Source organism: Brachycentrus maculatus, unplaced genomic scaffold, assembly GCF_059751285.1.
Source record: "Brachycentrus maculatus isolate JH-2025_06_01 unplaced genomic scaffold, ASM5975128v1 h1tg000198l, whole genome shotgun sequence".
NCBI classification, from domain to species: Eukaryota; Metazoa; Arthropoda; class Insecta; order Trichoptera; family Brachycentridae; genus Brachycentrus; species Brachycentrus maculatus.
Genome location: NW_028280949.1, coordinates 31,464 through 92,411, shown reverse-complemented (window position 1 = coordinate 92,411; position 60,948 = coordinate 31,464). Strand labels below are relative to the sequence as shown.

Sequence of the window (60,948 nt, the reverse complement as noted above, 5' to 3'; positions counted from 1 at the left end):
ATCAAGCTTGTCTCCTTTACAAGGCATCAGGTTTGCGCCGCCCAGGACGACCACTGCTGACAATTTGTCGGCAGTTCTCGTCTGAACTTCGGGAGGTGGATCTGACCGGGGAGGGGTTCAAGGGAGCTGGCAGCCGACAGAAAAGCCTGGAGACAGTTTGTGGACTCCATATCCTCGACATAGGAAGCGGATATGGTTTAATAATAAATTTAATAATATTTATTGTAACTGCAGACAGTTGGTAGAATTCCATATTGAATTGTTGGGTAATATATCCAAAATTAAACACGGGTTATTTGGTTGAATTCTACATTTATTCATGTATATTTTAATACGTGACGCGTTTTGTGTTCTTAGGACATTATCAAACACTCCTAAGAAGACGAAACGCGTCATGTATTAAAATATACATAAATAAATGTAGAATTCAACCAAATAAACCGTGTTTAATTTTGGATATATTACCCAACAATTTAATCCGGAGTGCAGCCGGTCAATCACCGCCCTTCAGTCTATGGCTCAGAAATAAAGACAACTTTTTCCAAAGCATTTATTTATTTCCAATACAAATGGACACTCATTGCAAACATGCTCATATTAAGCCAAAGACTTTTACAAAAACTTACAAATGTAATTTAATTACGAACTACCCACCAACTTTATTATAACGATAATCAAAAAATAAACATTCCAGTCCTGTAAGTCAACAGGCATTCTTCTTGTGCCCTTACCACTTGTTTGTTCAATAGAGCATTTCTTCTTCTTCAAACCCTTATCCACACCCCAATAGTGCAAAGGGCACTGCATATTTAAAGAGCATTTAGCCAAATGTATTTGTTTCAACCCGATACTAGCATGTCTCTAATCTCCTATGGCATAAAAGTAACTATTATAGTCACTATTTTGAACATAACTGACATTATTTTTACAGTAAGGGGGCTTGTGCACTACCTGGAATTTTACCGTCCGGCAGTCCGGTTTTGAAAAATGAAACCGACTACGATAGTTTAGTGTGATCGAATTTATCTGTGATCACGCACCAAGCCAATCATCATTTTAAAACGCTAACTGACGTGCCGGACAGTAAAATTCCGTGTAATCTAACAGATGTATAATAAATAATAAAAAAAATCGACAGTAAATTATCCACTCAAGCTTTGGATAAGACAACAATATCAAATAAAATATGTAAATAAATGTTTTCATTGAATTTTTTCTCATTCTCAAATATGAATGGTCAATTTACTATCACATCTTGCGACTTTTCATCATTTCAAGATTTTTTAAAATCTTCTTCAAACCCTTATCTGCACCCCAATGGTGTATAGGGCACTGCATCATTCAAACACAGTGTTATCTTGATCTATCGAGTTAACACAAGCGAAGGAAAGGTGATCAGCCCTCCCCCGTGAGAATTTAAACCCGGGACCTCCAGAACGGTAGCCGAGCATGCTGACCATTACACTACAAAGGCAGACAAAAAAAAAATTCAGGATAATTTAGACAGATGCCAATAGTATGAAGAATAATTTTAATTAATTAATTAAACCCTTATCCGCACCTCAATGGTGCATAGGGCACTGCGTCATATAAACGCAGTGTTATCTTGATCGTTTACACATGAAGGAAAGGTGATCAGCCCTCCGCTTCAGGTACCAGTCCAGGGTAATATTGAATAAATATGACAGTGAAAAAATCACTAATATTTATTTTACCCCCCTTGGGAATCGAACCCGGGACCTCCAGAACGGTAGCCGAGCATGCTGACCATTACACTACGGAGGCGGATGGACATGAAGAATAATAAAAAATAAAAATAAATATTTGACTACTGTCCTGAGAAATTTGGGTTTAGTTTTGGTTTCCAGCCGTGACCTGCATGCGCTGTTAAATGCATTTTAAATGCATGTTGCGCTTTTGGGTTAAATGCATTTTTTAAACCTGAAATAATTACTTACAAATCTGATTTTAAAAGTCAGTTAACAGTGATTATAGATCGTTTGTGAATATTGGTAAATGGTCTATATTGAACAATCAAGTATTAAGGTAACGAGGAAAATCTTCCTTACAATTCATATGATCAACTCAATTCATATGTCTACAAGTGTTTTGTGTGAAATCACGTATTTATGTTGTGCAATTCAAATTGTTTATATATTACGAGGACACATACGGCAATAAAAAATAATAAAAAAACATCCATTCTGTTTGAATAACACTACATCGAAGGTATACTGGCAAAAAACTTTTTTTTTACTATTATTTTTTATTTATTTAAAAGGAATAACCCGCAAAGCCTCTATTAGAGGCTTGGCTGCAGGTAGGATAGTAAATAATAATAGCAGGGAAGATAAAAGTGAAAAATACATCACAAACACCCAGACCAATTGAAAATAAATCTTTCCTGAATTTATTTTACACTTGGCGGGAATCGAACCCGCGACGCCAGTTTTGCAGTCGAGCGTCTAGCCAACTACGCCACGGTGCCTGTCTACTTGTAAATATGCAATTTTGACTTAATGATACAGTATTAAAAGGTTTTCAATGTTCTATAAACTGGCAAAATACACTAAGTTGTTTGAAATGTCATATTTATGTGGTTTTAAAAGTATTTACTTTATCAATTATTTAAAGTATCAACTTTAAGTTTAATAGCGGGTATTTTATTCAGGCTAAAAGCTTTAAATAACATGGATTATTCAAACAGGGATTTTAGAATTGACGTTTTTTGCCAGTATACCTACGATATAAACATCTGAGCTCAACTAAACCGTACTGTTACTTGGATAACGCATCTCGGATGAGTCTACAACAATGTTACCATTTACATTTTTATATTACCAGTATTCAAAAACCGATTTAATTACGAAAAAAGAAAAGGTGGTGGCTGTATGTACCATCAACAATTGGCTGAGATGGCACATGTTACAATACCATTGATAAAATCCTAAAATAAATGGTTATTAATCTGGCAATATAACGTTATAAATAGAACAGAGTCTTAAGTTCCAAGTAATATAACATTCTAAATAGACCAAAGTCTAAAGATTCAAGTAATATAACATTCCAAATAGAACGGAGTATGAATTTTTAAAGATTTGAAATTGATGCTTCAGCACGGCTTACTTACATTGGGATGTCACCATCGGCTCAAACCAAGTACTTTTGTTTTACCAATAACAAAATAAAACATAAAATGGTACATTTTATTTATAAATTTGAAATTACAAAAAAAAATTAATCTGACAAGTTGCTTCAAATATAGTTTATACACAACCAATTAAATTATCGAAATCATCGAGACTTCCTTTAATGATTTGCAATTTTTTGTATTTTCATAACCTTAAGGCTGGTTTTTAAGGGTTATTATGCCACGTGCCATTCCTGCTTGTTGCTCATGTTCTAGACTGCATTGCAGCATTTGACATTTATACCTAACCTTATTATTCGCGTAAGGCCTCTTCTTATTTCTTATTCATATTATTATTCAAACGATATTACAAGTAAAAATACTAAATATTAGATTCCGAAAATCATGATAAATTGTTAATAAAAAATATATTCCCAGTAAATTCACACAATTAAACTGAGTAGTGGATGAGTGTTGCCAAAACAAATACTAAAATGTAAATTGCAGTCGGTATTACAGAAATTACATGATAACTTCAATAAACTATGTGAAAAGTTCACAGATGTCACTACAAGTCCTATTTATTTAATAAATTGAAGAGCTGTAAAAAAAAAAATTAAGTTAGAACCCATGTCTTACAATCATTGAGACTAATTTTGTTTGGATGATAAGATTTTTCCCCACTCTCTAACATATTTAAATATTCTCAAACATTCGTTATAAATTTGATAAAAAAAAATATTTTTTAGCCTAAATGTCAGATGCTGTAATGTAATCTGAAACGTCAACAAGATGGAATGACTTTTAAGCGTCCGAGTGGCCCAAAATATCAACAACAAAAAATACTTCTGTATCTTTGAATTCATTTTTTAAATTAAAATAATCAACTTATAATATTTTAATTGATTTTTTTATTGCTCTTAGAAATAAATCGGAGACTCAATAAAATCTCAATGCAGGCTACTTTTATTATGCAAGAATCTATCATGAACTTAGTAACAATAGTTAATATAGTAAATATCGGCGTCGTTTGATAACTCTGAAAAAAGTTTTCTTAAAAAAAAAGGCATAATTGTTAAAGGTTTTTTTTTTTAAAACCAGATTTAAAAAACGACGCTAATATTATAAAAGTGTTACACCAATCTGAATGGGGACCAGTCTAATGGGGCCTGGAAGCAGTCGATAAAAGATTGTCAGTATGTTTCCATTTTTGACGGTTTTAACTGAAGCGTGATCGAGGAGCATTTATCAAAGCTGTCAATATTTTGTTTGATTTTACATTCTGTAGCTCAGGAAGATTGTGATATAATCAAATAAAAAGTAAAATAAAATCGACAATATTCAAAAGGTATGAAACATAATATCTGAAAAAATAGTTTGAATCTTTGACAGATCCGAGATAAAATTTGACAGCCGCCATAGACAAATTACGAGCAACATGGAACACCAGAGATAAAGAACACGCTTAAATCAAAGACAAATTATAAATGATTACTTCAAATGTCGCCGTTATGAAATAAATTTGTAGCATGAATGAGCAATGTTTATGGAAAGAGAGACAATCTTACAGACCATTTCCGGGGCACTTAATTAAAATGTTTCCCTTTTTGAATTTCTAAAAGATGTAAAACTCACACGAGTATGTGTAAATACAATAATAAAGCCCAAAATACTTAGGTCTAGACACATTTTTAAAAATACTTAACACATATTTTGTTTCATGTCCATCCACAACTTGTAGCACATTATTATAATTTCATAGTGCAAATGAGAAATTCATCTTAATTTACAATTTCATTATTCTACTACGACAATATTATAAAGTAATGTCATAAAACATATCAAATCACTAATATTTACAATGCGGGTTCCCATTGGAACCATATTGATGGTTATTAATATAACAAGTATAACTATTGTTCCGAGATATTTGTTCTATTGTAGGAAGAAAGGAGTCGTGGTCAATAAAGGGGAATGCCACATTCTATATAAGACATATTGCTAGGGATGTCCCATCTGCAGGTTTAGAGAGTCTGTAATTTTAGTCATGTGCAGAAAACAACCGAGCAAACATTTTACTGTGCAAATCTTAATATCCAACACAAGCGCTCAAGTTACTGTTGCTATATACAGCACGACCAAGATGCAGATCTATTTTATTCGATTACGGAGCCCGCTGAGATCAATTTAGCACGATTTTATGATGCAACTGTACTAAAAAACATATTTATTTAGGATGACTTCGGCAGATATAGATAATACAAAGAATTATCTACATTTCAAGCCAAAAAATATTAGGATGTCAGTCTGTTGGGAGAAATCGGGGTTTGAATAATGAATGCCGTTGTGACTGTGTGACAATTGGTGGATAGCAAAGACGTGGGAAAGAGTTTATTAAGATGAAATTAAAATTAACGAACCTTTACTGTGCACACTATTTATGCAAAATATTAAATAAGTCAATAACCCCATTAAATGCTCGGAAGGTGAAAAATCAATCGATAAATTAGAAAAATATTTTGTAAGGGAAAATTGTAAATTGTGCTAAAAAAGTTTTAAAGAACACAATGCCATAATCCCAGCATTAATATCATCATTTTGTATGTATTGCTTCGTTATTTTGGTTACATCACAACTGAGATTGTGTATAATAACGAATCTTTAATAATTTGTATAATATTTTTAAAAAATCAATAGATCGTCCCATAAATAATGAGTTTTAACATTGAAAGTATAAAAAAATTATAATGACAAAAGGTTTTTTATTGATGTAAACAGCTTCTTAATAAAAGTTCAAATTGGATTAAGCTGTTTTTGCAATAAACTTTTTGTAGCCATTTCATTTGAATTCTCCATTGGCGGTATGTTTAGATAGCAAATCATTTAAAATCAACGAAAATTACTGTATGCAATCATAATATAATCAACAGTCAACATTTTGATAGAGTCAACATTTTGAGTGTGCCCAAATACTTGTTCACAAATCTGGATTATCTCGTGTCTTGTTTAGAAAATATGACAAATAAATGAGCTATGTGACAAATCATAATTGATATAAAAGATTGAATCATGATATCTGTTGTATTGTTTTTAGGGATAAACATTATTCATTTATTATCAACTGTACACATATGCTATTATTTTTAAGACAAGTGTCGGGTTGTGGTCCCGTGGTTAGTGTCGCGGACTCTTGAGTCAGAGTTTCTCGGTTCGAACCCACTCTACCACAATTTGATACCTATTTCTAACAACGAGCCGCTTAGGCCCACAGAAATAGTATGAAATTAAAGTATTTTTGTAAATAATAAAAACACAAATACACTTAGGCCTCGTATAACACGATTTTATAAAACACGGATGTATAAATTGTAGCATATTTTTTGTATACACATGTATTGTACACACTTTTTACGACACGGTTTGAGAAAAATAAATGAATTAAATAATATGTCTGTTATTAAAAAAATAAAGTACATAATCAAATAAACTATTAGATTTTTTATTGGAACGCAAACCCTAATTTTGTATGAACTTCAAACCATGAAATTTGCATATTTTTGTAAAAAATAAAAATAAAAAATTAATAAAAATAAAAACTAAATATGTTATAAATAAATCCTTGTACATAATAGGCAAGGAAATTTTTCCAAGGCAACTGTTTAAAAAAAATGGCAAAAATGGATATACTTTAACACAAAGTGACCGCCGAATCGATTAATGAAATTACAGTACAACATTTTGAGTGTGTCCAAATACTTCTTCACAAAATCTGGATTATCTCCAATTACAGGAGTTATTTTCATATTATTTTTTTTGACATCTCATCAAAGATGAAGAAGAATATGGAAGTCTGGGCATTTACGGGTAGAATTGGTGAATGTTACACGTGTGTAAAGTGATCACTTAAACCGGCATATGGCGGTCGTCAGCCCCGTAAATATGCCCAGACTTCCATATTCTTCTTCATCTTTAATGAGATGTCAAAAAATAATACGAAAATACCTCCCGTAATTGGAGATAATCCAGATTTTGTGAACAAGTATTTGGACACACTAAAGAAAAATGAAATTACAGTAATTTTGCTAGATTATTAAGTGACTTGCCATAAAACCTGATCAAGATCAAAGGGAGCTGGAGGCTTTTGTAAATACACATCTGTCGGGACGACCTTGTACTTAATTTAGGGGAAATCTTCACAGTGAATAATTAGCCTAACGGGCGCGGAGAGTTAGTTCTTGTTCCAGGGCTGGCGGGAGGAGCCGTGCGAAGGGGGCGCCCCCTGGGGCAGCAGGTCCAGGAGGTACTGCCTCTGCAGCTCGGCAGCCCTCTGCAGCTCCGACATGGACACTCCGCCGTTCGCCGCCGATGCTGTAAACATTCACCAGCATAAAAAAGCGCCTCTAGTGTTGCCTGACTCGAAAACAAAATAATAAAAAAACTTGAGCCAAAATGACTCATTACAGTAATTTCTGCTAGTTAAAATGTACAAATTCAATTTGTGACATTAACACATTACAGAATTCCCAAAGATAAAGGGGTACCTATGTCAACGTTGTAGGGTTTACTGTATTAGAGTAAATAATCTCAATCATTTCCACTGGAAAAAAGCTGCAGATTTGAAAACAAATAAATAAATTAGTCAATGAATGAAAGAGATGAAACATACCAAGTCCCGCTGACTGAGCCATGGCGAGCTGATACTGGTACAGGAGCGGTGAGAACTGCATGAGGGCCGCGGGATTCACGCCACCGGCCGCAGACAAACCTATCCAAAATGTTCCGTTAGCAATGACATTCAACATTCACCAAAAATGTTAACATTTAACCTTCCCGGAAGTATGGACGTAAATGAAAGTCTATGTGAATTTCCTCAAAGGAATATCGACGTTAATGAACGTCCAAGTCTGTCTGTCAGTTGGTATGTAACTAGTATAGCAATGACATCTGTGGATATTTGTATGTAATTTTGTGACTAAATAAAACCTAGAGATGGTGAGTTTTATTTTTTTATTATTATTTTTACATAATTTCTATATTTATAATACATACATTTTGTGAAAAAAAATATTTCATGTAAAAAGAACCTACTCCCCAGAGAAAGTCGCATCAATTATTGTACTCCCGAAAAGGTTTTAGTCGCAATGGTTTCCTCTAAAATATCGCATAAAGGAAAAATAACTTTATAACATCCTTTTAAAACGTTGATTGCCAGTATAACACGCGTATACGCGTGATCCGGCCCGTCAGCCGATGGCCAATCAGGCGTTACCACGCGATAAATATTTACATTATGTTGAACCCACTTAGATGATGCTTTTGATAGTATAGATTTATTTAATATATTGTTATCCACCTTGAAGTGTGTACTTTCTCAGCATTTCTTCTCCATATTATAATGGATAAATGTAAACCTTGTGTTTCACTCTCTCCCGCTGCTCGCTGATAGTGTGTGAAGGAGACGTGTATTTACCAGTGCTTACTATTTGTTATTTTATTATTATTTTATGTTTAAGACTTTTTGTTTCTCTATTAGTGTATTCATTAGATACTGTATTTATGTATGTTAGTAATATTTTATTTAGTTAGTAAAAACTAACAAAATTATACAATAATTTTGTTAGTTTTTACATTTCTTAAAATGTTACAGCCTGCCGGGAACAGCATTACTAATACCTCCTAGCACTACAAAGGGTTAACTAACTAACTAACCATCACACCGCTTTCCCGCAGGGGTAGGTGGAGAGGATAGAACGCCACACCACTCTGTCTTTGCAACCATTCTTTGCCTCTTCCACGTTCATGCATCTCCTCATACATACCCACCGATTGTTTCGACTCCTAACCTGACCGCTTTCAAGTATTTGGTAAACCTGATCGTGCCAAGTTTTTCTCGGCCTTCCTCTGCACCTTTTTCCAATTACATTCGCCTCATAAATTTGTTTTACCGTTCTTTCCTCACTCATTCGTTCTACATGTCCAAACCATCCCAACACACTCTTCTTAATTTTATCTATAATGCTTGTCTCAGCTTTGCATTCCTTATTTCACTATTCGAATATCTATCATACATCGTTTTGTCGCACATTCTTCTGAGAGATCGCATTTCGACTGCATTCAGTCTACTTTCATCTTTCTTTTGCCAACTCCATGTTTCACTTCCATTCATTAGGGTTGGAATCAAGTCCCTGTCCAAACATAAGGACTTTGTCTCTTTTTTGTAACTAGTATAAGATTTTTATATTAATGAATTAAATTGCAATATTTTTTTGTGACTAAATTAAACAAAATTTAAAAAATATATCCTCACCCCTGAAGAGCTGATGATGCAGCGCCTGCATGGCCGCGTGGCCGTGGTGGTCCAGCCCCGCCAGCGCCATGAGCTGCTGCTGCTGCTGCTGTTGCTGCTGCGACGTCGAGGACTGCTCCCGGGACTTGCTGCTCGACCCGCTGCCGTGACCTGGACATGTTCAACACTTTACAGTTTCCACTCATGCTCCTTTTATTTATTCATCCTTCACTTGTTTACGAGTGATTTTAGTTTTACGAGTGATTTTAATTTTACAAGTGATTAAATTTTAAAAGCGATTTAAATTTTACCGTTTTTTGTCAATTATCCGTTTTTTCATGCTAATTGTACTGCCAGAAATCGAATTTACGCGCAACGTGTTCACGCACCGATCAAGAGCACCGATCCGAAAAAAGTAACTGACGTGCCGGACAGTAAAATTCCGTGTAATTCCGTATAGTGCACAAGCGCCATTAGGGCGCTTGTACACAGAATTTTACTGTCCGGCAGCCCGGTTTTTTACTGTCCGATATGGCACGCCATATAAACGTATATGAGTGCTTGTGCACTACACGGAATTAGAATTTTCCCCATTCCGGACCATGTTTTACTATTCATGAGCTCGGGGCTGTTACACGTGTGTAAAGCGATCACTATGGGAAGCGCATACCTCTGGATTCGGAGCGCCCCAGGGAGGCGGAGGACTCCCGCTCGGTGGGGGAGGCGGCCACGTGCGAGGAGGAGCCGCCGCTGCGCCCGTTCTGGCTCCTGCAATACACCACATTGACATCCCAAGTGCCCCCAGACGGAGCGGTAGAGTAAAGGCTTGTTAATTTGGAATTAAACACACCATTATTTCATTTAATAATGGTAAATCGTTGTTAAAATTAACGAGCTTTCACTCTGTTATATCATCAACTTATTATATCGTAGTCGTACAGGAGAAAGTGACCAACTACAAAACGTAAAATGTTCTGGAGGGCCATTTAAGTCAATTCTGCTTGGCAAGAGAATAAATATCAATGCAGTTAGTCATTTTTAATAAATCAATACATTATACTTCCATGTTTTAAATCGCTTTGGGATTTATTTCAGGGCAATATTAAGCTAGTAAGATATCAAACAGTCAATGATCACATTTTTGTAAAAAAATGCACTTGGTCACTTTCTCCTGTATGACTACAATATAACCACTTCACACTTTTGAAATATATGTGTTAGCAGACGGCGGCTGTGCCGTATCAAGCTAACCCGAGTACTGCTCGCATGTTTCGTTACGTTTCACTTGTTTGCGTTACGTAAATAAACAACATTGAGCTCGCCAGCTGCCACTTGACGCTCATTTTCTTCTTAGGCCCCCAACGTTGGCAATCACTATGGCAAAGGCTTCGCGATCCTGCACGACGGTGCAGGAACAGGTTCTGGACGCAGAACAACTCCTCAATTCCTCTTATCCTGGTCCAGTCGCGAATGCTGCGAGGCCACGATGTTCGCTTTCTGCCAGCTCCTCACAGTCCTTTTATTTTCCTTATCATTAAGATTTGCAGAATGTAGTATTTTTCTGCACGAAATATGTGACCCAGATAGGAAATCTTCCGAACCTTGATATTGGACTAAAGCTCTCTGTGTGATCCAACTCTTCCGAGTACTTCTTCATTTGTTACCCTATCCACCCAGGAAATACAAAGCATTCCACAGCCACATTTGGCAAGGTTTTTTGGATTGAATTCTACATTTATTTATGTATATGTTAATATGTGACGCGTTTCGTCTTCTTAGAACATTATCAAACACTCTTTAGTTGTGTTTGATAATGTCCTAAGAAGACGAAACGCGTCACGTATTAACATATACATAAATAAATGTAGAATTCAATCCAACAAACCTTGTTTTATTTTGGATATATTACCCAACAATTTTTTTTTTCTGTTTAAGTTATTAAAAAAAAACTTTTATTTTTACTATACTACCGTTGAACGGGGCTTGAACTTTGATGTGTTACTTGAGCCCAGTACAAAAAAAAATATTTAGATCTAGATTTGGTCTACAATAATGAATGTATCGACATGATTCATTGTTTCCCTGACAGGTGACACTTATTGTCACAATACGTTCATTATTGTAGACCAAATACAGATTTAAATCGTTGTTTTGTACTGGGCTCAAGTAACATAAGGTACTCATTTAATTTTTTATTGGGTCAAGTTTAATTTTTAATTGGGTCAAGTTTTTTTACATTTTTTACTGCTTGTTTTATTTTTTTAAACTGGATAACTTTAAACTGTTTAAATACAAAATATAGTAACCTGCTATTTTTAGAGAGTAGGAAGTGGATAAATGAAATTGAAAAAGTAAGTATTGTAAATAAAGAATGTAGTTACCGAATATCATGTTGCGAGCTCCTGTGGTCATGGCTATCATGGCGGGAACTGTGTCTATAAAACACACAAAATGCATAATAAGTACTTGCAACATTTAGTGTGTCCAAATCTTTGTCATAGTTAGGGCGTTTGTCCACTACACGGAATTACACAGAGTGTTACCGTCCGGCACGTCAGTTAGCGTTTTAAAACGACGATTGGCACATGCTTTTGTCCATATTTTTTCGGATCGGTGCTCTTGATCGGTGCGTGAACATGTTGCGCGTTAATTCGATCACGCTTCAAAACCGGACTGCCGGACGGTCAAATTCCGGGTAGTGGACAATCGCCCTTAGTTAGTATCAAAGTCATATATAAAACAATGAATGTGGAACGAATGAGTGAGGAAAGAACGATAAAAAAAATTATTAAGCTAATGTAGTTGGAAAAAGCAGCAGAGGGAAGACCGAGAAAAACTTGGCATGATCATGCAACACATAAAGGAAAGGTGATTAGCCCTTCGCTTCAGGTACCAGTCCAGGGTAATATTGAATAAATATTATTACCTGGGGGGCGGCTGGTGGTGTGCTGGCTTGGAGTGCGCGGGCGCGGGGGCGGAGCGGGGCGCGTGGCGCGCGGGCAGCAGCAGCGCCGGGTCGGGCGGGGCGGCGGGGGCCAGCCCACTGCTCGACGAGACGCGACCGCTCTGCAACACATCACACTCCATATACAATATCTCCACACCGACAATCCGCGACGCAACTCATTTCAATTTCAATTTTCAATTTATTTATTTCAATTAATATATACATTACAAACTATAAATTTTTTTAATCGTATTCATTAAAAATACATTAAAATAAAATATATGCAAGAACTATTGCTAAAGGTGTAGAAGAATCCCGCTTCGGAAAACTCCTTCAGACACACGGAACAGATCAATATCCAATGAGATATTGTTCAACATAGCGGTAGCTCTTCTTACAGGCATAACCATCGGCAGGTTGGTCCTGTGTATAGGAATGTGAAACAATCTATGTCGACGCTGTCTTAGCTAACTATCGGGAACATACAGACCAATGTTCCGGATAATTTCAGGATTATCGATCATACCGCGCAACAATCGATAAAAATGCGTAATCAAATACACATTCCTTCTAGTCTCTAAACTATTGTAGCCAAGCATACCCCGGAGAAACTCCAATATGCTATAATACAATCTGTGATAGTTCATAAGGAACTGTCACAAGTGATGGTATCATACATGATACAAATAGTGAATGAAGGAAAATTTGAAGCAGGATCCTCCAACTCAGGAACGATCGTTGTCCAATCGTTGTGCAATCCGACGCACAATTCCAAAGATGAAATAATTTAACCTTTATCGGCAGTGTTGTTAGTGGTTTTGTTTAGCCTTATTGCATAAGTCGGTTTTTTGAAATTTAAATTTTGAAACTTCGAATTCGGAAGAGAGTAATTTTTTTTTCCAGAGGAAACATCAATCCGCAGATAAGACACCAGAACATGTACCTACATCGGCTGAATTAGCGGTCACTGCGGTATCATTTAGACAATGGAAAGGCGGATGAAAAAGTTTGGGAGGAAACAATAGGACTATCCCCGACATAGCAAACTTCACGCTAAGTTTTGCTATAAGAAAAATTAGAAGCAGAACTCTGGATGGTCGTTATTTGAACGAAATCACCGGACAGGTAACCAAAATGTTCTTACCGACCATTTTTAATGCCTTTGATTTTTTTATTTATTTGGGAATTGTACAGCTTTACATTTAGCAAAAGTATAAAATAAAAAATAGTTATTCATAAAAAAAGCCAATTACACAATTCCACATTTACGTTATAATAACGATCAAAAACATCACTAGATAAAAAATTCAAATAAAAAAGAGTGGGGGTGTGTGTGTGTGTGTGGAAGGGAGTAAAAGGGTAAAGGGTATGGTATAAAAAATTGATTTTGCAGGAAGGAGAAGGAAAGGACTGGAATTAATGAGAGTGGTTCACCCCACCTAACCTAACCTAACCTAACTAGGTTATTGGTGGAGAGTAAACAGAGCATGACAACTTTCTACTAACCTCTTTTTTAATTGTAGCTATGTTTTTTCCAAAAATATCAATGTCATTAAATGTCTTGTTGTAAGTGTCCATGATTCTGTTTAGGGTAGTATTTTGTTCTTACAGTCTTCTTAGAGTCTTCTTAGACTATGTGATTTCAGGAGATTGAAAAACTTGGCTTCGAGCTTACGCTAATCCTTACGGGTCACGGTGGGTTCATGAGCTACATGCATCGTTTCAAGATCTCCAAAATAGTCATGAACGTGTGATGACGAGACACTTCAAGATGTCCGTCACCTGTTAATGCTTTGCCCTCTTTTCAGCTTTTAAAGACAACAGCTGGAGGCGCGTTGCAGGAGCCTGGCTGAGGACCTATTCCGACATTTGATCCGTGATAGTTCATAAGGAACTCTTACAAGACGTGGTATCACTAAGCAAAAATGTTGACAAGTTGCTGATTGGCATATTATATTCGCATGCATGTGTCAAAGGGATTTGTTTACCTGACATTTTATCATTATGGTATGAAATGTACATAGACTACATACTGATGTTGTGTAATATTTATAAGTAAACGAAATCTTGCCAAAATTCTAGTTAGTGTGCAAACATGTGTGAACTGGGGTAATGAAAATTGTATCAACGTGAATTGAGAATAGAATAAACGGAAATTTTATTAATTGGTGAAAAAGTGGGAAAATGTAAAAATGTGGAATGTAAAAAGATATATACATATGCTATTATTCATTTGTTTTATATTAAAAATATTTATTATGTAGACATGTTACCTGCATGTACGGCGGTGGAGGAGGGGGTCCTTCCAGTGGCTGCTTGCAAATAATACATACGCTAAATGACAAATACACGGTACGTATGTGCCACCATTATACAATTGTAAGTGGTAAAATCAGTCTATAGTTGACCCGATGATGAAAAAGGTGTAAGTGGTATTACATTTCACTCACTGCTTTCAAGAACGTCATAAATCAAAAATCGTCAATTTTCAGTTGTGCATGATTTCAGAATGTCCAGAAAATGTACTACATATATCCCAGCAAAAGAGGCATATTTTTAACTTAATATTTACCCGCTACAGGGCAAAAAATGTTGTTTTTGCATTTTGAAGAAAAGGTATTGTTTAATTATTTTTTATAAATATACTAAATATTTTTGATAAATGATGAAAAAACCTTCTGGTTTTACCTAAAAAGATCGGTTGCACATAAAAAAGTTCAATAAGTGGCTTGATATTTATTTTTAATACATTGTGTTATGTTTTCAAACATTAAAAACGTTCTCCTGAAAATCATGTTTTTTGATTTACGACGTTGTTGAAAGGGGTGAGCGATTTGTTCACTTTGGTGAATGATAAGGAGTGTTATATATTACAATACTACAAAGCTGACAATACTTTTAAACCCTTTGCACTCAATTTTTTTTCGACTCGGTGTCACTCAAATAATACCGCAAATCAAGCATGCCGCCTCTGTGGTGGCACTGGAGTGCTAAGGGTTAAATCAGTTTCGTCAACTAAATAGGGCATGGATATACTGTCGAGTTGCACAGAAAGAGTAGACTCACCGGAGTGGCCTGCTTGATGGTGACCTGGGGTGTCGGCTCCGCGGCTGCGGGCGTCGGCGATGGAGAATTAACCTGCCAAACAATACGGGTATATTTATTAATTCACTATCTGAAATACCCGGCGTTGCTTGGTTTTCAGGTCTGGTTTATAATCTAATTAAATTTTTTTTTTTTTTTAATATCTACTTTTTCTACTACTGATTTTTTGCTATTACTAATGATCAAACAACCCGGCCTTAAAACATTCTGTAAAAAATTAAATAAGTAACTCCTACCAACCATCAAACACAGAAAGGTGATGTACTTCGGAAACGTCATGAGAAATGAAAAATATCGTCTATAATATCATACAAGGAAAGATTGAGGGATGAAGAACTCAAGGATGCCGAAGGACATCATGGCTGAAAAACCTACGACAGTGGTTTGGTAGAAGCACCAAATCTCTGTTCCGAGCTGCAGCATCAAAATTGAAGATAGCCATGATGATCGCCGATCTTCATTAGCAGTGGCACAGAAAGAAGAAGAAAAAATTAAATTTATTCCATTGGGTATCTTATAATAGGAAAGGGTACTTTAAAAACAGTGGTTCCATTTTTTAAATTTCTTCCATGACTTTTATATGACAGTAGAAATTAAAACGGGGAATGCCTTACACATTGAGAAATAGCTATGTAAAATTTTGGTTTTACGCGTTACCTGCGCCAGGCGTTGTTCAATCTCCTGCTCCTGCTGCAGCGCCTTCACGAATGCCGTCTTGAGGCGGTTGGTGTGCTCCGCCTTGAGGGCCTTCTTCACGTTGGACGTCACGCACTGCTCGCAAACCACACGGCCCTCCTTGCCTGCACACGCACGCACACAATGCCATAATATAGTTACTCTTTACTACTCATATCGTAGTCGTACAGGAGAAAGTGACCAACTACCAAAATTTAAAATGCTCAGGAGGGCCATTTGAGTCACATTTGCTTGGCAAGAAAATAATCACCTATGCAGTTAGTCATTTTTAACAAGTCAATATATCGTAGTCCTACAGGAGAAAGTGACCAACTACCAAAACTTAAAATGCTCAGGAGGGCCATTTGAGTCACTTTTGCTTGGCAAGAAAATAATCACCAATGCAGTTAGTCATTTTTAACAAGTCAATATATCGTAGTCCTACAGGAGAAAGTGACCAACTACCAAAACTTAAAATGCTCAGGAGGGCCATTTGAGTCACTTTTGCTTGGCAAGAAAATAAACACCAATGCAGTTAGTCATTTTTAACAAGTCAATATACATATTATACTAACAAGTTTAAAATCCTTTGGGATTTTTTCGGGGCAATATTAAGCTAGTAAGATATCAAATAGTCAATGATTACGTTTTTGTAAAACAATGCACTTGGTCACGTTCTCCTGTATGACTACGATATTATCATATCTAAAATCATTATTTGTGTAACATGATCTTTCAGTGTCTTTATTTTTTTGTGTTTTATTTTTTATTATTTTTTCATAATACACGGATTTTGTAAAAACAACAAAATAAATCATGTAAAAAGACATTAATTATTTTGCTCCCGGAAAGGTTAATTATCATTAATTTTTACTACTCAACTTTGAAAAATAAATATAAGGTAAAGAGACATTTAGCTCCTCCCAAAAAAGTAGGTGCATATGTTCCGGTATATGGATCATTGTTAATAAATAGCAATGACTGTCAAGTCACAGATTTAGTAGCGTGCATAAATGTCCTTTTGTAAAACAAAACTCTCCATATTAGAAATGCCCAGATTTAGACTAATTAAGTCCTCATGCTGATATGGCCTTCGGGCAGATCACCGTTATCCTAAATGCAATGGAGTAATACCTGCTAATTTGAGGCTAACACTAGAAGGTTAGAAACGCACCTGTGATGTTGTGGAAGGTGGCGTTGGTGGACTGGCCCTTGCGCGTGGGCGGCTTCTCCCACTTCCACACGGGCGTGAAGTCCGTGCCGCACTGAGCGCAGTTGAAGGGAGCCCCCACCCCGCTCCCCCTGGAATTGTGTGACCTTCATCGCATTACTTCACTGCCAGGTACTCTCAGTTTAGGTAGCTACCCCGTACGGGGGTAGGTACTTACTGGAGCATTGCAACACTTATTTTTATATTGTGTTCTTTATTTGAATTGAATCAACATGCGTTTGTTTCTTCAGATTTTGCATCATTTTTTCCCTCCACTTTTTCAACTGTCAAAACTACCACAAGAGTACTTTGTACAAATATTTCAGTGAAAATTATCTATAGTTGGAAGATTTATTTGACTTAGTAAATCAGAATGGTAGTTATTAGTATGATGGAAACTTTATTACTTATATTAGGTAAGTTAAATATGTGTAGTCCGCCTCTGTGGTGTAATGGTCAGGTGTTTAGCTACTGTGCTGGAGGTCCCGGGTTCGATTCTCTAGGGGGGGTCGTCAAAATAAATATTAGTGATTTTATACTCTAATATTTATTTAATACTACCCTGGAGCGCTGGAGTGAAGCCTTGCCTTCACTTCCTTGAAAAATCACTTATATTTATTTGACCCCCCCCTCCTGGGAATCGAACTCGGGACCTCCAGTACGGTAGCCAAGCGTGCTGATCATTACACTATGGAGGCGGACAATAATGATAAGAATAATGGTTCAAGTTTAATTTGAATTTGGTTGCTCAGTGTTGCCAACTGGATAGAGTGAAAATCGTCATACATGTAAATGTGCTAAAAAGAGACAAAAGTGTTATAGAAATATAATAGAATACATTTTTGTATTCTCAAATTGGATTTTCGTTTCCATTGAAATAATGTACTCCGTTTGAACACGAAAGTGGTCGGTTTCACCAAAGTAAATGCATGTCCTCACTTGTCCTTGATTGTGAGGAAGTCCACCACGTGCTCCAGCCCCACGAGGTACACGAAGTCCGTGTTGCTCGGGTTGGGGATGAAGTTCATCTCGGGCGGCGGCGGCTTGGGAGGCGGGATCTTTAATCAGAGTTTCAACAATATCAACACTGTAATACAATATCATCGAAAAGAGGGTACTTGACAATTTAAGAAATTTCATATTGTTACAGATATAAAAAAAATAAAACTCAAAACATGATATTTTGATTTCTTTGATTTATTATTTATTTATCTTTCTCTCCTTGATGTATATATATATATCAAACTAAGGCAGCAGCAGGCACCTCGGTGGTTGGAGCGCTACGTGCAGTGCAGTCAAGGGATAACTGGAAAAGAGTCATTGCTTCCACATGAGTCACAACCCTCAGTAATGAGGAATAAGATGGGGACGAATTAACCTTTCCGAGAGTACAATAATTGATATCTGACTTTCTCTGGGGAGTGGGTTCTGTTTACATGAATTTTTTTCACAAAATCTATATATTATGAAGATAGAAATTATGTAAAAATAATTTTTAAAAATAAAACACCTCTACGAAATATTTTTAAATTGTGACAAAATTACATACAAATTACCCACATATGTCATTGCTATACAAGTTACATCATAGCGTGGATGCTATATTTAAAAAAAATGTATATTACCTGCAGTAACGTCTTTTCAAGCTGTTTTCTCAGAGCGAGTTTGGCTGCTGCCTGCCGCTGTGCCGGAGTCTGACTGTCTTCTTCGCGACGGGAAGAATTCTGAGGATAATAATAGTAAATGGATCATGAACAAATAAAATTATTTTATTGTTTATCCAGATTTTACTTTCTTTTTTTCCCTCCACTTTTTCAACTGCAGATATTTCAGTTCTATCTAAAGTTAGAAGATTTATTTGACAAAGTAGTTCAAAATGATGATCGGTTACATGTTGTATGATGGAAATTTCCTAAGTAGATTATGACAAATATCATTATTTCCATTTAAAAAATTCATAAAAAATTGTCTACAATATCTTTATAATTGTTCAACCATTTATGAAGAAAATTACTAACTTTGTTCTAAAATCGTAAAGATATATGGTTAAAGTTATATTAAGTTTTTAATTTATAAAGCATGTGATTCAAGCTAGAGATATATCGACTACTAAAGAAAACATCTTCAATTCAAAATGGATAAATCATAATGCAACTTAAATTACATGGATACGTATATATTTAAAAATATTTATGTATATCGCTCAACTCCTTTCAAGACGTCATAAATAAAAAAACTTGATTTTTCAGGAGAACGTTGAAAAATAAATATCAAGCCACTTATTGGACTTTTTACTGTGCAACATATCTTTTTAGGTAAAACCTGAAGGTTTTTTCTCCATTTGAAAAATATTTAGTATATTTAAAAGAATAATTAAATAATACCGTTTCTTCAAAATGCAAAAACAACACTTTCTGCCCTTTAGCGGGCAAATATTAAGTTAAAAATATTCCGCTTTTGCTGGGATATAGTACATTTTCTGTGCATTCCGAAAACATGCACAACTGAAAATTGACGATTTTTGATTTATGACGTTCTTGAAAGGAGTGAGCGATATATGAGCACTCATTGCAGCCGCCATGAGCCGATTTGCAGTGGTAACAATTAGGCTAACATCAGACAATATTAAATTTGGAGTGTATATATGGGGGTATATAGAAGTAGGACCTGCCGCAGTGCCCTTTGCCTCACCTGATCGGAGCAGTGAGCCGGAGATATGCTGACAGCCACGTTGTTCACATCCCCAGACAGCTGCGTCCAAACATCAACAATCCATGGGTAATGTTATCCTCGACAATTATACCCTGGCAATTGCCATTCATACATTCACCCGACTATGCATAATGCATGCATAGTTCTAACACAAATCACGATGCATACAAGTGATTGAAAAAAGTGTTTTAGTAAAGGATAAAAGCTTATTGGTTTCTATTTAACAGGTTAAATATTATCATCAATAAGAGTTTCAAATGCTAACTTTGATAGTACATTATAAACTTTTTTTATCACATTGTTTGTGGGCAGTTTTATCATCAACCTCGACCCTAATTATACTATAATCGGAGGCCGGCGCAGAAGGTAAAAATACCCATGCCATCTTTAAGCATCAATCGACTAAACGGGTAGAAATACCTTTCCCGTCCTTAGCGTGTTAACACATTGTAGTCGGGCTCTTCGAACAATAGACTCTAGCCTATAGCGGGTGTTTTTCGCGATTAGCGCAAAAATATATCGCTTTCTTAAAATTGACACAATTTCTAAACCAAATAATATTTTCGATTGAAATTTTCAAAGAAATCATATATGACATTTGATCATCAAAAATAAATTATAATCATAATTTTTAATTATTTATTCCGTATTTCATAATTTTAGAAGCATTCATCATCATCTTCTAAAGGCAGCGCCTTGTAGTGTCAGCCACTTGTCTCTGTCAGTCGCCATCCTCTTGAGCTGCGAATAGGAGGAGACGTCCATGAGCCGCTTCAAATCCTGGAAGTATGAAGTTCTTGGGCGGCCTCTTGTTCGTTTTCCCAAGATTCTTCCTTCGAAGATGTTGCTAAGAAAGGTGCTATGTCTAATTGAGTGCCCTATTAGCTTGGCCTTCCTCTTCAAAATATGATTTAAAAGCTCTCTTCTTTCTTTTACGTCCTGCAACACCTTTTCGTTGGACTTCCTTACGACCCATGATGTCTTGGTCATCTTCCTCCAAACCCACATCTCAAATGCTTCAAGCCGGTCTTTTTCGTACTTTTGGATGGTCCAGGTTTCACACCCATACAACAAAACACTCCAAACAAAAGCCTTTATGAATCCTTTTCTTACTTCAATTTTTAAATGTTTGTTTGATAGGAGGCTGTACTTTTTCATAAAAGTTTGCTTGGCTAGCGTTATCCTCTTTTTTATGTCTAGGGTACATTTATTGTTATGTTAGCAAGCTACCCAGATAACAGAATTGATCCAACTGTTGAATTACTCTATTTCCGAGAAGTATTGTTGGATGGAGGTCAGATTGCTCTTTTTCAACGATCATTGATTTTGTTTTGGCGGCATTAATTTTCAAATGGAACTTATCCAGAGCATTAGAGAGAGTGTTTAACATGTGGTTCATGTCACTCTCGTCCTCTGCTATCAGGGCGATGTCATCAGCGAATCTTATATAGGGTCCGCCATCTAAAGTTTTTTTTTTCAACTAGTGCTTATTTCGTGAATGGTAACACTTAGCTCATGTCTGATTTGACAGATAATTAGTTTTATCCTTCCGCTGAGCGAATATGGTTGTGTATACGCTTGAACAACGCTGGGAAATATTGCGACATTACTTTGAAAATCATGGTAATGTTGCAGAATGTGTGCGAAAATTGCGTACGGTTTTTGGAAGAAGAGAAGCACCGTCAGCTCCGTATGTTCGTTATCTTGTGAAAAAAGTGAAAGAAACTGGCATCCTCATCGATAAACCAAAGCGTGAAAAGCCAAAAACAGTGCGTACACCCGAGAATATCGATGTTGTGGCAGAAAGTGTGCGTGAAGCGCCATCAACATCAATTCACCGTCGTTCTCAACAATTGAACATTTCGGAGACATCATTGAGACGAATTTTGCATAAAGACCTTGGTATGACGCCATACAAAGTCCAATTGGTTCAGGAGTTGAAGCCAACTGACCATCCAATGCGTTTTCGCTTCGCTGAGTGGGCCTGCGATCGACTTACAGAAGATGCCGATTTTGCCAAAAAAATCATCTTTTCGGATGAAGCTCATTTTGATCTTGGCGGGTATGTAAACAAGCAAAATTGTCGTATTTGGGGCACAGAAAACCCGCACGCATACATTGAAAAGCCGGTACACCCAAAACGAGTCACTGTTTGGTGCGGATTTTGGTCCAGAGGCATAATTGGGCCATTTTTCTTTGAAAATGAGCAAGGAGTGGCCGTTACAGTCAATGGCGATCGTTATCGGGCCATGTTGAACGGATTTTTGTTCACAAAAATTGAAGAGGAGGATATTGGCAACATTTGGTTTCAACAGGACGGCGCTACGTGCCACACAGCCGAAGCTACACTCGATTTTTTTTATAGCATTTTCAAAAAAAAAAAGTTATTTGGCGGACCCTTTACAATGTATTTGTTGACCGTTTATTTTTACTCCATTTGTTTTTTCCTTCAACTCTTCAATGGCCTCCTCTATGAACAAATTGAATAGATAGGGTGACAGCGGACAACCCTGTCTCACACCTTTTCTTATCTTGGCTTCTTTTGAGGAACCATTAATATCTATGAGAGTGGATTGGTCCTTGTACAATTTGAGGATGGTTCTTCTGTCCTTCCAATCAATCCCTCTTTTCTTCATGACTTTAAACAAGAGGTACCAATCCACTCTATCAAAAGCCTTCTCTAAGTCTATAAAGGTCGTGTATGTTATAAGATTCACATCCAGTCGTCTTTCCAGTATCTGTCTCAGTGCCAAAATTGCCTCTCGTGTTCCCACTCCACTTCTAAAACCAAACTGATCCTCTCCAAGCTGTTCCTCCACTTTCTTTTTCAACCTGCCCTTTATAGTGTTCAGGAGCACTTTGGATGCGTGGGATAGAAGTGTTATGGTTCTATAGTTGTTGCAGTCTGCTGCATTTCCCTTTTTAGGTATTGTTATAGACTTACTCTTTACGAAGTCGTTGGGCAATTTTCCCTTTTCGTAGCACTCACTTATGATGTTATATAGTGCTGTCTTCGTCCGTTCGTCTACATTCTTTAAAACCTCAGCAGGTATATCATCTATCCCAGTTGCTTTTCTATCCGTTAAGGCCTTCACTGCAAAATCGAATTCAGCCCTTGTCAAGGGTGGTCCTTTGCAATCGGGATCTACTTCTTCTTCTGGTTCCAAATAAATCCTTTCGTCTTCGATATCATTTCCACAGTACAGATCTTCTAGATATTCCTTCCATCGCTCAGCTACCTTTTCATTTTCAAATAATAGGTTTCCGTTTTTGTCTTTAACAATATTGCTCTTTGTTTTAGGTGTATATTCTAGGCTTTTAACTCTGTTATATGCTTTATCGATATTATTTTTGTGTAATAGGCTTTCGATTTCTTTACAGTTTTCACGTAACCATTCATTTTTTGCATTGCGTATTAGAAGCATTGTAAACTATAAAAAATAGTCTACCCCTCCGAGGTATCATTCCCTATACAATGCTAATATATTCAAATAATAACATACCAAACAGTAAACAAAACAGTGCGAGCGGTATGAAAAATAGTCCAATACGTGAAATGGCTCAAATTAAACTTGAGATTGAGATCGCATAAAAACTCTACATTTCTGGGGATGCCTTTACAAGCGACACACTAGCCAATCTGGACAAGACATCTCAAATAACGTCAACAGACTATCGCCTAGCACCCAGGTAGCAGATTATCCTTCAACGCGTTTTATTTCACGCTGATAACAAACCCGCCGATAACCGACAGTCGACAAAAACGGCATTTGCCGTGTCCCGCAGTTGACCGACAGTTCGCGAAAAACGGCAAATGCCGTGTCCCGCCGACAACGTGTTAACACATTGTTGTCAGGCGGTTTTTTCATCAACCCTTCCCTAATTATACTCAGACAGTCCTGCCGCCCGACCCTCAGTATACTAATCACAAATAATCGCAAACCCAATTCCCATCTGTACAATGTTTTTTGGCGTCACTCGCGCTCTATTAAAAGTAAGCAAATAGAACGCTTATAAGCATCTCCCGCTCTATATCAACAGTATGTAAAATACGCTTTTAAGTGTTTCCCGCTAACATTGTGTTATTACAAGTTTTAGTGTAAATTGAAGCAAAAATGTAGGTTCACAGTTATCAGTCTACTCAAATGATTAACAGTTGCACTGACAAAAATTAAGTAAAATATTTTTTACAAAAACTAAACTTTCAAAAATAAAAATAAATATGAAATAAAATAAAAATTGTACAGATTGAAGCAATAATAAACTATTTTATAGATTTTCATAGTCGTTACCATTTTTACTATTTTATTCTGGGTTATAATCCCATTATGTGAAGAAACTCTTAAAAGTCGATGCTACAGCCGTCAACTTCAGAAATTATTATTCATGATTCACTTTTTAATACATTTATGTTAATATATTTTTAAACGTTTTTTGTGAATAAATATGTTTGACATAATATGACAATTTTTTTAATCCTACCTCTACAATAAAGAAAATGACCGTCATTGTACCTTTTTATATTGAATCTTTTTACAAAATTCATTCTGTTGAATTTTTATTAAAGAACTTTTACTGTACATATTGTTTTTTTTTTTCATAATGAAAAGTGTTAATAACCTAATTCAAGAATTGCGGTCATAATTTCTAAAATGGTAAAGGTAAACGCATTCAAATTATTAATTGTAATTATTATTTTGTTTGTAAATATTTTTTTTAATAAATAACACTACAAATAGCTTGGCCCAAATACCAAGATGAATTTTAGGATAAGCCAGAATTGAATATATTGAATATATATTTAGTTTAAGAATTTAGAATTGAATATGTATTTAGTATAAGCTAGAATAATATATTTAGTACCTTGTTGACATGACTCGGTGGCACAGTGGTCGGGGTGATGGTCACGGAGGGGGTGATGGACACAGTGGGTGAGGGGAGATCCCCACTTCGCCCGCTGTGACTTGATCCTTGAGAATTCTGGAAAAGGTATTCTCAGATAAGATACATAGCATATTACATACATTATTGCACATATCGTAGTCGTACAGGAGAAAGTGACCAACTAACAAAATAAAAAAGTACAGCAGGGCCATTTAAGTAAGGGGCGAAGAACTCAAGGACGCCGAAGGACATCATGGCTGAAAAACCTACGACAATGGTTTGGCAGAAGCACCAAATCTCTGTTCCGAGCTGCAGCGTCAAAATTGAAGATAGTCATGATGATCGCCGATCTTCGTTAGAAGTGGCACAGAAAGAAGAAGAAGAAAGGTTAAAAATTACATAAAGGCATTAGTTTGATAATGCCCTAACAAGGCGAAACAATTGTCACAATATAATTTTTTTATGTGTTTTTGTTAATAAAATACAACTTAGTAGACTCAAAAAATCTGTGTTTGATTTAAAATTAATACATAAATCAAAATGGAGTTCTACAAATTAAACACCAAATCAATGAATAAAATACAATTGTAATTACCAGCATCTTGTAGCCCCCGGGAGTGAGGGTGGCGCCGCCGGGCAGGTTGGCGGAGCGGGGCGCGCTGCCCGAGGGGGGCATGCCCCCAAACACCCTCTGCAGCCCCGACTTGTCGTTGCTCATCGGGACATTGTTCTGCTGAAATGAGAAATGTTTTGAAATGCGGTTGCAACTTTTCCTTCCCGGTGATATAAATAATGAGAATATCCATGTTAAATATAATAGATACGGGCTCAGATTTTTGTATTCCTCCGTAATACTAACTAACTAACTAACCATCACGCCGCTCTCCGCAGGGGTAGGCAAAGAGAATAGAACGCCACACCACTCTGTCTTTGCAAACATTCTTCGCCTCTTCCACGTTCATGCATCTCCATTATTACGACTATTAACCTGACCACTTTCAAGTGGCCTGACTCCTAACTGTTCAAGTGACTCCTAACCTGACCACCTTTTCTCCGTAATACAATTACGTACTACGTAAAAGTATTATAATATAAAGTTATTCATTTGCAACAATGGAAATAGACAGTTGAAAAAAAAATCAGGGATAGAATCACCAATACACTAACATTTTTCAGTGTGTGCGTGCGTTCCTTGCTTTGCATATATATATGCACGCAGCTTGATACTGTTTCCGCCGATCTCCTCTTAGAAGCGCGCAAATCATCCTTGCATATTTCTCTCATCCGCTTTTAAGCATTTTCCAAAAAAATGTGTTAAATGTCATTATTGATGCGTGAAATCACTAGCAATGTATTAATTGATGTAAAATTATAATGTACATGAAAAGAAAAAAATGTATACTGGAGTTTTTAGCTTCAAATTGGTTTGATTCAGTTTTTTGGAGAAAGCGAAGATTTAGCAACTCACCTTCCCGTGCGGCGTGGAGGTGCGGTGCACGTGGGCCGGGGGCGGCGGAGCCGTAGCCGTGACCGTCACCCCCGAGGGGGGTCCCTTAGCCGCAGGATCCTGGAAACAGACACATGTCACTAAATCAGTCAAGATAGACAAAAAACCATCAACACCTCCACGTTTTTAGGCGTGTTTAAACAACGTAACAATATTATCGATATTTAATTTGTTAACCGCCCTACACATACGAGCGTACATACGCTGGTTTTTTCTGCACTATTCCGCGTTCAACCTTATAATGTAAGCGCACGAGAAAAAATAGTTCAATAACCTCACAAAATTGATAAACTAAGATACAGATAAACTATAAATATCCCGACATGCGCGCATCGCCACAATAAATAGTCTGAAATAAGCTCCAAGACAATGATACCAACATGAAATCTATACAAGCACTATTTCTGTTACATAGGCAACACATATTGCACTATTGTTTTAACTAGAAACCTGTAGGCACTTGGACAATTTATTTTAAATTTGTGGCTAGCAGCAGTAACCAGTTGTCATGAAAGGGTTAAGGACGGAAGGGGTATTCTTACCTTCTGTGCCGGCCTGAAAGGGTTAAAAAAAGGTGGGCCAGCACTAAAAGAGAGTCGCGTCCAACAGAGAGCTGTGGAAGTCCAAGAGGGAGGCCTTTGTTTGATACTGGACACAAGAAGAAGGCTGTAGTAAGCAAGTAGTTATTAGCAGTCAAGTAGAACCTTGGTCGGAGTGGGTTGGATGTGAGCAGGTTGCTGTTGCGACTGACGCAGTTTCTTGAGCAGCACCAGCTTGGTTTCTTCTCGTCGCAGTTCTTCCCTCAACTTTCTCAGCTCTCGCTCTTTCTCCCAGATCTGTGCCGATGATAACTCCTGGAAGAAGTGTAAATAATTATCAATTCAAAAAATATGTACAACAAATAAAAGTCCAAACAGACAAAGACGATGCAAACTTTTAATTATTCGGGTTAAGGTAACCAAAATTGCAAAAAAAATTGAGGTTTCACTGTATTGTTTTACGAAATATACAAACATTCGAGATTGGTTTTACCTTTAGCGGAAGTAGAACTGGTTCATTTTCATTCTCATTATCCGAGGAGAACTCGTCGGTGTCCATCTTGTCCCCTGATGTTGATATCTGCTGGACGGAGATGTCATTCTTCTTCAAGCTGTCTCGATTGAATGACAAGTCACCTGAATTACCCAAAAATCACATTCAAAAATGCTGACTTGAAAAATTCATATAAAAATTTCATCAAGATTATATATGCTGAAATAAGTATATTTATATTTTATTAATTATTGATGACAATGAAAAAGTATTCTTCTTAGAAAAAATTGTCATGCAAAAGTATTTTAACAGCTTTAAATCTAACACTAAGTAAAAAAAAATTGTAAAATGAGTATTAGTAATTATTTGCTTCGTTAATTGATTCGGCAGTCACTTTGTGGAAATATCTATCCATTTTAAATTTAAGTTTTAATTGGTTTATTTATTTATTTTTTTTTATTTGTATACATTTATTAAAACCACAATTTTTACATATTTATAACTTTTTTTTTTGCAGAGACCCACCAAGCCACCTTGCGTGTCTTGTCGGTGGAGTTCTTTTATAATACATTTTTTATTGTTTTTAACGATTTTAACCTGATATACACACAAAAAAAGAGAATACCACTATTTCTTGAAATCTATTGTGATGCATGCTTTGATGGATTTATTTTACAAAATGCTTATAAAAAATTAAAAGATTTTTTTCTACCTATCTATTGAACTATCACTATAACAATAAAATAATAGAGCAACCCGTTCACGAACATTTGGAATAACATCGCTTTCGTCGCTCCAGATTTCCAAAGCATGTGTAATATTTCTGTCCAAATCATTAGGTTTATCACATTAAAACAAAAATTTAGCTATCAATCACTGTGACTGTTTTTTGTGAGTTCCTTGTATGGTTTTTTTTACGACGTGTTATTTCAATATCGTGCAAAAAAGGAGTTCAGTGTATCTTAGATATATTAATATATATATATATATATATACACCCCTGGACAAAAAAATTTACGAGTCTTCAAAAAAACTAAAATTGACACATAATTAATTATTCTTGATATTTAATTAGTTTTTTTTGTATTGTTTAACATATGTGATGACTACTCGTTACTTCAAGGTTAAAATGAAAGATCTTACTTATGAATTGTACTAAGAAATTGCCATTATATACCAGGTATCAGATTATCCGAACCTTAGAGACCCATAACGGTTCATTTATGGTCGAGTGTTTGTGATGGAGTAATAAAAGACATGTAATTTTTTAATTCATATTTAAGAAGAAGGTTCTAATCGCTTTATTTTATATTAAGGTATTTTACATTTAAACATATTTATAACATTTAAAAATATTTAATACATAGTGAATTCATCTTTATTTTTATAACATGTAAAATTCTATTATTTAACGAAGCGTAAAGCGAATCTTAAATTTCTGATGTTATTTCTTCTTCCTAAACTTGAATCAAGTTTTTTTTGAATTCCTCAATGTTTTTTTATTTTTTTTTCCCAACTTTTTTTTTCATAATCGCCCATAAATTTTCTATCGGGTTCAAATCAGGACTATTCCCGGGCCACGTCAACGATTTTAAGCCAATTTTATCCTTGTATTCAATGATCTGTAAGAAAAACAATAAATTATTTATCAAGTGGTCTACAAAGTGCATTAAAAAATAAATATTTGTACTCACAGTGCGGGCTCTATGGCACGGCGCCAAATTGTCCTGAAAAATCGGGTCCGCGGTATACTGCGTAATGTCCTCGATTGTTGGAATAAGATGGTTTTTCAACACTTTTTTGTACTGGATGGCATTCATCGTACCCTGTATAAAATTTAGAGGTCCCAAACCGTACGCTGTCATGCACCCCCAAATCATGACGTAGGGTGAATGTTTAACGATTCGAGTGACGCACGACGGATGGTATCTTTCCCCAAGTTTTCGTCGAACTATCTTTCTGCCGTCTGGACCAAAAAGGTTGAATTTTGATTCATCGGAGGAAATAACATTTTGCCAATCCTCCAAGGTCCAATTTTGGTGCTCCTTTGCCCAATCCAGTCTAGCCTTCTGCATTTTGTTCGTCAGTAATGGTTTCTTTGCGGGACTTCGTGCTTGGAAACCATGCTCCAACAGCCGCCTGGACACTGTTTTTACGGAAAATGTTGATTAACTGGTAGACTGCACCTCTGCGTGTATTTTAAGTGCCGTTAAAAATCGATCACGCATAACAATTTTTTTTATTAAGCGATCATCTCGGGCAGATGTCGCGCGCCCCCATCCGCTTCCTTTTTTCCGTTCTATGGATCCAGTTTCTTGGAATTTTTTATATAAAAACCTCACTGCACCTTCTGAATACCCAACTAAATGAGATATTTTACAATTAGATATGTTTTGTTGCGACAGTGTGATTATTTTGGATTTTATCGCAATCGACATTTGCTTTGCACTTTCCATGATTGTTGTGTTATGTTAAACGCGGATAAAACAAAATTGTTGAGACATTTTAAAATGTAAATATTGTAGAAAGGTGACACAAAGTGTCTTTAATTTATTGAATAAAAGAAAGAGGTATCGATAAAGGATTTCTTAGAAAAAGAGTTCAGTAAAGTCAAGGCGTGCGGTAGCAAGTAAACTCGTAAATTTTTTTGTCCTGCGGTGTATATATATATATATATATATATATATATATATATATATATATATATATATATATATATATATATATATACACATATATATACATGAATGTAAGGCTGAACGAGGAATAATTGAAAAGATTAGAAAGAGCTCTTTGCGGTGGTATGGACATGTGGAGCGAATGGATAGCGAGAGAATGACTAAGAAAATATATGTGGCAAATGTGAGAGGGAAAACAGAACGTGGACGACCGAAAAAGACTTGGCACGATCAGATCAATCAGAACCTAAAATCTGGCGGTGTCAAAAGTCTGCGTAATCGGAGGGCATGTATGACTAGATGTATGGATGTGAAGGAGGCGAGGAGTTTATGTCAGTACAGAAGAGTGTGGCGTTCCATCCTCTCTGCCTACCCCTGCGGGGAAACGGCGTGATGGTAGTAGTAGTAGTAGTAGTAGTAGTAGTATATACATATATATATGTATATATATATATATATATATATATATATATATATATATATATATATATATATATATATATATATATATATATATATATATATATATATATATATCGCTTTCAGGGTAATAAAATGTTGGGTATGATCAAATAAATAATAAAAAGAATCATTAATGACTTAGGTGGGGTGTATCATGTAAATACAGTGAAATAACAGGGTAAAACTACATAAAATTTCTAAATAATAATTAAAATAAAATATAAAGTTTCTACCATTCACTAATTGCAATGAAAATTAACAAAAATGTGCATGCGTAATTATTTGCAAGTATAATTTGAACAGAAAAAGTGATATGCAATAAACTCCCCTACAACGTATAGATAAGTACAGCATCATCGGAAGGAACGTTAAAGAGGAAAAATATTTAGATTGTATTTTAATTTAATAATGACTCATTTTCATTTTCTGGTGAAAATGTAATAATACAATTTTAAACATTAACTCCCTTTAACGTTCCCTCCAATAACGCTGAACCTATCTCATCGTTATAGGGGGATTTTTACTGTATTTATCTTTACTACATACGTGTTATGCTAATGAGTATGTAAAGTATAGACTAGAAGTGGTAAATACAGGGAAGCATGTTCAAGAGATGGTGAATAAAGTTAATTTCAGTGTCAGGAAACAATACCTGTCCAAATGAGATTAATTTTATTGGCATCTTGTTGCAGATCATAACTTCTCTTCGGTACACCTTTAAAAACAAACATTCAGTAGATATTTAATAAAACACTTAATTAAAATCATGCTACATCTTTACTCTGCACACAGTCTAATTCTATTCGGTATTCAATTTGAAAAGAAATGGAGTTTCTATGGCGTGGAGGTTCCAATCAAAGAAATTTCCATCTAAAGGTGTTCCTTCCAAATTAGTTACTTAACACATTTCGGACTGCTGTTTTTTACGCCTGCGGACCGCTGGCGACGTGATTAGATAATTATGTACATATAGTGAAGACCTTAACAAAAATATTGGTACATAATATTCATATAAAAACTTGTCCGCCTCCGTAGTGTAATGGTCAGCACGCTCGGCTACCGTTCTGGAGGTCCCGGGTTCGATTCCCAAGGGGGGTAAAATAAATATAAGTGATTTTTTTCACTGTAACATTTATTCAATATTACCATGGACTGGTATCTGAAGCGGAGGGCTGATCACCTTTCCTTCATGTGTAAATGATCAAGATAACACTGCGTTTATAAGACACAGTGCCCTATGCACCATTGGGGTGCGGATAAGGGTTTTATTATTATTATTAAATATGTAATTCCTTCTTTTCTGACTTTGAAATGAGGCCAACACAAAAGGTAAAAATACCCTTCCTGTCCTTAAGCATCAATCGACCAAACAGGGAGAAATTCCTTTCCCGAAGCGTGTTAACACATGGGAAACGGTTAAAAGTGTATTTTATATACTGTTGGTAGAGAGTGGCAGATGCCTATAAGTATTATATTTGCTTACTTTTGGTGAGCGCGAGAGACGAAAAAAAACATTGTACAGAACGGAATCGGATTCGGGATTATTTGCAATCAGTATACTGAGGGTCGGGGTTGATGAAAAAACTGCCAGACAACCATGTTTTAATTAAATATTGTGCAACATTCTAATTGATTGTTGCATATATTGTTAAGAGGTCATGAAAAGGTTCTCCATTTGTAAAGGAAACGCGCAATGGTTTTCAAACTTCAAGACACGGCAAATAAAAGTGGATTTGGGGAATCTTATAAGGTCCGATAACATTACACATAATTGGTCAAATTAGTCAATTAGTCAAATTTTAGACAGCAGAAGGTGTTTGATAATTTTAAAAAATTAATAAATCATATTAAGTACAACCCTTCTATTTTTTGCGATTTTTGTTATCATTGCCACATTTTTACACCAATCTTTGTCTTAAGTGCAACGTTTTCAACATGTTTTACTGGGACTTAGAAATTTCTTGAACTGGAACATTAAACTTTTTACATTATACCATATCACCAGTCCATTTCAAAATTGAGATGTCTTTTTAATATATTATATTTTAAGATATTTAAAAAAAATAGGATTGAAGAATAAATTATTAAATTTTTTATTTCAAGCCAGAAGAGAATAATAACATCTTTATAAAACTGATAATTTTACAAAACTTAAAAAAAAAAATTGTTTGTCGAAATCCTCTTATTCTTATGATGGACCATGATATAGTTTTGTTTTTTAAATATAACTTTAATTTTAAGCAATAATTTTTAATTGAAGGAATATAAAGAAAGATAAGTTTAAAAATACTAAAACCTAATACAGCATCAAAATATACCATTTACGTCAAAAAAGTAGGATAGAGGACCCAAAACTATGAAGATAAAATTAACATCAGTATTTTTTCACTTTTTTTATAATTTTATATTAAAAACAAATGTAACAAAAAATACAAACATGCTAAATTCAGGGATGCAGACAAACACATATTTATTATATGCAACTTTAAATATATTTACCCCATGCAAAAATGTATAAAACTCGAAAGTGTCAGATGCCTAAAAATCAGTCCATAACATTTGCCATTTGGATTTTCATGCTGTCTGATATAAGAACACTATAATTTTAAATAAAAAATATTTTGCAAAGAGGCAATATAAAATTTGAATGGAGTCAGCAGTGTGACCGATGAAAAAATTTCTATTCAAGCTAAAGAACAATTTCACAAGTTGTAGTTTAGAGGGTAAAAAGTTCCTGGCAACATTATTTTTGTTCATTCCCTAGATTTCTATGCTTTTTGTCTATGGCTTCGTGATTCTTGCAGATTTTTTCATTGTTTTTGGTCCTCTTCACTCCCCAATTTTACACATATTTTTTACCCTACAATTTAACTGATCAAAATGAAACAAAAACAATAAACGAATAATGGTTTTACTCACCCGACTTGGGTGGTGGGGGTTTAGCGGGAAGTAAGACAATATCCGGTGACTCAGCATAACTGCGTTGGTCTGTTCTCGGCCGAAGCACCCTTCTGCCCCCCTGGAAAACAAAAAAATACAATTGAAGCACGTCCGCCTCCAAAGTGTAGTGATTAAGGCGTTCAGCTACCATGCCGGAGGTCCCAGGTTTGACTCTAAGGGGATCAAAGTAAATATAAGTGACTGCTCAATAAAAAATCTTATTTTCATCTCAACAATAGATGTTTCTAGTGAAGTTCTAATGATTCAAGAACAACGTTGCGAAATTGGTTCATATTTATGGAACATCCAAGAATTTGAATAGTGTGGTTGTCAATAATGGGTAGAATTGGTGAATGTTACACGTGAGTAAAGTGATCACTTAAACCAGCCTATGACAGTCGTCAGCCCCGTAAATGCCCAGACTTCCATATTCTTCCTCATCTTTGATGAGATGTCAAAAATAATATAAATATAAATGATTTCATTAATTTTTTGCAAAGGTTAAAAAAAACAATATAAACAATGAGGCTTTATGAGAAAAAATATTTTATTTACATTCATTTTAAATCCTATCAAAATCATCAACACTTCGTTCTATCTCCATTTAAAAAAATAAAATATTTTAACAATATTCGTGTTTCATTAATTGATTCGGCAGTCACTTTGTGGTAAAATCTACCATTTTTTAATTAAAATTTTACTTGGTAAATACCACTATTTCTTAAAATCTATTGTGACATGTGTTTTGAAACCCATAATCAACAATATGACTAAAGCCTCCCCACCTATTATCTATGTTCCCACTGATAAGAAATAAAAAAATTATAAATAAATAATAACAAAAAACAGCTCCTACCCCCTCTTCAACCTTCGTCCCAAGGACACAACTCTAAAATTAAGACTTCCCTTAAGAGATCCCTTATTTCGAATGTTTGAGTTTTTCTTATCATTGTACATTTTACGACAGTCTTGTATTAAGGTACATTGTAACAATTCCCGTGGTCTAGGGTAAATAATAGTTAATGAAAATATGAACTAATTTTTTACTCACGTGGATATTGTATAAACACAGTAAAGTAACAGAATAAAAGAGACAAAGCATAGTATTATAGAAAGGAAATGTTATTTTTTGAAATCTCATCAAAGATGAAGAAGAATGTGGATTGATATGAAGAATAAGTCTGGGCATTCATGGGGCTGACGACCGTCATAGGCTGGTTTAAGTGATCTTTATATATATATATATATATATATGAACCAATTTCGAAACATTGTTCTTGATTCATTAGAACTTCACTAGAGACATCTATTGGTGAGATGAAAAGAAGCTTTTTATTGAGCAGAAACTCTTTTATTCCTGGATTATAATCACACACATGAGAAATGCCAGAAAATATCATTTTCATTTTTATCATTTAAGCTTATAATTTGACCAGATAATTTATGAAAATAACTCCTGTAATTGGACATAATCCAGATTTTGTGAACAAGTATTAGGACACACTCAAAATGTTGTAATTAAATATGTCACTAAATTTTTGTCTACCTCCGTGATAATGGTTAGTGTGTTAAGCTCTTGCCCGACATGCTTCTTAGAGTCTTGTCTGCTCTACTTACGATCCCATACGTCATGATGGGTCGCACAACAATGTTACAACTGAATTACTGAAAGTGGTAAATTTAACTGTGCGAGGAAACGTAGTGCATTGCTGACAAACCGCTAGTGGTCAGTACTCTCGGTCAGATTAGTGAAGGGATAATTTGATTTATGAAAGTAAAGTATAAGCTCACTAACGATACAAACCTGATGGAGGGGCGGGTGCGCCGGCGTGATGGTCAGTCCGCTGGCCGTCAGTGCCCGCAGCTCACTCAGCTCCGGGGGGAAAGGCCTGGAAAATATCGCGCTTCATTTCAGTTTTAATCTCTTCTTAAATAAAGAGTAACAAATAAACAATACTATGAAATTAAATTTAAGTTTTGAACTAACATTTCTTGGTAGAACTGCATTTTGTAAAGTCTTTTTATTTATTCAAGTCTTTACCAGTCTGGTGATGTCGGTTACGACGAAACCCGGTTGCTGGTCGAATAAATTTCACGTTGAAAAAATTACATGGTTGTTATTTTATTCCATTAAGTCCGCCTCCGTATTGTAATGGTCAGGACGCTCGGCTACCGTTCTGGAGGTGTTCGATTCCCAAGGGGGGTAAAATAAATATAAGTGATTTTTTCAGTGTAATATTTATTCAATACTACCCTGGACTGGTACCTGAAGCGGAGGGCTGATCACCTTTCCTTCATGTATAAACGATCAAGATAACACTGCGTTTATATGACGCAGTACCCTTTGCACCATTGAGTGCGGATAAGGGTATTATTATTATTATTATTATTTTTATTAAAGTCTTTACCAGTCTGGTGATGTCGGTTACGACGAAACCCGGTTGCTGGTCGAATAAAATTCATGTTAAAAAAATTACATGGTTGTTATTTTATTCTATCAAATTAACAGCCGTATAATACACAACATATCATTAACCCTTTGACTGATGCGATTTAATGAAGAAATGTATTTGGAAAAGGGCAGGTTTTTTATTTCAAATATATAGCAGGGCCTCTATAATCCGAATCCCTGCTAATACATACACCTCTGTAATCAGAACGCCCACTCATCATTTCCGCGCTTTTTAAAAAAGCAAATTCATGCTACTACCAACATTGCGCCAGTTACTTCCGAATGTCTTACAAATAAATCTTGAAAAAATATTTAAAAAAAGACTATTACACCAATTATTATATCAAACATTAAACCATGAGTGTAAGTCCCTCTCCAAGCACAAGAGCTCAGTCTCTTTTTTGGAGAGGCACAGCGAATTTTAAACTAAAAGTTTGCCATTGTATAAATGTTTAGAAAATGTATAATGTTGTACTTAAAAATGTAACTATATTAAATAAATAAAAATAAATAAAATTATAATTTTTTCGCATTTTAAAAAATCCATAGATTATAAGTTCATAGATTATTTGCTTACCTAACACTTAGGTCCACCACCGATTCATCTGTATCCATTTTTTCCATCTAAAAATAAATACTTCAGTTAAAAATAATAATTAAATAATTGGTTGGTTGAATTAATCGCCATTTTTAACAGTAGTCTACAAAAAAGTAAAAAGCGTTAAAATTTAGGTGCCGGTCCAAGGTAACAAATACAACTCACTATTGTTAATAACATGAAAAAATATATTAAAACGGTGGTTGATATAATAAGGAAGGCAAAGGAAAAAGGGAGTTTAGGGAAGGAGGTAGAGGGAAAAACTAAGGGATGAGGTTTGATGGACAGTTGGGATTCTAATGATAGATAGTAATCTATCTATCATTAGAATCCCAACTGTCCATCAAACCTCATCCCTTAGTTTTTCCCTCTACCTCCTTCCCTAAACTCCGTTTTTCCTTTGCCTTCCTTATTATATCATCAATTTGTAACTTATGTTTTTTTAATGGTCAAGTACTATCTACCCTCTGATTGGAAACAGCTATATAAGGTATCAAACGTTTTGAACAATATCACTAGTCAGTTTTTGGTTGGTTGGAAGATATTGCTTTTTAGCAATAAGCCTGCTAATGTACTTATTTATTTTATGTAGATGAAATTTAAATAAATAAATATGCATAAGTATGTATTTAAGAGATTTTCCAATTGACGATCAAGATAACACTGCGTCAATACGACGCAGTGCCTTATGCACTATTGAGTATTGATAAGGGTTAGAAATTTAAACATATTATTTAAAAAGTCGATAAGCGCCGCGGCATGGTCAGAAATTATTCCATATTCTCTATCAAAAATACAATAATGAATTATATAAATTTTCGTACATTTTACAAAATTATAATATAGGCAAAATAATTCAAAGCCATTAATTATTGAATCGAGGGGTGAAACATGCTAGCATCATCATATTAAATTTCACCTCAATCAAAACAACAGCAAACGTAGCCATAAGTGTTCTAATTAATATGCAAATTAGAAAATGCTCAATTTATCAATATATTCCCGTTAAAAAGGGGTTAAGATCAACATTTGCCGAACCAAACAATGCGGTCACTTAATTTAGAAACATAGAATAAAGATAACATAATACGTAAAAAATATTTTTGTTTATATGTAGCACAAACCTCAATGAATCCTAGTAATTAATTGTATTGAATGGGCATAGCGGTAGAAGAGATCGATAGGGATCACAATATCAAGTAATCACCAAATTATTGTTATCAAAATAAATGTCCACTAGTTCTCCAACAAAAAATATAATAACCGATTGAAGAAGCCGAGGTGTTTAAACAAGTATTAAATCATAAAATTTCATTTAAAACAATATTGTGACATATCAATCGCCGAATATCACCGTCCCCGTGCAATCCGACGCACAATTCCAAAGATGAAATAATTGAACCTTTATCGGCAGTGTTGTTAGTGGTTTTGTTTAGCCTTGCTGCGTACGTCAGTTTCCGAAATTTTGATTTGGGACTCCGAATTCGGAAAATAGTAATTTTTATTCCTAGGAAACACAGCTATTCAAAAGTTAAGATGCAGACACCAAAACGTGTACATCGGCTAGATTAGGGGTCACTGCGGTATCTTAGAGTCTAGGAGACCGCAGTGATACCGGAACCTTTTCATCCGCCTTTTCATTGTCTAGGACCTAGACACTGAAAAGCCGGATGAAAAGGTTCGGGACCGGACAAGTAACCAAAATGTTCTAACCAACCACTTTTGGTGACTTTGATTTCAGGAGACTGCAAAAAACCTGGCTTTAAGCTTACCCAAGTCCTTATCAACGTAAAAAACATCTCAACACTGTGGGAGGGCAAAAAAGCTATAAAAGAAGAAGATTAAGAATTTTTCAATGGAATATCAGATCTACATTTAAAAAGTTATTTCTGATCTAACTTCTTTTTATAAAAATCCATAAAAAGTATGTAACCCCGATTTACTAGTCCTAGCCATTGCTTCTAATTTCTTTTTTCTTTCCCATATGGCAGTAATGTCCTTCGCCCTGGTCTTTTTCATTTCCTTAATCTGCATCCGATCAAATACATTTCACTCCTATATCAGATTAGAATTATTATTCTATCATCATGTAAAATTACAATACAGTTACGATGCCCCATGTACTACAAGAGTGTACTTGAGTTCGGGTGCTACTATATAGTATATAATCTTTGGCGGGTGCTAGAAAAAAAACCCATTCTGAATTCAGAATCAAAATATTTCGAATGTGGAAAACGCGCATGCTAGTTACCTTAGGGTTCACAAAAGGTCATTAAAGCACCGATTATATTTAAAATCTTGAAGTACTTACCTTTGCTTTAAAATGTATTAGGGTCCCCACATACAGCTCAAAAAGTTACCTTTGTTACAGATTTTTTTTCATGAAATAATGAGAGATTACCAGATTACCTTGGTAAATTTGGATGAACGCCGGGCGTAGGACTTGGGATCAAAGTTAGATTTTATTAAAGCCAACCGACTTTTAACTCTTGATTATTCTTAATTGATTGATATATTTTTTACCTTTACAGCAGGAGAAAGTAAACAAGAATGTTTTTTAATCTAGTCTAGATTATTTGGATTTTATAGCTATTAGAACATTCACAAATTTTATCAGTAGAATGAAAGTATGGTTGAAATGGTTGAAACCATATATTCTTTGATGGATACTGTCAACTGGACACATGATTTGACCACCCCCAATCTAAATACATAACAAAGATTAATATTTGTAATGTAAAAAAGAGAAGGGTACAGTCTGTTCACAGTTATTTTACCTATTGTGTTTTTTTTCAAATGATTTATTTGGCAGTATAAATAATAAAAAAAAAAAAACTAGAGGTAAAATAACTCTGAACAGACTATAAGGAAGACCCGGACAAAGTAATAAGGGATACACACACGCACGATTACTTACCATAAGGCAAAAAAGTTTATATCATTGATACCATTTTTTTATTCTATTGTCATCTTGCGCCGTTCGACCGTCCGGTATTTATTTAATTTGATTCAATTTGATGTTTTTCTGTTGGTTCGCGCCTGTAATTAACATTGAACGGCCGAATTTGATACTGCAACTATTTAATTGGAAAATATTTCTCAGAAATGTCTGTTAAAGTCAAGGTAAGAAGTTTTCTGAATAATTCACACCCAGTAATAACATATTTTTTATATTACGTCAAGTTTCCTACCCCGATTCACACTTTTTGACATTTCGATTTCGGACAATTTCGGGAGTCGAGTGTTTTCGAGGTTATATTTCGCAAATTTATTTTGAAAATGGCATATAATTTGAAAAGCGAGGAAGAAGTAAAAGAATATTTGAACAATCTCGGCATCGAGTACAGATTCGGGTGTTTCAAAGAAAAGAATGCCGAAACTTGTCACCTTCTCGGAGACTACATGGAAGCTATCAAGAAAGATGTCGAGACCGCCTCAAAAGTCTATAAAGATAATTGCGACGACCGGAATTTCGGTAAATCGTGTTATAAATATGGAAACTACTTGCTGTTAAATAAAACTGGGAAAGGGGTAAAAGAAGATTTTAATGGAGCTTTTCCGTATTTCGAAAAGGGCTGTGGCGTCGGCGATCCGGACGCTTGCATGAGCTACGGACTTCTGCTAGTTAGTCCTCCAAATTCTAGCATAAAAGCCGATATACCAAAGGCAATCGAGTCATTAAAACTGAGTTGTACCAAGGACAACGCTAACGCCTGTTACTATTTATCTGGTATGTACATCAGCGGTGTAATAAAGGACGAGTTTAAGAAGAAAATTCACGGCCAGCCGGCCCTCGCGAAGGACCCGGCCAATTTCGCCCTGGTTAAGAACATGGAGGAGGCTTTTAAGTATACGCAAATGGCGTGCAACATGGACCACTTGTATTCCTGCGTTAACTTGAGCCAAATGTACCAGAGAGGGGAAGGGACGACCAAAAATCAATCTCTAGCTGACAAATTCAAAAAGAAGGCTATCGAAATCGAAGAGTCCATCAAGAAGAGCAAACAGGCTTTAGTTTTCCAGCAAGGAATTTAACTGTGACATAATAGGAATATTCCTTTTGTATTAGGTTTCAAATTTACACTTTATATCTGTAGTTTATAATAAATATTAAATTATTCAATGTTTTTTCTGGTTTTGAAATTTCTTCATCTTCAAACCCTTATCCGCACCCGGTGGTGCATAGGGCACTGCATCGTATTGGTGCAGTGTTATGCCCTTTTTTTGTTATACTCTCCTGCGCTTCAGGGTAATGAAATAAATTTCATCAATTGATTCGGCAGTCACTTTGCGGTAAAATCTATCCATTTTTAATTTAAGTTATACTTAGTAAATACCACTATTTTTAAAAATCTACTGTGACACGTGTTTCGATGCATTCCGCATCATTTTCAAGGACCCAACTCTAAAATTTAGAATTAGCTTCACATACGGTGTTTGAAAATGATGCGGAATGCATCGAAACACGTGTCACAGTAGATTAATTAAATATAATTTAAAAAGTATTAACGTGTAAAATCACTAATATTTATTCTCAAGCCCCCCTCCCTGAGAATCAAACCCGGGACTTCCAGAACAGTAGCTTAACATGCTAACCATTACACAAAAAAATTGATTTAATTCATATCCTTTATATTTCCTTTTTATAATACTCTGCTTTGTTTCTTTTATTCTGTTACTTTACTGTGCTTACACAATATCCACACGAGTCGAAAATTAGTACATATTTTTATTTCACTATTATTTAACCCTATACCATGGGACTTGTTTCAATGTACCTTAATACGAGACTGTCGTAAAATGTACAATAAGTGGAATGTATGTAAGAAAAACTCACATTTTACCAAAACCGTTTACTGAAATCATTCTAAATAAGGGATCGAACGCATAGCAGACACCACATTGACAAAAAACACGCTAAATGTCAGATGAGTGGTATGACTTCATCAGGAATGACGATGTGAGGAGAATAACCCAACAGCCCCTCATACTGAAAGTCCTGAAGAGGAGAAAGTGGATATGGTTGGGACATGTCCTTAGAATGCCACCTGAGACCATTAACCCCTCATGTCTCTTCTTCCGACTCCGAGGATTCCGGCTCCCCGGAAGGCCGCTGACGACCATTCATCGACTATTCTCAGCGGAACTTTGGGATGCCAGACTGACCTGGGAGGAAGCCAGGAGATGGCTCGTGTTGGGCATATGCTCCACCTAGGGAGTGAACATAGAAAAAGAAGACTTTACAAATTACTAAATCAAAATTATCGCAGTTCATATAAAACAAAACTGTTAATAACGTCAAAAGATTACATTTATGCCAAAATTTATGTATGTACATATTATGAAATGCAGAAAGTATCGAGATATAATCTCCGTCTGCCTGAGTTCGTTGGCATTACATTCTTTTGATTATAACATATTGTTGAATATAATGAATTAGGCAAACAACGTCATTCAGTATTATTTCTTATCAGGAATGCTTTGACCTAAATATTGAATATCATTTGACCCCTATTTATGTATTTTAAAAAATATGATGAGTTAAATTAAATTGTTTTTTAAAAATATTATTTCTTTATTGAAGTTATTTCTTTAAAAAAAGACGACTAATAGTAGTTTTACTATTCACCCTTCGATAAAAACAACTGTAGTTTTCGAAACTAGTCATGTGTAATGAAATAAAACTCAATAAGTGGTATTATACAAGTGTTTAATTAAAAAAAAGCATTTCACAAAGTTAATGCCGAATAAATAAATAGTATAATATGATCTATATTGATATCTCAACATATATGAAAAAGAACATGGAAGTCTGAGTATTTACAGGGGTTACGATCTGTCACAGCCTGGTTTAAATGATCACTTTATAAAAACATGTAAAATTCTACCCATGATTGACAACCATCAAGGATTTTGACTACTCAAAATGTGAATAATATGATTATTCAATAAACCAAAACTAACTAACTAACTTACCATCACGCTGCTTCCCCGGAGGGGTAGGCAGAGAGAATAGAATGCCACACCACTCTGTCTTTGCAAACATTCTTCGCCTCTTCCACGTTCATGCATCTCCTCATACATACCCGCCGATTGTTACGACTCCTTCGACTTCAATATACCAAGAATGCATTATTGCACGTTACCGCCATCATCATCTCCACTGTAATAAAAGAGATTATATTTTTCGAGTAAACATTGCTGCAGCCATATCAGGATGCCTGAAAAATTCTATATAGAAAAATCCTGAGATAAAGATTGGCAGCAATATTAAAATTTACAAAACTTGTGTGCGACCCATCACGACATATCGCTCACTCCTTTCAACAACGTCATAAATCAAAAATTGCCAATTTTCAGTTGTGCGTATTTTTAATGGAGACTAATGTAATAAAAAAATATATGTTTTTGGCTTTTTGCATTTTTAGATAGGTATAATTGGCGGGTCTGGTCTGGATGACCCGGATTTACTGGAAAATAAAGTGGAGCGTGCCGTAGACACTCCCTACGGACGTCCCTCCGACGTTATTCTGGAGGGAACCATCAAGGGCGTCCCTTGCGCTCTGATTGGGAGACACGGGCGCCAACATACCATCAATCCTCATCAGGCAAGCTCTCTTACTTACTCTTGTATTATTCAATAAAAAAAATCTGTTTGAAACTTGCTAGATGAAGTTGATTACATAAGGACCTCTATAATCCAAACACTAAAAATTTACTAATTGATTCGGCAGTCACTTTGTGGTAAAATCTATCCATTTTAAATTCAAGTTTTACTTAATAAATACCACTATTTCTTAAAATCTACTGTTACACGTGTTTCGATGCATTCCGCATCATCGACCGAACGGGTAGAAATACCTTCCTCGTCCTAAGTGTGTTAACATGCTTTAAATTGTAGGTGAACTATCGTGCCAATGTTTGGGCCCTGAAAACTCTCGGCTGCACACATATCCTGGCTTCCACCGCTTGCGGTTCACTTCAGGAGGAAATTAAACCCGGAGATTTTGTCATTCTTGACAACTTTATTGACAGGTAATATCAATCAGTCACCCATTTATGCTTTGAACGTGGAATATTTTACGAAAATGACAGTCACATTTTTTATTTTTGTTGTGTTTATTAATTGCCTTAAAAAAATTCTCCTTGCCTTTTATGCAATCTCCCAAGTATTTGTAGTATATTTAGTTTATATATCTTAAAAATGATAATGAAGGTATGTAGTTAATAATAAATAAATAAGGTTGATCCCTAAAAAACAATACAATATGTACCCGGGGTTTCCAAAGTATGCGCCGAAGCGCCCTGGTGCGCCGTAAAATTAAAGAGGGGCGCCGTGAGACAAAATACTAAACTTGTAATTGCGCCGCGGGCTGAAAAAGATTGGGAACTCCTGATATATACAATGTATTCAATATCTTATATCAATCAAGATTCCTCACGTAATTAATTTTTTGTCTTGTCATTTTCCAAATAAGACATCGCTAAATCTAATCGATCTTTATGTGCCTCATTTATTTTGTACATTCCGTTTTCAATTTGAATCTTTCTTCTTTAAATTTAAATTGGACATACCCACACTAAATAAGGGACATATTGTGATGAAATTATTACAAAAAAAATAAAAATATTAATAATAAGTGTTTGATAATGTCCTAAGAAGACGAAACGCGTCACGTATTAACATATACATAAATAAACCTTGTTTTCCAACCAACAAACATTGTTTTATTTTGGATATATTACCCAACAATTCAATATGGAATTCTACCAACTGTCTGCAGTTACATTAAATATATATAATTTATTTAAAAAAAATGAAAAAGCAAAATAAAATTATCCTAATCACAAGTGTAGCGGGGAAAAATTTGTCTTTGAATAACAGATGTGTAAAAAGTACCCCATTAATGTTTTAGGACACAAAACCGCGAGCAGACTTTCTTCGACGGCCGTGAAGGGTCTCTCCCGGGCGTGTGCCACGTGCCAGCGGAGCCGCCATTCTGCCCGCGCACTCGCACCTGTCTGCAGCACGCATGCACGCAGCTGGGCGTGCGGGCGCACAATGCCGGTACGTGCGTCACGGTGCAGGGCCCTCGCTTCTCCACGAGAGCCGAGAGCAACGTGTTCCGCTCCTGGGGCGCGCATGTCGTCAACATGACCATGGTCCCCGAGGTGAGTTCTGGATTACAAGGATGCCAACCGTGCTGTAATCATGCACTCGTTCCATCTCTTTATGTTGAGATATCAATACATTTTTCATTCAAACCCTTATCCGCACCCCAATGGTGCATAGGGCAATGCATCATATAAACGCAGTGTTATTTTGATCGTTAACACATGAAGGAAAGGTGATCAGCCCTCCGCTTCCGGTACCAGTCCAGGGTAATATTGAATAAATATAAGAGTGAAAAAATCACTTACATTTATTTGAACCCCCTGGGAATCGAATCCGTGACCTCCAGTGCGGTAGCCGAGCGTGCTGACCATTACACTACGGAGGCGGACAATATCAATACAAATCTTGAAATAACACAGGGTGGCACAATATGTATTGACGGTTTTTAGAGTCTATTAAATGTTAAATCAAACACTGATTTTTTTAGTCTACTAAGTTGTATTTTATTGTTAAAAAAACACATGAAATCAATCAAACTTTAGTTAATATTCAAACCCATAGATGGAAGCATCTGTAGCTTCCGAAACTAGTCTTAACAATATAATACTCAAGTGGTAAAATACAAGTGTTTTATTTATAATTTAACCGTGTCATACCATAAAGTGAATGCCGAAACAATAAATAACATTATATTGCTTATCGACAATATCAAACAAATAAAAATGACAAAAATTATGCATCTTATTGGAGATTATTCAAAATAAAGCTATGAGAATAGTGCTTAAGAAAAATATGTAAAAGAATACAGAAAAAATGAGAGAAGATCTCAACTGGTTACCTATAAAAAAGACTAATATAATATGCTTATCTTTATAAATAAATTTTTCAATGATAAATTACCCAAATATTTTAAGGATGAAAAAGTTTTAAACAAAACATTTATGTATTAATTTTAAATCAAACACAGATTTTTTGAGTTTAAGAGAAATTAATACATAAATTAAAATGGAGTTCTACAAACCAAACGCCAAATCAATAAATTAAACAAAAATTTTCATGAACATAGAATGTATGATACTAGAAATAAGGATAAACTAAGACATTTTTGAAAAAAACATACTCGCAAAATTGTAAAATGTATAAGGGTTTGACAATGTATGATGAGATGCCTGAATGTATGAAGAATGAAAAGAGTCTGAAAGAATTTAAAAATAAATGTTTTGTTTACTGTAAGAAGATGTATATGATGTAAATTAAGTGTAAAAAATAGTTTGCATTAAATGTAATATAAGCCAACTAAAAGAATTAAAAAATTAAAAAATTAAAAATCTTATGCAGGTAATGCTGGCTAAGGAAGCTTGCATCTGCTATGCGGCTGTCGCGATGGCGACTGATTACGACTGCTGGCGCGACTCGGGAGAGAAGGTGTCCGTAGCGCACGTCCTGGACACGTTCAAGAAGAATGTGGAGAAGATGAAGCAGGTCATCGTCACAGCGGTTCAGATCATCGCTTCCGAAGATTGGGCTGACACTATTGAGGAGTTGAAAGTATGTATGCTTTTAAAACTAAATAAAAAATTGATCAAGTTAAGGCAGCAGCAGGCACCTCGGTGGTTGGAGCGCTACATGCAGCGTAGTCAACTGGAGAAGAGTCATTGCTTTCACAAGGGTCACAATCCTCAGTAATGAGGAATAAGACAAAGAAGAATAATAATGAATTAGTTACCGCGCTAACCATTACAGTTAGTTACCATACTGGAAGTCCTGGGTTCGATTCAATTAAATATTGATTTTTCACTCTAATATTTAAATTAAATATTGACTGGTACCTGAAGCACAGGATTGATAACCATGCATTCATAAAATGATCAAGATATCACCTAGTCAACACGATGCAAGGGATACAAATTTTGCGGCTAAATTGTCTCGAGAAATGAAGGCTTTGACACTAAATTGACCATTTTTTTGAGTTTGGACAAGGGTGATGTCAAATTTGCTAACTTGAAAAGGGTCAAATAAAATGCATGTATTTATCAAATTAAATACAGTATTTTATTTGACCTTTTGGAAAGTTGATTAACTTTTGTAGATTTTACTATTTTTTATTCATCTTATTTCAAAGATGAGGTATTCCCCACCTTACGACATCTTCGTTCTCGCATATTTCCCTTAACTTGGCGTTCCTTATTCTGTCTCGTAGACTCTTGCCGGATATGCTTCTTAGTCTCCATTTCTGACACTCTTAGCGGGTTTTTTGTGGCTAGTGTCCGCTGTGCTTTCTACCTCATATGCCATGATGAGCCGCACACGAGTTTTATATATTTTAAGTTTACTGCCGATCTTCAAGTCAGGGGTTTTCCATATAGAATTTTTCAAGCATCCTGAGAAGACTGTATATGATTTAATAATTATTTTTTATTTTACAGAAAACTGTTGAAGGTGGACACATGGGACCACACTAATAGGATTTTTTCCCCTTAACGAATATTTTGAAAGCGTCCTCTGTTATATGTTAAGGATACAAGTTTCCATTGTTATTTAGTATACAATAGTATACAATTGCAATTTTAGTATTAACCCGAATTAACAAGTTCAAAATTACATACGTATTAGGAGAATATTTTAAGATATGTTGCACACTGCATGCTTAAATATTTACTAGTTTAAAAAAATTATATGAAAAGTGCACACACATCTGATTTAAACTAAAAATAATGCATAGTTTAATTATTAAGAAAAATATTTAGATCTGTTATTAGAAAAAACATAAAAGTTTTTCTTATAAAATAAATATATATAATATTTACTAGTTTTAAACTTATATGAAAAGTGCACACACATCTGATTTAAAAAAATCATGCATAGCTTAATTATTAAGAAAAATATTTAGATCTGTCATTAGAAAAAATATAAAACTTTTTTTTATAAAATAAACATATATATATATATATATATATATATATATATATATATATATATATATATATATGCATATATATAATAGATGAAAATAAATAAACATATATATATATATATATATATATATGTTTATTTATTTTCATCTAATTATTTATCTACATTATTTTCATCTAAAATAAACATATATATATATATATATATATATATATATATATATATATATATATATGCATATGCATATATATAATAGATGAAAATGTTATTAATGATTTTGATAAATACTGTATTATGTTATTAAAAAATATATTATCATAAAGGCCAACCAGAAATAACAGTCTTTATACTGATGGCAGCACAATATGTACCTACTTGTTTTAAAAGCTAGTTTAAGGTTAGGTATATCTGCTAGTCATATTTTTTAGCGGAATAAAGTTGCCAGTGTTGTCAGCTATTTTTCCCTTTAGTTATAAATCGCTATTGGCAACACTGTGAAGAAAAAATAATGAGATATATAACCTGAAATTGCGACTGTGACGTTTGTTGATTTCAAATCAGTGTTGCAAGTAGTATTAATTAGTTTTTACAGAAATCCAATTTACAACTTAGTCTTGAAAATATTTTTGGTTGTCCTTTAATTGCTTTCATGAGTTTGATTAGCCATATCTGGCTGTTTTTATATATTTTATACTGTACAACATTCCTATTATATGTTAACATTTTAATGCTTTTTAAAAATAAATTTATTGGAATCATATTTGTTTTTTTTTTTCCTTTTTAAACAATAACTCTTTCTAAAATATATATCTTATAACTTAATGATGACGTTTCTAAGTAAACAGTTCATTCTTGAGACAATTAATACTAAATTTGAAAATCACAATGAACGCCATGCGAGTTATATTTAAGTCACGCTGTGTTTGGTCAAGGGGTTACATGAGTTAAATGTAACTCCAATAATGGATTGGATTTTTCGTTCTGTGAATTGGATACGCTTCACGTTTGCCATGTAATGTAAATGTATGCACTTTCTGTGTGGCTCCCTGGACAGATTATCATTGCATTTTTATCGCTTTGTGTTTCGTGAAAAAAACATTTAATACAAAAAAATGAACCGCAACCTTCACATTCATATGCAGTCTGTTTACAGTTATGGGCCCAAAGATCGTTTTATTTTTCTAATTTGGCAGTCAATGTGTTAAAAGCACAATATCAATATTTTCTTAATGAAAATTGTTTATTTAGATGTCATGAAAAATAAGCATAATTTAGCAAACTTTGTTTTTTTTACAAAGGTTAAAAAAAAAACAATATAAATAATGAGACTTTATTTGAAAATATAATTTATTTACATTCATTTTAAGTCCTATCATGATCCATTACAACACTTTGTTATAGCTCCATTAAAAAATCAAATATTTTAACAAAATTCATGTTATAAAGAGTGTGAAATAACTCAAGTGGTTAGTATTTGGTGATAAACCACCATAAATAAAATTGAAAGCTCACTATTTGACTCCCCCCCCCCTGCCTTGATGAAATTAGTATTAAATGTTGCAAAAGATACAATGCCTAACGACTGATACATATGTTGTATTTAGATTTTTGGATTAATGCTTATTCTCATGGCTTTTTTTCCATGTAACGCGGTGGAATGGCTTTCCGGCACCATTTTTTACAGATATTTTTAAAATTTTAAAAATCAATTAGACAAAACAATTTACAACATTTTGAGTGTGTCCAAATACTTGTTCACAAAATCTGGATTATCTCCAATTACAGGAGTTATTTTCATATTATTTTTTGACATCTCATATTCTTCCATATTCTTCTTCATCTTTGATGAGATGTCAAAAGACAAAACAATGTTTGCGTTTCCGTAATAACAATCTATTTTATATAATTCATCATAATGATAAAATATGGTATTGTAATGAATATTTCAATGATATTTCAATATAATTTTTTTTAGTAAAAAGCTTGACATGAAGAGAGTTCCGAGACCTTTTTCAATTAAAAAAAGCCCTGCTTAACCTTTCCGGGAGTATGGATGTAAATGAACGTCGGTGCCAATTTTCCTCAAAGGAGTATTGACATTAATGAACGTCAAAGTCTATCTGTCAGTTGGCATGATGTAATGTGTATAGTAATGACATCTGTGGATATTTGTATTTAACTTTGTCATAAAATAAAACCTAGAGATGGTGAGCTTTATTTTTTATATAAATTATTTTTACATAATATCTATCTTTAAAATACAAAGATTTTATTTTAAAAAAATACATATTTAATGTAAAAAAAACCCGCTCCCCAGAGAAAGTCGGACATCAATTATTGTACTCCTGGAAAGGTTAAGGAGTATTGCCACAAATTCATGACAATATATTTATATTTTTATAAAATATCACTGATTTCAAGAATTCATGTATACACGTTGACTGTAGAATTGGTAGCGGTGTTGTGATTTTTCATATGAAACTGATTTTGACCACGTAAAAATGATATTGTAATTATTTTTCTCCCTCCAATTTGAGTACTCTGTTTACAGATCTCCAGTAACTTGACGATTCCCAGTGCAGGTTATGATGTTGTAAGTTCACTTTGGTATCTTTTGATATCGTGTTCCACCAGATTTGTCAGTTGTCTTAATTGTGATACATTTTTTATCCATAAAATGAAATAGGTCCTGAAAAAAAATGTCAAATAGGAATTAAACAAGCATTTATATTTTTTTTTTGTGTAAGTATGTTGACAAAACTTTATTTGAAATATTTAGTATTAAAAAAATGTAAACCATCTTTTAGCCCTGTCTCCTATATGTTATTTTGATGATCTAACACGACATGATGCATATATCGCTCACTCCTTTCGACGTCATATATCAAAAAACTTGATTTTTCAAGAGATCGTTTTTTTAAGTTTAAAAATAAAATAAAATGTATTAAAAATAAATATCAAGCCACTTACTGAACTTATTACTGTACAACAGATCTTTTTAGGTAAAACCTGAATGTTTTTTCTCCATTTGAAAAATATTAAGTATATTTAAAAAAAAGAATTAAACAATACCCTTTCTTCAAAATGCAAAAACAACACTTTCTACCCTGTAGCGGGTAAATATTAAGTTAAAAATATTCCAATTTTGCTGGGATATAGTACATTTTCCAGGCATTCTGAAAACACGCACAACAAAAAAATTTACGATTTTTGAAATATGACGTTGTTGAAAGGAGTGAGCGATATGCAGGGATTTTTTTCATGTAACACAGTGGAACGGTTTCGTCTAAATGATAAAATATTTTAAATGAATATTAAATGATATTTGAATATATTTTTTTTAGTAAAAAGTCTGACGTGAAGTGAGTTCCGGGACCTTTTTTTAAAAAAAAAAGGCCTGCATATACCGCTCACTCATTTCAACGTCATATATCAAAAATTGACAATTTTCAGTTGTGCATGTTTTCGGAATGCCCAGAAAATGTACTATATCCCAGCAAAAGCGGCATATTTTTAATATAATATTTACCCGCTACAGAGCAGAAAGTATTGTTTTTGCATTTTGAAAAAAATATATTATTTTATTATTTTTTAAAATTTACTAAATATTTTTCAAATGGAGAAAAAACATTCAGGTTTTATCTAAAAAGATTTGTTGCACAGTAAAAAGTTCTTGATATTTATTTTTAATACATATTATTATATTTTTAAACTTTAAATTATTATTTCCTGAAAAATAAAGTTTTTTGATTTATGACGTTGTTGAAACGAGTGAGCGATACGTATTAGTGTCTAGAAAATAACCAAAACTACGTCACCTTTGCATTATATTTGTATCCATCTTTACTCAAGCCCTTGTGAATTTCATCAATATTCACCGGGTCATATCTGAGTATGGCGTCTCTCAATCGGCTTCGAACTGATAAATAATTATGAAAAGCTAAGTGGAGGGGGACCCTGCAGCCACGCACCTAGAAGAATCGGAACATTAAATAAAATATTATTTTCTTGAATGTTTTCCGCAGATACATGGCACATTTTATAATATCTTTATAAAATTAATTAACTTTGTTCTCACCACTTTTTTCATTAATACAATTCAACCTACTGGTTTCAACAATACATTGTCATCATCAGGGTTTATTTAAATCAAAAACATTAAAATACTCTCACCAAAAACTTCCACACATGATGATGATGACAATGTATTGTTGAAACCGGTAGGTTGAATTGTATTATTAAAAAAAGTGGTGAAAACAAAGTTAATTGATTTTATAAAGAAATATTATTTGTTGATTCGGCATTAACTTTGTGGAATGACATGTTGATTATTTTTTTTTAAATTAAACACTTGAATAAACCACTTTAATGAGTTTTATTTATATATACGACTAGTTTCAAAAACTTACAGATGTTTTTACTAGAAGATGAAAACATCTGTAAGTTTTCGAAAATAAAAAAAAACTCATTAAAGTGGTATATTCAAGTGTTTAATTTTTATAAAATAAGAAAATAAATGAAATAATGCGATTCATTGCCATTCTTCAAGCTTTTCTCACTGAGAGAATGCCTTTTTAAAATTATTTTTATCGAAGGAATAACCCGCAAAGCGTCTATTTTAGATGCTTGAATGCAGGTAGGAAAATAATGATAGGGAAGGTAAATGTGAAAAATACATCGCAAACGCCCAGACCAATTGAACATAAATCTTTCCTGAATTTATTTTGCAATTGGCAGGAATCGAACCCGCGACGCCAGTTTCGCAGTCGAGCGTCAACTCAACTATTTAAATTTAGTATACAATATATAACACAATACATCAATTTTTAACTGTCAAACAACAAGATTATCATTATTTTTTAACCCTTATCCGCACCCAATGGTGCATAGGGCACTGCAGCATATAAATGCCGTGTTTTCTTGATCGTTACCACATGAAGAAAAGGTGATCAGCCCTGCGGTTCTTGTACCAGTCCAGGGTGATATTAAATAAATATGAGAGTGAAAATCACCCATATTTATTTTGACCCCCCTGGAAATCGAACCAGGGACCTCCAGCACGGTATCCAAACGCGCTGACCACTACACTATGGAGGTGGACAAGATTATTAATAACAAAAATATTAAACATTTTTTTACAATAAGTTATTAGTATATTGACGGCGTTGTGTGGATAACATAAAGACCTCATTTTAGAGCAGGCGAAAAACATGGTGTTACGGACAGATCGCACACCCCGTGCGGCGGCCCTGAAAAAGAATTCCAGGCGCCTGGCGGCGAGCGAAACGGTCGCCCGTCGGAATGCGGCCCGAAGAAGGGCCTCTATGGATTCTACCGATTTCTCATGTATTTACAGAATGTATTAGATGTAAGAAAGAATAAGACAATGTTAATATTAAATGCGCCTAGATGTTAAGTTGTATAAATAGATTACTGATATAGATTACTGATAAAATAAACTTGTAAATTGTAATGTAATAACGAACTGTTGGAACGGCACCGGTACGGTATGAAAGTGTAGCCCGTCCGGTGCCCATTAGAGAGAGACAGAGATATGGCTGTCTCTCTCCCCCGGCCGCTGATTGGCTGTACTTTCCCACTGTCGGGCGGTACGCGATCACGGCCGGGTATATAGAGGGCGCATTTTCTAATAATAAACCAGTTCTGGTGTGACTGTTGAAACCTGTGTTTCATTTCTCCGCTCCCGCTCCTTGGACGACTCGCCGCGCCGCAGCCTGGACCGTTTCGCCTCATTATACCGATTCACGGACCAGTTTCGGAAAGCCCTTATCAGGGCTATTGAGGTTGACTTGTCGGTCCAGTGCCGCTCTTCCCGGCTCATACATCCATTCACCTCCGTCCGTATCCAGCTTACTCGGTAACTCGGTACGGCGGGGCCGTCTGGAACGTCACCCCTTACAACGGTGGCATAGTTGGGAGATTCCGAAGAAGGCCAGGCGTGTACATTTTTGAGAGTCATCGCACGTAACCCACGCCGGTTACACATGGGTTATTATTTTAACCTGATGGTTGCCAGAGACGAGATATCTCGGCAAATGGCGGAGTGCCCGTATGGCCAGAGACGAGATATCTCGTCAGTACTTTTGATGACGTATTACTCCGCAGTTTTAACTCATATTGACAATCTGTCAAAAACGGAACATACATTGCCATCAGTTGAAGTTGTCACAAAATATTTTATAAAGTTTTTAAATACTTTTAAGTGATTTATCGGTATCACTTTCAGCTGACAGTTGACAGATGTCATTAGGGCTACCACTCAAACCACTTGAAATATTGATTATTTTAATCGATTGTTTTGAACGCCAGGGGTTTTTATTTTGCTCAATTTTTTTGTGTTTTTCTTATTATTTTAAAATATTCCATTGATAAATAATAGTTGTGTGTTAATATTAAATTTAATAAAAACTTGCGTGTGCGACAAAGTGTGACAATCCTGAAAATTTGAAACTGGTTTAACTTCAAGAATAAAACTCTAACAATCGATGCGGGATATAATATTTGGTAAGTAAATTATAATTCAATAAAAACAACAAAAAAAAATTCTTTAGACAACTTTTTTTTTTCAAAAAAATACTTGGCCTGTTGAGCACTGCGGCGTAATTTATTTGCGGCTATGAAAAGGTTAAAAACTGTATTATGAAAATGTCTTGTATCATAACTGATTGATAAATGGTACAAAACATTGATGTGATCTGCTTGGCCATGCAAAATTTAATTTCATGCCAAACCGCATTGATAATTCAATATGTACTGTAATTTTTTTAAAAAAAGGTAAAAGTAGTAAAAAAAGAATATCACCTTGGTCTTTTCTTTATTTTGAAAAATAAGATCTTCCGAATCACAGTCGATATTTTTAATTTCTATTTTAGTTCCGTCTGGTTCGTAAATATCGTTTGTATTTTCTATGAATCCAAATTTACTATGTAAATTATCTGTGGTGTATTTTTCAGGCGATTTTACGCTGATTTCATTTGTCGTAGTGGGACCAAAAACATTATTATTATATCGTGCATTTCTTTTTTTGTCTATGGTAGTTCTTTCAGGAGAGATTTTTAATTCGTCTGTTGCGATGTCATCACAAATAGTACTATTGTATTGGATTTTTCTTCTTTTTAATTTTGTTTCTATATCGTTTGTGTTCATCATTGGATGTGTTTGACTGTAGATATGTTCTAGGAGTTGGACTGCTGCAAAAGTAAAATGAACACAGCTTTAATGAATAATTCGTAGAACCACAAGACCAAAAATACAGAAATACATCAAGATATACCACATTTTGTCAAAGGGACTTTGAGTATTTTGCAATAAAACTCTATGACCCGTTCACAATATCGAAAAAATCATGAAATAACAGAATGATTAAAGAAAACACTTCGTTTTTTACCACTTGAGTTTTATTATAGACTACATGTTTCAGAAGTTAAACTTCCATCATTCAGGTCTGTATAATAACTAAAATATAAAATATAAAATTGTTCTATAATTGTTCCTCTCCTTATTTATAGAAAAATTTTATATTTTAGTTATTATACAGACCTGAATGATGGAAGTTTAACTTCTGAAACATGTAGTCTATAATAAAACTCAAGTGGTAAAAAACGAAGTGTTTTCTTTAATCATTGTAACATGTCTTACCACAAAGCTAATGCCGAAACAATAAATAAAATAACAGAATTGTTTTTTAAAGCTTTGAATGATTGGATAATGGAGGTGGGAAGCCATGCATCCACAATTGCATGTCTCGTGATCAACATATTTCAGACAGGTATTTTTTTCACCTGCGGACCACTGGAGGCAGGATTTGATAATTACATATGTACATATAATTAAGATCTTAACAAGGAGATTGGTATATGTATAATATTCAAATAAAAACATTTGATAATTCCTTCTTTTGCCTTTGAAATGAGGCCGTCACGGCAGGTAAAAATACCCTTCCCGTCCTTAAGCATCATTCGATCGAACGGGGAGAAATACCTTTCCCGTCCAAAGTATGTTCATTTGTGAAACAAGTAAAGCAGAACTGCGATAAAGCGAAAAATGACGTATGTCAAAATAAAAATCGAAATTTACTCCCTAAAACCAATTTTATACAAAAATGCATTTACATAACGAAATCCTGTTAATATGTATAGCAAAATCATTTCTGTCCCGAACAAAAAAATGCCAATACATTCATGTAAATTTGTAACGAAATAAAAAAAAGGTTAAATGATAAAAATATTATTTCGTACTTTGAAAGACGCGCCGCCACTGCATCTGCCTTATGCAAACAGTTTTATGGCCTTTTCGGCGGTCTGTCAGCACCCAGAATTGTCAAAGCTTCTATCAAAGACTAACTAATTTGTATAAAGATCGCCGACTCCACCCGAAATTCAAGAATGGATGTGACGTACACGCGCGGCTAGGAGGTTCTTAGCTCCGTAACTTTGCCGCAACCGGAAGTCGAAGCATGTATTGTACAATGTGTCCTCGGCATGGGAAAAGCCAGTAAGGACACATTATTGTAAATTTAAAATCATAAATAGGCATATAATGAAAATAAATACCTCTTTTCCTTTTTAACGGTTTTAAACCAAACTTGGAGAGTTCCTTATGTATGCGAGGGGTATCCATGGAAGCGTAATTGGGAGCTGGCGTCACATTATCTATCTTGATAGTATACTTATTATTATCCGGAGTATCATTTGCACTTCCAATAATACCTGATTTACATGGAGTATCTATATTACTACCGAGATGGCCAACTTTACTTTTATCTTGCTTCACATTTACATGAACTTCTTCATGATTACTTGCCAAATGGTGGCCAATTTTGCTTTTATCTTTTTTCACATTTTCATGAACTTCTTTATTGCTTGCCAAATAAACATTTGGTAGATCATCATCAGTTTCATTCAAGTTTGAATCTAATTTTTGGCAATCATCAGATTCAATATTCGATTTTAAGCCGCTAATATTTAGCTCTTTCGACGTACTGCATTTAGAAAAATTGGCCAAACTTGAATTGCACGAAGGTATATTATCAAAAAATGAGGACCCATAAAGAACAAACTTGTTTGAAAATCTGTACTGAGTATTTGGAACACAATTTTCAAGGTCTATTACATTTGAAATGTCTCCAATTTCTTTACTTTCGTAATCTTTTTTAAAACCTTGCGAAATTCTAGGTTTATCTCCATAAGCTTTGTCATTTTTTTCCGAAATATCGCTGTCCGAATCTGATATTTCATTGCAGTTTTTAGTTTTTTGGCTATTTTCGTTCATTGAATGAACAAAGGACTTCTTTTTATAAGGTTTACTTATAGAATAATTAAACTCCTCATCAGATAACACAAATACGTCTCCGGAAATCTCACTTTTGCTACTAATCCCTTCATCAATATTTGATCCAAAATTGTCAGATTTCAAAACATCTTCGCTAGTATAGAGGCGTTGTGTTAGCTCTATTGAAACATTGGAATCGTTCGAGAGTTGTGTTAAATCAACATGTTCATTTTCCACATCACACTCGTCATATACATTACTCAAAGATTTACCAACATTCGCAGAATCTTCGAAAATACTTTCTGAAGATATATTTGTACTTTTTTGAGAATATTCTGGACTACTGGAGGAAATACTGTTTGCGTTTTTGCAGCTTTTTTCAGCCAAACGTTTTGACGAGGTATCGCTGCTAGATATATCCAACGGGTCAATATTGTCTTGGTACAATTCAAAATGAACGATTCCGCTTTGGCTTTCGTATATTTGACTAAAGTTTCTATTCCTCGACATGCCACTTAAATCACGTTCTTCGGAAGAAATATCTTCTTGAGTTAGATCTATAGAATCTTCCTCAACTTTATCTTGATTAGTTTTAAAATCTTTTAAGACTTCATCGAACTGGGCACTGTCCTCAAAAAATCCTACAGATATTCTTTTATTTTTAAATAATTTGACAGATTCATCGGCTAAATTTTCACTGCGGTTGAATTGCACAGTCGATGATATATTGTCAGTTTCGCATGTGACATTTAAGTATTTTGCTGTAACATCAGATATATTATTTTGTAAACGCGGATCGCCATAATTTTGAATAGAATTTACATCTATGGTATCATTAGTTGCTGTTGTATTTATTTTTTCTTTCGTGTCACTCATAAAATCTATTTCTTTGACATCAGGTGATACAACACACAATTCATTATTCATATCTTCATTTATATCTATGTCTATAGTTTCATTAATGATAATCACATCATTATTAAAATTTGTAGGATATAATTTGCGTGTTATTAAATTTTCCATGCACTGTGTTAGATCAATGGAATCTTCTATCCACCTTTTTGGACATAATTCCTCCGATATTAATTCGTCTTTTAACAGGGTGACTTCTCTTTTAGATGTGATGTTCATTTCAAGACCGAGGTTTCTGGGCTGACTTAAATAAACATTGGGCAATTCATCATCTGAAGAATTGGATATTTCAATTTGCACCGGTTCAGAATCACAAGTTGTCTTCGTTGCTAGCAAATTGTCCGAGTCATCTTCATAATAGTTTTCATCGTCAAATATTTCTGGAGAACAACTGCGACTATCAACATCCGTAGAATTAATGTTTTCTTTGCATGGATCTTTAGGTTTGTTTAAACATTTATTAATTGAACAAGAAATATCCGGCTGGGTGTCTTGGATAAGTGACTCTCGCATTTTTTTAGGGCTTGGCGAGTTATTAATAATTGAAATTTTATTTTTCAAGTAAGAACAAGTCGAAGACAGTAATAAATCAAGATGATTTGGAAATAAGGGAGATTCTCTGAAATCCAAAGTTTCCGTTTCTCTCTCGGGACTCTGATCTCGGCCAGGAATAGTTTTCCAATCTTTCAAAAGACATCCAACTTTTGAATCGGAAGGAGTTATCAAATTATTAACGTAGAATATGTCAAATTCGACCATATTCTCAAAATTTAAACCGGCTTTATTGAAAAGCGTAGATTTTTTACACCAGATTTCGTTAAGAACAGTACTACTAAGTTTGATTAGTTGTAAACTTTTAGACGAATTACATATATTTGTAATACACTCAAATAAAATTTGCGATACTTTAGTAGAAATAATTTGTTTTTTTTCTTCTTGAGAAACTTTAGTTAAAGCTGAATTAGCAAGATTTCTGTTTAGCCGTCTTTTTCTAGTATTTGATTTTGGCATTAGGTGTATCGGTCCAACCGGGACTTTGAATCCGTACTGATCCAGAGTCTTTCTAATTTTTTTTATTTTGTCATCTTCGGAACTGAAATCTTGACTACTCGTAGAAGGTTCCGGAAGGATTAGGTTATTCGGTTCGTCAGTGTTGCCAGTTCCTTGGAAGTCGGAGAGTGACCTGGATAAAGCGATAGCGAGTTGTAGTTGCTCGGGATTAACATCTATTCCGCCAATGGCGCAAACTTCTTCAAAATCTCTTGTATACTGCTGTAAATTTTGGTTTTTGGTTTTAGCAGAAACTCTCGTATTTTTACCCTTAATTTTCCTTTCCTTGTTCTTATTTTCCTTAATCTTAGTTTGTATTATTCGTTTAGTATTTTTTGGTTTGAAATCAGATAAACTATCATCCAATTTTTCGGATAAGAGTGAAACTTTTTCACAAAAATACTTGCTTGTAGATTCATCGACAGTGTGGCTCTTTGCGGGTTTTTCTTCGAGATTTTCTTCCTTATTAGTAAAAAAAGTCAATAGTTTAGTTTGCGCCGGGTTTGAATTACAACTAGCATTCTTCTGTCTTTCAGTCGTCTTCGCAATACTGGGAATAAAACAAAATGATATGTAATTACTTTTATTAAAAACAACATCTATCCTAAGAAAAAACTATATTACAATTGTCAACAAAGAAAGTAAAGAATGACCAGAAGAATATCATATCATTTATGGATTTTTTTATAACAAAAATGGCATTCCGGTTTTTAAAAAAAAAACAATGCTTTCTATATCAAAAATATTTGCAGATTTCACAATAGGCGATTTTGGTAAACTTTTATTTTATATCCATATTTGCAAGTGCTTAATTGTTTTGACATAAAATACATTTGCTATGTATATTATTCTTTGGGCAATTCGTGACAATCTGTATTTGAAAAAAAAAGGTTACATAATGGAACCTACCATCCTTCACTTTTGCTTTTCAACTTTAAATTAGGCATAGCTCTGTAATTAAGTATCTCGCCTGTCTAGCCTCTTCTGCTCTTCCAAAATGTGCCTAATCTGTTCAGAATTTCTGTTTGGTAAAAATCCTAGCATTTGTCGGCGATTTTCATCGTCTGGAAATTGTTTTTCGTAGGTGAAATTCTCGCGAACGTTTTTCAGACTAGGGGCGAAACTGTAAAAAAAAGAATGTTTGCATAAATTAAGTGATAATAATAATTTTGGATAATTTATATAGCGCCATTTTCGTAAAATACTCCCACAAGGGCGCTTACACAGATGTGGGTTATGACATGAAATTAATGTTTTTCATCATTATCATTGATATTATGAAAGTAATGATTTTTTAATAATTTTCTTTCATATTAAAGAAAAATGAGTCCGACAGGGAAAGCGGAACTGCCGTGTTATTGCGCCTTCTTCTTGGGCTGGAGAATGGCCAAGATGTTGATATAACAATAAATTTATTCTGGCTTGACTGAGAAACGAATATGAATAACAAAATAAAACAAGGCTATTTACTGGAATAAGAGACCAAATCCGACGCAAACTCCTACTACGACGGACGCGACTCTATTGCGAACTTTGTGTAGTGGAGTATTTTTAGTTCTTCTTGGCTTTCGAACGGTGAGATCAACCCCAATAGCCATTCTGGAATATGATAAGCTGTTTTAATAACTTTTTAGACGTTATCGTCCGTAATGGTCCATAATATTATTTCGATTTCGAACGAACTTTAAAAACAACACACTAATTATCCAACTGAATCGGCCAGGATCCGCTTAGCACGCCTTCACAGACTAACTATTTATATAAAGACCGCCAACTACCTCGATTTTTTATGGCTAGAAGTGATATTCGCCAGCGGCCGGAAGCGACGTAAACGGCTACTAGTACTAAGCTCCCGGCTGGGCGTGACTTCGCCGCGGCTGAATGTCGAATCCACCCGCCGAAATATTTATCATTAATTTTTCAGGTTAAATGGTATTGATATTGAAATTTGTTGTATTACATATTTTCAAAATTATAATATTAATATTACAAAGAAGATATTTCACTATCTAAATTTATTTATTTCAGTGTAAACAAAAATAGAAAGG

At 34.6% G+C, this 60,948-nt stretch overlaps 5 protein-coding genes across 15 annotated transcripts; 2 read left to right on the top strand and 3 right to left on the bottom strand.

Moving 5' to 3' along the window:
* Positions 1–536: 536 nt before the first annotated feature.
* Positions 537–38,001, bottom strand: simj (transcriptional repressor p66-beta simjang). Of its 11 annotated transcripts, none has more exons than XM_088263284.1 (21): positions 37,743–37,984; positions 36,598–36,644; positions 35,364–35,472; positions 33,548–33,647; positions 31,281–31,343; positions 27,489–27,631; positions 27,161–27,310; positions 26,418–26,516; positions 25,545–25,682; positions 24,929–25,045; positions 18,979–19,077; positions 18,293–18,411; positions 17,318–17,460; positions 16,126–16,268; positions 15,430–15,501; positions 12,343–12,482; positions 11,798–11,851; positions 10,087–10,184; positions 9,438–9,587; positions 7,797–7,895; positions 537–7,498 (listed from the first exon to the last, which is right to left on the bottom strand). In XM_088263284.1, exons 2-21 carry the CDS (start codon positions 36,642–36,644, stop codon positions 7,359–7,361), a joined length of 2,223 nt encoding a protein of 740 aa, XP_088119410.1. In that variant the 5' UTR covers positions 37,743–37,984; the 3' UTR covers positions 537–7,358. The 11 variants fall into 11 exon arrangements, with proteins under 11 accessions (XP_088119410.1, XP_088119415.1, XP_088119412.1 ...); XM_088263289.1 differs by having other exon boundaries at positions 17,318–17,445; XM_088263286.1 differs by having other exon boundaries at positions 25,545–25,679.
* Positions 38,002–39,580: 1,579 nt separating this feature from the next.
* On the top strand, positions 39,581–47,692 carry Mtap (Methylthioadenosine phosphorylase). Its single transcript, XM_088263323.1, has 6 exons — positions 39,581–39,741; positions 43,047–43,226; positions 43,520–43,653; positions 44,535–44,790; positions 46,073–46,282; positions 47,161–47,692. Exons 1-6 carry the CDS (start codon positions 39,724–39,726, stop codon positions 47,194–47,196), a joined length of 834 nt encoding a protein of 277 aa, XP_088119449.1. The 5' UTR covers positions 39,581–39,723; the 3' UTR covers positions 47,197–47,692.
* On the top strand, positions 39,770–40,745 carry Coa7 (Cytochrome c oxidase assembly factor 7). The gene has a single exon (XM_088263324.1). It carries the CDS (start codon positions 39,898–39,900, stop codon positions 40,651–40,653), a length of 756 nt encoding a protein of 251 aa, XP_088119450.1. The 5' UTR covers positions 39,770–39,897; the 3' UTR covers positions 40,654–40,745.
* Positions 47,693–47,844: 152 nt separating the features above from the next.
* LOC148307511 (uncharacterized) lies at positions 47,845–53,654 on the bottom strand. The gene is made up of 3 exons (XM_088263325.1): positions 53,331–53,654; positions 51,466–51,618; positions 47,845–50,336 (listed from the first exon to the last, which is right to left on the bottom strand). Exons 1-3 carry the CDS (start codon positions 53,652–53,654, stop codon positions 50,247–50,249), a joined length of 567 nt encoding a protein of 188 aa, XP_088119451.1. The 3' UTR covers positions 47,845–50,246.
* A 312-nt stretch (positions 53,655–53,966) lies between these two features.
* On the bottom strand, positions 53,967–59,995 carry LOC148307510 (uncharacterized). Its single transcript, XM_088263320.1, has 4 exons — positions 59,810–59,995; positions 56,221–59,450; positions 54,470–54,858; positions 53,967–54,104 (listed from the first exon to the last, which is right to left on the bottom strand). The coding sequence occupies exons 1-4, from the start codon at positions 59,845–59,847 to the stop codon at positions 54,021–54,023; spliced, it is 3,741 nt and encodes a 1,246-aa protein (XP_088119446.1). The 5' UTR covers positions 59,848–59,995; the 3' UTR covers positions 53,967–54,020.
* Between the last annotated feature and the right edge of the window lie 953 nt (positions 59,996–60,948).

Bases quoted from the DNA above. Each gene is read 5' to 3' on its own strand.
- Coa7 (XM_088263324.1), top strand. From the start codon at position 39,898: ATGGCATATAATTTGAAAAGCGAGGAAGAAGTAAAAGAATATTTGAAC.
- LOC148307510 (XM_088263320.1), bottom strand. From the start codon at position 59,847: ATGCCTAATTTAAAGTTGAAAAGCAAAAGTGAAGGATG. The intron at 54,859-56,220 runs GTATTTATTTTC...TTACTTTTGCAG, and splicing joins ACCGTTAAAAAGGAAAAGAG to CAGTCCAACTCCTAGAACAT. The intron at 54,105-54,469 runs GTGATATTCTTT...TCAAATTTTCAG, and splicing joins AAAATAAAGAAAAGACCAAG to GATTGTCACACTTTGTCGCA.
- LOC148307511 (XM_088263325.1), bottom strand. From the start codon at position 53,654: ATGTGTAACCGGCGTGGGTTACGTGCGATGACTCTCAAAAATGTACAC. The intron at 51,619-53,330 runs GTTTCAACAGTC...CGATTCTTCTAG, and splicing joins AGCGGAGAAATGAAACACAG to GTGCGTGGCTGCAGGGTCCC. The intron at 50,337-51,465 runs GTGACGTAGTTT...ATTTTTTTTCAG, and splicing joins GATACAAATATAATGCAAAG to GACCTATTTCATTTTATGGA.
- Mtap (XM_088263323.1), top strand. The intron at 43,227-43,519 runs GCAAGCTCTCTT...TTTAAATTGTAG, and splicing joins ATACCATCAATCCTCATCAG to GTGAACTATCGTGCCAATGT. The intron at 46,283-47,160 runs GTATGTATGCTT...TTTATTTTACAG, and splicing joins ACACTATTGAGGAGTTGAAA to AAAACTGTTGAAGGTGGACA.
- simj (XM_088263284.1), bottom strand. From the start codon at position 36,644: ATGGAAAAAATGGATACAGATGAATCGGTGGTGGACCTAAGTGTTAG. The intron at 25,683-26,417 runs GTGAGTTGCTAA...TTCTCATTTCAG, and splicing joins CCTCCACGCCGCACGGGAAG to CAGAACAATGTCCCGATGAG. The intron at 17,461-18,292 runs GTGAGGACATGC...AATGCGATGAAG, and splicing joins TTCCTCACAATCAAGGACAA to GTCACACAATTCCAGGGGGA.